Source organism: Telopea speciosissima, chromosome 7, assembly GCF_018873765.1.
Source record: "Telopea speciosissima isolate NSW1024214 ecotype Mountain lineage chromosome 7, Tspe_v1, whole genome shotgun sequence".
NCBI lineage: Eukaryota > Viridiplantae > Streptophyta > Magnoliopsida > Proteales > Proteaceae > Telopea > Telopea speciosissima.
Window position 1 is genome coordinate 20,144,981 of NC_057922.1, and position 72,089 is coordinate 20,217,069.

General features: G+C 37.6%; 5 protein-coding genes across 7 annotated transcripts in view; 2 read left to right on the plus strand and 3 right to left on the minus strand.

Annotated features, from left to right (window-relative positions):
* The window catches only part of LOC122670151 (R3H domain-containing protein 1), a 6,498-nt gene extending 5,366 nt beyond the window's left edge, over positions 1–1,132 (minus strand). The window contains exon 1 of the mRNA XM_043867137.1: positions 895–1,132. Coding sequence (XP_043723072.1) covers positions 895–1,018 — 124 coding nt within the window. The 5' untranslated portion in view covers positions 1,019–1,132. The remainder of the gene's footprint in view (positions 1–894) is intronic.
* Positions 1,133–11,528: 10,396 nt separating this feature from the next.
* Positions 11,529–39,088, minus strand: LOC122670152 (probable choline kinase 2). Of its 3 annotated transcripts, none has more exons than XM_043867141.1 (9): positions 38,956–39,088; positions 35,224–35,664; positions 32,101–32,222; positions 31,809–32,004; positions 25,357–25,474; positions 25,171–25,218; positions 24,489–24,589; positions 12,149–12,264; positions 11,529–11,775 (listed from the first exon to the last, which is right to left on the minus strand). In XM_043867141.1, exons 2-8 carry the CDS (start codon positions 35,575–35,577, stop codon positions 12,151–12,153), a joined length of 1,053 nt encoding a protein of 350 aa, XP_043723076.1. In that variant the 5' UTR covers positions 35,578–35,664; positions 38,956–39,088; the 3' UTR covers positions 11,529–11,775; positions 12,149–12,150. The 3 variants fall into 3 exon arrangements, with proteins under 3 accessions (XP_043723076.1, XP_043723073.1, XP_043723075.1); XM_043867138.1 differs by having other exon boundaries at positions 38,912–38,994; XM_043867140.1 differs by having other exon boundaries at positions 12,125–12,264; positions 38,912–38,994.
* Positions 39,089–45,040: 5,952 nt separating this feature from the next.
* LOC122670153 (psbP domain-containing protein 6, chloroplastic) lies at positions 45,041–50,523 on the minus strand. Its single transcript, XM_043867142.1, has 3 exons — positions 50,120–50,523; positions 46,415–46,731; positions 45,041–45,264 (listed from the first exon to the last, which is right to left on the minus strand). The coding sequence occupies exons 1-3, from the start codon at positions 50,427–50,429 to the stop codon at positions 45,094–45,096; spliced, it is 798 nt and encodes a 265-aa protein (XP_043723077.1). The 5' UTR covers positions 50,430–50,523; the 3' UTR covers positions 45,041–45,093.
* Positions 50,524–57,530: 7,007 nt separating this feature from the next.
* Positions 57,531–58,931, plus strand: LOC122666597 (F-box/kelch-repeat protein At5g26960). Its single transcript, XM_043862616.1, has one exon. It carries the CDS (start codon positions 57,597–57,599, stop codon positions 58,848–58,850), a length of 1,254 nt encoding a protein of 417 aa, XP_043718551.1. The 5' UTR covers positions 57,531–57,596; the 3' UTR covers positions 58,851–58,931.
* A 10,922-nt stretch (positions 58,932–69,853) lies between these two features.
* LOC122667463 (G-type lectin S-receptor-like serine/threonine-protein kinase At1g67520) overlaps positions 69,854–72,089 on the plus strand; it is a 4,361-nt gene continuing 2,125 nt past the window's right edge. The window contains exons 1-2 of the mRNA XM_043863736.1: positions 69,854–70,502; positions 70,597–70,641. Coding sequence (XP_043719671.1) covers positions 69,998–70,502; positions 70,597–70,641 — 550 coding nt within the window. The 5' untranslated portion in view covers positions 69,854–69,997. The remainder of the gene's footprint in view (positions 70,503–70,596; positions 70,642–72,089) is intronic.

Genomic DNA, 72,089 nt, shown 5'->3' on the forward strand with positions numbered 1-72,089 from the left:
GTCAAAACGTTCCCTGGAAGAGTTGAAATACTCTCAATCAAAATTCTTCACCCAATAAGCACATTTCCTTTCTTTTGTACATAGAGACAGGGGACAAAGCTAAGACAAAATTAATTGCAGAAGCGAAGTCTTATTTATCTACGCATTCAAAGTACACCACTAAGCTTCCAGGAGTGAATCCTGAGCCATAAAAATAGATGATTTTACCAGAGCAGGTAGAAAGAAGAAATAGAAATATTGCCTTATAATTCAATCTGCGACACCATAAAGGATAAGAAATGTAAATCTTCTTCCTTCGATTTCCTTATAGAGGAAGCTCAGAAGGTTGAAAATTAGGCCACGAATAGCCCAAAATTATGCATTGCAGGTATACATAAACACTTGACTTGACGATCACAATTCTCATTCCTTTTTGGACCCTTCAGATTTCCACTAAATTGAGTGGCCAAAAGAACAAAAATACCAGCCCAGAGCAAGAAAATGGAAAGCCAAGAATTATTAAAACAAAAAAAATAAAAAAGAGTAAACAACTTCAGATCCAATCTAAATAAAAACACCAAAAAGCCAACCCCCTCCCCCAAAACCCACCCTAAAAGGAACCAAAATCAATAAACGAATCAAATTAAACCCTAAAAAAGAAAAAGATCACGAAACCACTTGCACTGTCTGAATTACGCCGTAGTTTGAACCAAATAAACAAATCCAAGCTAAAGATATTTTTCAACGTCCCACAAAATCACGCCAAAACATACAATCAAATAGAAGAATAGAACCCATCACGCATAAACCAAAACCCGTCAACAGATACCCAACATTATACAAGAAAATGGCAAAAACTTGTCAGGAAAAGAGGGAAAAATCTGAAAATTCAACAAATACGCGAAGAAAGCTCACCGGTAAGACGGTGGCGAGGATTCTGAAGAGCCTCCATCAAGAAGGCATCCACCTGAGGAGCCCCGGATACATTCCCCTCGTTCTGGTTGTTGGAGTTGTCCTGCGTTAGGGAAGGAGATTCCATATTGGGTGAGAAGGAGAAGAAGGAGCTTTTAGCTTTCTGCTTTGTCTCTCTCCAACAAGAGCTTCTTTCGCGTGTGCCTCTTCCTCTTCTCTTCTCCTCCCGTCACGTTAGGATTAGGAAGAAGATTTTCCTTCTCTGCATCAGAGATTTTTCTGTGTGTGTCTCTCTCTTCTCTCTCTCAAATGGTTTAGAGATATTTATATGCTGATATTGATAATGGCAGGCAAAAAGGACACGATTTTCAATTGTGCTCCCTAAAAATAAGAAATCGTAGAATAACACCTGTCGCCATTATTGACCAATCATATTCGTACACGTATTTCCATCTTGTTCGTTCAATCGGATCTGATCTTCCCGTATCTTTTGACCGCCCTACAGGTTCTCTCCCCCCACCGGCCCACCCTCCTTCTTCTCACCTGAACCGGAACAGATGTTTCCAATGGGCATCTCTCTTTAATAAATAGAGGCCGTCCTAGACACTTTAGTTAATTATTCTAAGTGCTCTCTCTCTCTCTCTCTCTCTCTCTCTCTGTGTTTTGCCTCTTGCTTACTATTTTGAGAGCTTTTATTCCATTTCTTTGGTTGACTGAGCACAACCTAAGTATGTCCTAATGTGACCCAGAAAATGAATGCAACAATTACTAACAAAAAGTTCTTCAAGTGCTATTGCTATTCCGGCTATAAAAATTTGTGAATGGTTTCTGATTTTGACAAAATAGAGCCATTCAAAAAGTTCTAATGTTAACAAGTGAAAGCAAGATTTCACATTACACGCAATCCAAAATGTGTTGGATGTCGGTAATGGCTAGCTTCTGCGTCTTCTTTCTAAGAGAAACAACTTTTCGAGCCTTTTGGAAAGTTGTTTCCAGGGGCATCATTCCTTTATAAATTGAGGACGTCTTAGACAATTTAGATGATTATTTTAAATGTTTTATTCCCTCTCCCATAATCTTCTCTCTCTCTCTCTCTCTCTCTCTCTCTCTCTCTCTCTCTCTCTCTTTGTGTGGGTCTTGTCTAGGGATGTAAATGGATATTCGTAAATTCGTATTCGATCTGCGTTTGTATCTGTTTAGGAAAATCCAAATCCGTCCGAAACTAATCAGATACGAATATGATAATCCCCCTATCCGACCAATTATTATCCGATTCTTTTAGTAGTCCGATGGTAATAAAATATCTAAAATATAACTCTGTGTTTGTCTATCCTTTTAAGTTACCTTATTGGATTTTGTTATCTTATTTTTATAAATTTATAAATTCAGATAATGTGATTCTTTTTCTAGTTTTGCTATTGGTTTATATATATTGTTTTATGTAATGTGATACATGGAATTACATATCTATTAAAAAATCAAAAGTAAAAAACGTAAGAGAATAAAAGACTAAGAAGAGTAGAAGAAAGGATAGTTACTGAACTCTCAAGTCTCAACCCTAACCTTCATCATAAAAACGATAAATATGTCAACGGATAGTCAAAAAATCGTATTTGATCCGTATCCATATCCATTTAGGAGAACCTGTATTCAAAAAATCACTATCCGAAAATTATCCGAATCCGTCCGAAAACCGATAGGATATTATCCGAATCCGTCTAAATTTAATCGGATACGAATATGATAATGCCACTATCCGACCGAATTCGATCCGTTTACATCCCTAGTTTTGCTTTCCATTACTGTTTTGGCAGTCCTTTTTATTCCATTCCTTTGGTTGATTGAACACAACCGAAGTGTGTATCGACGTGGCCCAGTAAGTGAGTACAATAACTATTGGAAGACCTAAAGTTATTTCATCTTGGAGGTCGATTCATTAGAAACCGTATTGCACCATAAAAGGCAACTACCATCTTAAGGAGAATAATCAATGGCACGACTCAACCACATCAAGTGTTCGTGTATCTCTCCTATTGAATGTGGTTGTTTCATTCAATTGTTAAGTGATTGAGCTAAGTTCTATATTCTCAATTTATTTGACAATATTTCCAATAGAATTTTCTTAGTTTCATCACAAATATATGGTGGAAAGACTTCTGCTACTAGGCTGGCATTCCATATGCAGAGTCCAATCGGGTTATGAGTTGCAAAACTTCTTGGTATTGTGTATTTGGGAGGGTTTTGACCGAGGAAATTGTGTACTTAGGGAGGGTAGGTATACAAGGATCCGTTCAAATGTTGATCCTGGTACACCACAACCCCGACTCGAACACATAACCCCATATCTTTCAACCAAGGGAGAATATTATGAATTCCCCTTCCATTTGTATGTGGAGGGACGTTTGGATTCAAATAATGATCACTGGGCTCCTTACTCTAACACAGTGATGGAAGTTGCAAGCCAGTGGTTGATTTAATGGAGTTGAGAATGGATCATTTGCACGTACGTGTAGGTAAATATAATCACATGTTTATTTTGTTTCCATAAGTACCCATCCTCCCCTTTTAAATGGCAAAAATAAGACAGGTGGTTGCCTCTCACAAGTACGTGGAGGTGGTTTCCACTGTTCTCTACAGTTCTATGTAAGGATGTAAACGGATTGGATTCGGCTTGGATAGTGCTATATCCGCATCCGCATCCGATTAGCTTACGGACGGATTCGGATAGTGCTAAACAGATACGGACACGGATACGGATCGGATATTTTATCCGTTTACATGTAAATATAGCTTTTCGGATAGCTATAGCCTATCCATATCCGTATCCATTTAGCTTTCGGACGGATTCGATTAGTGTTAAACGGATACAGACACGAATTCGGAAACGGATTTTGACTATATTCATTTACATCCCTAGTTCTGTGTCCCTCTGCTTTGTAGTCCTCTAATGGTGTAGTCCTATAGTTTAATGTACTTCTTATCTCATGTCCAAAAAACCAATGATCGCTGGGGAAATTTCTATATTCGAAAATTTGAGCTAGTAATTTTTGGGAGATGGGCAAGTAATTTAAGGGTACAAAAATCTTCTTCCAACATATTGGAGAACACTTACATTCTGATGGTATTTCTGCTCTCCAGAATTTAGATTGGATGGAATCTAATTTGTTTAGGGTTATGAGAGGGAGAGCAAAAGCCAACAGTGTATATAGTGAGATGGAAGATACTCTGAGATTAGTGTATTTCTCCTCGCTAAAAACAAGCAGTCCATTTTCCAATTACCATGTTTTTGTGCTAATTTTTTAGGTAGACATACAAAGATAACTATTTCCAATTTGCGTATTGAGGACTTCTTGATGACTTCCTTAATTTAGGATTTTGTCTAGGCCAAGAAACCCATAAATCCATTTCTTCACCCTTTCTCCACCGTTGTTGCAAAGTAAAGAAAAATCATTGAGAATGATTTTAAGGTGTTCAAAGTCATTAGCTTCAGTTCCCATATAAAAAAAAAAAGTCATTAGCTTCAGCTCTATAAAAAAATGAAACAATTATCTGCAAGATGAGAGATGGCTGGTTCTTTTCAGGCCACTTATTCCACGGATTACCTAAAACTGAACCATTTATTTTCACTGAAAATAACATAGGAATGAGTCAAGAAGACACACCATTTACAGAGGGGAAAAAAAATAACCACAGCGTTCATGACCGAAATAATTTAAGGACCATTCAAGACAGTCATATGCCTTCAACATCTAATCATAGAACAAGCCAGCCATTCAAGATAGTCAATTCCTCAACCATTACAGGACCAACCCCTAGAGCTTGACTTAAAGTTGCCAAGTTCCAAAAAGAGAAAAAAAAAAAAAGGAGGCCTGCATGATGCCAGGGAAGGAGCAGACTCTTCAGTCCAACAGAATCCATGAAACGTTACTTCAAACCTGAAATAGATCAAGGAAAGGAGGCCTGCATGATGAAAGCACCCAAGGTTCCTAAAAGATAACAAATTGACAAACCGATAGAACGTCAAGAAAAAATCCTGTACAAGCTGCAACAGCTGAACGGGGAAGTTCCAAATATACAGAAGACCAATTATTTACAGAGTCCTCAGTACCAATATATATATATATATGCAACTATTGGCCAACAACTCTCTAGAGTTGAATGCCTTGTCCAACCAAAACCACCTGAAGTTACCTCTTCAAGCAAACCAGAGTCCAGTAAAACTAAACCACCACCAATCTTCAAACCATTTACTATAAAGCCTACACACTCAAGAGAATTAAACAAGTCAATGTTACAAGAAATTGAATCAAGACTCCAATCCTTAGTTATACCTGAGACACCACAGAAGTCTTCACAGGCTTTAGTCTCCAAACAAATTGGTACGATAAAAGACAGTTATGATTCTAAGTCCTTATTAGACTCCAGCGATGACCTTCATCAAAATACCCTTGAACAAGTACATGCCATCAATAACTACCAACAAGTATCCAACTACTACCCACGACCTACCTTCCCTGACCTCCAAATTGAGGCTCGAGGACAATTCACCCAAGCCTCTTACCAGAGTGGCATCATCTATGAATGGAACATAGATGGTATATCTGAATACAACATTGTTAACAAACTCCAGGAAATGACAATGGTAAGCAATGCCTACTGCATTAAGACTGTTTCTGACCGTGCAGTTGCAGAGTTGATTATCTCTGGCTTCACCGGCCAATTAAAAGGATGGTGGGACAATGTCCTCACCAATAACCAGAAAGATGATATTCTCTCTTCAATACAGACTACTGAAGATGGAATTCTTATCCTTGATCAAGACCAGCAACCTGTTGAAGATGCTGTTTCTACACTTATCTTCAGCATAGCCCATTACTTCCTAGGAGATCCATCACGACTTAAAGACAGAACCTCTTAACAGCTCACTAACTTAAAGTACAGAAAACTGCAGGACTTTAAGTGGTATAAAGACACATTTTTAACCAAAGTTCTAACCAGAGAAGATGCAAATCTTCCTTTTTGGAAAGAAAAGTTCTTAACTGGCCTTCCCATCCTCCTATCTGAAAAGATAAAACAAAGACTTAGAAAAGAACACAACAATCAAATCCCGTATGACCAACTAACTTATGGTCAGTTAATCAACACTGTGCATGAAGAAGGTCTAGCCATCTGCACTGATATCAGACTCAGTAAACAGATCAAGAAAGATAACAAAAAATTCAAAAATGAATTAGGAAGTTTCTGCGAACAATTTGGGTTTAGCACCCTTAAACCTCCTTCTTCAACACATAAACACAAGAGTCGAAAAATCCACAAATATAAGAAATACAAGAAGTTCAAAGAAAAACCTACAGGACATATGTTCTATAAGCAGCCCAACAAGACCAAATTCACTAAAAGACCTTTCAAGAAACCTTATCAATCAAACAAACAAAACCCTACAAAAGGATGTTTTAAATGTGGCAAACCAGGCCACATTGCCAAGTTTTGCCGCTTCGCTGACAAGGTCAATTCTCTCCACATTAGTGAAGAACAAAAAACCCAAATTTACAACTTGTTGGCCCAAACAGATTCTGAACAAACATCAGACGATGACCAAGTAAACCAAATCCAGAAGTCTTCCTCTTCAGAAGAATTTTCTGAAGCAAACTCTGATTTCACCCCTTGCCAGTGCTTAAACTGCATTATTGGCAAATCTTGTGATGAAACTAAAAGTATAAACATGATCAGTACAAATCATACCAACCCTTCTATTAATCCTATGTTGGATTATATTGATAAGTTAGACGATCCGATTTTACAAAAAGAATACCTTGAGCAAATGAGAGAAACTCTCAAAACCCACTCTAGTCATACCCAAACTTATGACTTAAACAAAATATTTCAAAAGTTTAGCAAACCAAAGACAATTCCACAAGTCGACACTTCGATGAAAGTCCGCAACCTTGAGGTCACAACTGCTGATCTTAAGCAAGAAATCAAAACCATTAAAACAGAATTAGCAATTTTAAAAAGAGAAATTCAAAAGCCTAGACAACCTGAACCTGTCCCTACACATACTAATGAACAAACAAATGACCAACAAAGCTATGTTGATTTAATCCAAAACATCAAGTGCCAAAATTGGTTCATCAACATCACTATAGTAGTCTCATCCTCTTTTAAGATCACTACTATGGCATTAGTTGACTCAGGAGCCCAGCTAAACTGTATAAATGAAGGACTGATTCCCACTCAGTATTATGAAAAGACTAAACAAAAACTGACCGCAGCCAATGGGTCAGGCCTCAAGGTCAATTACAAGCTTTCAGATGCCCACATCTGCCTTAAACAAGCCTTCATACTTGTACAAGACTTAGATCAAAATGTTATCCTAGGACAACCATTCCTAGAATTAATAAAACCTTTCAAAACCTCAGACCAAGGAATCTCCACAAAAGCCCTAGGAAAAAAGATCCTCTTTGACTTTATTGAACCTGCCCATACCAAGCAAATCAATAAACTCAAATCCTTAGCAATTTTTTAGGACAAGAAGGTCAATAAGATTGCACGCAAAGAGCAACAAATAAAATTCTTAAAAAATGAAGTTTCTCATACAAGAACTGCTGAAATGTTAAAAGACAATCACATACAACATCAAATTTGCCAACTTCGCAAACAATTCGAACAACACCTTTGTTCTGAATTCCCTAATGCATTTTGGCATCGACATAAGCATTCTGTCCGACTCCCTTACGAACAGGATTTTTCTGAACAGAATATTCCAACCAAAGCCAAACCCATTCAAATGAATGCTGCATTAGTTGAAACTTGCAAACAAGAAATAACAGACCTCTTAAAAAAGAATCTGATCAGACACAGTAAATCTCCTAAGAGTTGTGTTGCGTTCTATGTTAACAAGAATGTTGAAATTGAACGAGGCACCCCTCGCCTTGTTATCAATTATAAACCCTTGAATGAGGTTCTACAATGGATTAGATACCCCATTCCAAACAAAAAAGATCTCCTCCAGAAGATTTATAAGTCCACTATCTTCTCAAAATTCGACATGAAGTCTGGATTTTGGCAGATCCAAATTACCGAACAAGATAGGTATAAGACAGCTTTTACTACACCTTTTGGCCACTATGAATGGAATGTCATGCCATTCGGCCTAAAAAACGCACCAAGTGAATTCCAGAATATCATGAATGATATTTTGAACCCAGTAGGTCACTTTGCAATTGTTTATATAGATGACGTTCTCATCTATTCCAGTTCCATTGAACAACACTTCAAGTACCTCAAACAATTTTTTCAAATTATCAAAAATAATGGATTAGTCTTATCTCAGAAAAAGATGGACTTATTCCAGACCAAAGTCCGCTTCTTAGGACATAACATTTATCAGGGCAGTATCATCCCCCATTGATAGAGCCATTGCTTTTGCTGACAGATTTCCTGATCAAATTTTGGAGAAAAAACAACTCCAAAGGTTCTTAGGAAGCCTAAACTATGTTTGTGACTTTCTTCCTTACATCAGCAAGATTTGTGAGCCTTTGTATCTAAGGCTTAAGAAAACTCCTCCTGCCTGGTCTGATGCCCAGACCCAAGCGGTCAAACAAATTAAAAGAATTGTCAAGGATATCCCTTGCCTTACCCTTGCAAACCCTGAGGCACCCAAGATTGTTGAAACCGATGCCTCTGACTTAGGTTATGGTGGCATCCTTAAACAAGTTTCTGATCATAAGGAGCAATTAGTTCAATTTACCTCTGGCAATTGGAATCACGCAAAAAAGAACTACAACACTATCAAAAAAGAAGTTTTATCCATTGTTTTATGCATATCCAAATTTCAAGGTGATTTATTAAACAAAAAGTTTTTAGTACGAGTAGATTGTAGTGCTGCTAAACACGTTTTGAAAAATGATGTTCAAAACATTGCATCCAAATAGATTTTTGCACGATGGCAAGCTCTTTTATCAAGTTTTGATTTTGACATTACATATATCAAAGGAGAACTAAATTCCATTCCTGACTTCCTCACCCGTGAATTCTTACAGGGCCAAAGTCAGAAAACTATCAGTACCATTAGGATGACTCCACCTAAGGAGTCCATTTCTTCAAATTCCCTGACAAAATCAAGTGCTAGCTATGCTAAAACCAAGATCACTCCTTTCAATCAAATGGCTCTAACAAACGTTTCTAAGCAAGTCCAACCCAGTTCATCCTATGCTCATACAGTAGTATTAGGATCCTCTTCTACCAAGTCCATTACTCGAACCCAACCTACTAATCAAACTGCTCAGTCCAGTTATAAGAGCCAGTACATCCAAAAGAAATGCTACCAAGATATATTTGTGCTCGACCAACAGTCTCTCAATTATTACAATTCTCCTCATGAGGTTGCAAAGAAAATCTTTTATTCTGGATGGCAATTTTACCAATCCCATCCCCTCAAAAGTCAAGAATTTTTTGAGTTTATCTTGGTCGATACTGGTTGATCAGAATCAAACAAAATTTTGGTAAACAAGGTCCCAGCTTGGTAACCCATACATCCGTTACCATCAACAAGGTTCTGTCGTTAAAAGATTGGGGAACCCATCCTTTGGCCATTCGGCAGTTTACCCAAACCTATCAACCCCAAGATTATCATTATTTTGATTATATTGATGCCTGACGTCATGCTTTTCTATACCAAAATAGCAAGAACCGCCATTCTTGGTTTTTCTGTTTCAATTATAAGTTCACCAGCCACCTCCCCTTTTGGTTCACCCAATGGTGGGCTACCTATGGCCCAATTCAAGACATCTTACCTCCACAAATTCAAGAAGCCTTTGATATTTTTTGCAAGCGCTCCCCATCAGTCCTTGAACAACCAGATCTTTTAAGATTTTTCCTTCATTGCCGTCTTGCCTAGATTATGTACTGGGATTATGAGATTTCCCAGCAAACTGAAGTAGGCTGGAGTATTCCAGTCTTATCAAGAATTTTCTTTGTTAAATGGTGGGACAACTGCGACATTAGCAAATGTAGCAAAGAGTCCTTAATCAAGAACCTAACTGGCCTCCAACCAGTTCCCAAGATTACTGGCAGCAGCAAAAGTTCCACGTCTATTAAGTCCGAATGCCAGGCCCTTAAGGCCCAGCTTGCAGCCCTTGGCCTTGACAGTGATTCAGAGCCTGAACGGGACATACCAGACCACATTAGCATGAGTTCTTTGGCCCATCATCTTCACACTGGCCAATTTGCCCAAGACCCTGAAGTTCCTAATTCCGAAGAAGAAGTCTCTGAAGGCGAAACCTGCTTTGTTATAGTCTCACCTCGCACCAGAAATCAAGTCATCCGGGCCCAACAACGCTAAGCTACTCAGCAGCTTAGTCATAACAAAGCAAAAACCAAGAAGCATTCAAAATAAGGTTATTTTCCAGACCTTGATGTTGGAAAAACGTCAACCATGACATCATCAAATAAATGGCATTGCAAGTGACACATGGCAAAAAGACGTGTCCTTGTTACTATCTCAAGTTTGGATAGTCAAGCCACTACCATGCCCATTTAAATATGGTATAACCAGTGTTTGGTTCATATGGGAAAAACTGTATCCTTCTGGATGCTTGGAATGCCCTGATGTCCATTCCTCTCACTTTTCTCTGTCAAATATACTATTCATGAATAGTAAAATTGACTTTTTGAATAGTTCCAAGTCTCTTCGGGCCGTTGGATTTTGCCGACTTGTCGACCCGCTTCCAGAAGCATCTCAAGACCACGACAAAATTACTTTCGGTGCCTTTTGCCTCGAAAATCAAAAGATTCCGACACTCCACTGCAGCACATGTGATCCCTAGATTCCTTTCGGATAAGGCTCATTTTCAATGGCATGTCAGCAAGCCTTCTATAAAAGGACCACTTCGTCTTCCAGACAGGAGGAGGAAAATTTGGGAGAAAAAATAGTGCAGCACCTCTGCAACTCATCTCTTCCAAGTTCTTCTACATCAACAGGATCTAAGTAGATCCTCAACAAGTTTAATTTTCTTTTTGTACTTTTAAATTATCAATTTGTAACACTCTTCCAAGGGGAACATCCTACGGTAGATCTCCAAGTTCCATAAGCTTTTATCCCAAGCTTTCAAGTGTTCGTCCCTATACCTGTAAGTTAACCCTCCTGGTATCCTTACTTGTATCCAAGTCCTTAAAGTTCTTTGCATAACCTTGTATGCTTCAAGTCCTATGCCTGTAACAAGTTCTCTGAAGATTTAATTTAAGTTTTATCAAGTTTTTTGCATATTTCAAGTTTATTTGGCCGGCTCTGCCGCCTTTAACTTTGCATAGTTTTATCAAGTTTTCCTTACATATTTTTATACTTGGTCGGCACAGCCGCCTACTTGATCACAGCAGAAGACTACCTGCAAAACGGTTACCCCCTCTGAGTGTGATAAAGGATCCATACTGGATCATCAGCACCTGCTAGCACTCACACAAGTGTTTATTTGCAAGTTTACATAGTTTTCTATTTTACATCACACACAGACCGCACAATTGTAGTATTCGATCCTCTCTTATTTCAGTACTATTGGCCAACAACTCTCTAGAGTTGAAAGCCAGTTCCATATATATATATATGCATATATTTACACAGTCCTCAGCACCAACTATTTACTGATATATTCTCTCCAAGTGGCACCTGTTCTAAGATGAGAGTTTTGTAATGAAAGAATTCATCATCCCTTGATATGAAGAGACAACTCAACCTAGAGGGATATGCAAAATCTGCAAACACTCAAACAGCTGGTTACTAAGAATTTCACACCCAAGTCCTTAAGTCCAGCACCATCTTGTGCAAAGGCAACTGGGAGTAGTCATCGCAAGTCAAATTAGTGCAGCGAATGACCTTGCAATGCTTTCCTGCTCATGTTGACTGGGAGCAAATCAATCATGGTAGAAGTGTCATATGAATCTAGGGAAAAATTCCACATCCATTTTTTACTTGGACCAGCAACCAGTTGGGTTTGAGCCAACTCTTCGGAGCTTAACTAACTATCACCTGCTCTGCCTTAAGTAAGATGGATGGTGGTGGTGGGGAGAGAGAGAGAGAGCACACCTATACATCTGGGTTTTCAAAATTCTGTTAACCCAAAAACAATTTGGGTGCACCACAGTATGAGTCTAATTCCCCCACCCCCAACACGCACACACAAAAAAAAGAAAAAGAAAAAGAAAATGCACTACCAAATAAAACAACAGAAGTACTAAGTGGTGTTAAACATTTGATTGGCACCTTCATGGGGGCTGCACCGCAGATGAACCCAAAAGTGATGGCTTCATTAACCAGTACTGTCGAAACCTCTGCCTTGCATATTCCATGTAATCAAAGTCAATTTTGTTAACATGTCCCTGCAAACAAGGAAGGTAAAACAGGGGGGTCAAGACAAAACTGCAAATAATCAAACGAGGATTTAGTTTCTTCTTCCTAGCATATGCGCATGCCAATCAATACACGTGCTCCATCTCTTTAATCAAGACGCAAGTAACAAACAATAAGCATGGCAAAAGTCAGAAAGCAAACAAGTTCCAATAATGATGTGTAGACGTTAAAAGAGTTTGATTTTTTGTGCATCACCCCTACTGGGAGGCAACCCTTTTGAGTGATGAAAATAGAATCGGCTAAGCCATGCAGATTATGCAGTTTCTAAAATTAAGTTGTAAAAAAAAAAGAAATTTAATTGATAAATATCATTGTGCAACATGCTGTGGATTTGCTGAATTCAAATAATAATATATCCAGTCTGATGGGGAGAAACAAGTGGATTTCATTAGCTCCTCTTTACTTTTTACTGTGATTGTAGATGTCTGACGTAGGACATCAAAATAACGTGGATGTATATATATGTGAGAGAGAGAGAGAGAGAGAAAGAGATCTTATGAGAAAGCCACTGAAAATGAGCAAAAAAGATGTCACTTTTTCCTATGCCAGTACAGCTATCACCAAGAAAACTCCAATCATCCAAATACAGTTGGCTACATTACCTGCCTAACAACCTTCTCCATGTTGTGTGTTCATTTGACGGACAAAGCATTATTTTTGGCCATTGCAAATGCCAGTAATAAATGTACTCTCTACCATGAGAGATAACATGGCAAACGCAGAACATTAACCGGATAAAGGACCCAATGGAATTCCCGTAAAGGTTTGGAAGGGATTAACAGTTAGTAAATTAACTTGGTTAACAAAGTTAATTAATAAAATTATGAACACAAGAAAAATGCTAGATGAACAGAGAAGAAGCATTGCGGTACCTATTTATAAATATATAGGTAATTTGCATCCCAGGAACCTTAAATTTGACAATTTGTCATCCGAGGTACTTTGTTTCTCGATTTTGAACCCACATACCCAAAACCATTAACCTTAACCAAAATAGGTTAACCTGAGGGTAAGTTTACAAAAATGCCCATCAATTACATCAGTTAAGCTGAGCTCTTCAGCCATCATCATATGGAGTTAGGGAACTTGCCAAGAAACTCAGAGCTCCACCTGATTCTTGTTGAAACTTGAAAGTGGAACTCTAATATCTAATGATCTTCTTCATCAATGGAAGACGAGAATGGATGGGACTCTATAACTCTATACCTAACGGAAGAATTAAACAGCGCAAATTACTATCACTCCCATATACTTACCCTGTATTTACTCTATCTCCCCTACCTAAACTTATTTCTGAATCCCCAAGAAAAACAAACTTCCACTTCTCTTCCTCCCCTGATAATTTAAAATCCTTCAATTACCATTGGCCCCCTCCCGTAGCACCCTCCGGCACTCCACCTTCACCCCACCATGGGTCCACGACCCCCACGACCCACCTCCAATCCCTTGCCCTCCGCCCTTTACATCTCCCCCCCTGTCTGCCCCTGCCTCCCCATCCGCACCCACCCCCACCTCTGCCTCCGGACCCTGACCCAGCCCCTGCCTTCCTACCCCACACGGCCGCACCCATCCCCACCATACGGTGGCCTCTCACCACAGGGTCTGTAAACATCTCAACTTCAGACACCTCAATGGCAGTCACCTTTCCTATCTGTCTGCATTCTATTCACAAGACCTAGAATGAATCAGAAAATTCATTACACCAATCTATTTCATTAAACAAATTCATCAATTAAGTCACAAATGAAGGAGACAATCTCTCCAAAAAAAAATGAAAATCTCATTGCTAAAATCAGAAGTCAAAGACGATGAGACTCAGAAACGAAATCAACAATGCTCATGAAAAGTAAAATGCTGTCGGTGTCTTCATCGAATCACTGATCAGCAGAACATTACCAATTGAAGGGAAGAAAATGTAACATCATTCACAAATACCAAAATAAGCATCGACAAGTTCTTTTTATCAACAACAACAACTCAGCCTCATCCCAACTGAGTAGGCTAAATGGATCCTTACCCTCCAATCAGCTCTATTCAAGATCATACTTGATACAAGGCCTAAGCTATGCATGTCTTTCCTCACTACTTCTCCCAGAGTCATTTTAGGTCTACCCTTGGCTCTTTTAGCTCCTTCAATATTGAATCAAATCACTCCTCTGCACTGGAGCATCTAAAGGCCTCCATTGAACATGGCCATGCTACCTCAAACAACTTTCTTGTAGCTTATCATGTATTGAAGCTACTCCCAAATTAGCTCTATTTTGATCATTCCTTACTTTATCCTTCCTACTTTTTCCACACATCCATCTCAACATCCTCATCTCAGCTACACTGAGTTTATCACTATGATGCTTCTTAACTACCAAACATTCTGCAACATACATCATAGTTGGTCGTATGATTATCCTATAAAATCTTCCTTTTAAGTTTTAAAGGAATACATCGATCATACAATACTCCAAACGCACCTCTCCACTTCATCCATCCTATTTTAATTCTCTGTGAAACATCATCCTCTATATCACCTATCTTATTTATGATTGAGACCAGATACCTAAAATAATCACTTTATGGAATCTCCATCTCATCAATTTCCACCACCTCATTATCTATCCTTGTAACCAAAGTTAAAAACGATATACTCTGTTTCTGTTCTACTTATCTTATAAAAGATGATCCACATAACTCCAACTTGGCATTAATCCTTGCTTTTGTCTCATCCACCAAAACAATATCATCAATAAAAAGCATACACCAAGGAACCTGATCTTGAATGTCTCTGGTAATAGCATTCTGTAGAAAACCTAGGACCTGTAACCAGTAACTTTAGAGAGGAGAAAAGAGAGAAGAGAAGATGGAAGACGAATAGATTGTGATGCTTGAGTTATCTTATTAATCAGACAAGCCCTCTATTTATAATAACTGAGAAAGATAAAATAGGACAGAATTGCCCCTAATCTAATCTAGCCGACTCAATTAGAAGAGTAGGCAGTACAAAATGAAATAATAAGTAAACAACCTAAAAGGACCAGAATACCCCCACGGTATTCTGGTGTACATTATTCAACACATTCTATGATAAGCGCAAACAAATAATGTCTTAAAGTTGATCGTTGATGTAACCTCATTGTAAATAGGAATTCACTACCTTGACCAGTTGACCCCCCACAGTTCTTACACTAGTCACCCCAATGACCCCACCATTATGCATATCTTTAACTATGTCCACATATTTACTTGAATCACTTGTTTTCTCTAGTGCTTAGCATATTAACTCTCTAGGGACTCTGTCATAAGTTTATTCTAGGTCAATAAAGACCATATGGAGATCCTTCTTGCAATATCTAAATCTTTCCATGAATCTCCTGAGTAAATAGCTTCTAGCGTGGATCTTCCTGGCATAAACCAAATATGTTCTACGTAATAGTAGTTTTTTTTTTTTTTTTTGTCTCAAGCAAGTTTCAATAACTCTCTCCCATAATTTCATAGCATGATTCATTAGTTTTATGCCTCTATAGTTATTACAGATCTAAATATCATCCTTATTTTTATATATCAGAACCACAATGCTTCTCCTCCATTCATCTAGCATTTTCCTTGAACTTGGTTAGCCAAGATAAACCACAGTTTCCTAAGCTCTTCCACACTTCTATTGGGAACCCATCTGGACCTTGTGCCGTGTCTATTTTCATCCTCCTTAAAGCTTCTTTTACTTCAGGCATCCTAATTTTTCGCATATATCTACGACATGTGGTGTCTTGGTGGGTAATGCAGCCTTCCGGGACACTTACTCAAAATGTCTTCATTTAGTAGGTTGTAGAAATAATATTTCCATCTCTCCTTAATGTCCTCATCCCTTATTAGTACTTTACCATCTTAACTTTTAATACATCTAACATGGTCGGAACCTCTATTCTTCCTTTCACTCATTTTAGCTATCTTATAGATAACTTTTTCCACTTCTTTTGTGCTCAGATTGTTATGAAGATCATCATATTTCTTTGCTCTTGATTTTCCACAATCTTCTTAGCTTTATTTCTAGAAAATTTATATCTTTTAGATTCTCTACATCCTTAGTCCTTTTCTATATCTTAAAACTAGCTTTCTTAGCCTTAATGGTTGCTTAAACCTCCTCATTCCACCACCAACTCTCCTTAGAGGAATGGCATTTTCTTTTCTACTCTCCTAGGACATCTTTCACAACCTTTTTAATACAAGCAGTCGTCTCGTTTCACATTGTATTAGTGTCACCATCAAAGTCTCATTAATGGGGGACCAGAAAGGAGAAAATAGAATCCATAAAGGAAATCAGAATTGCATGGGAAAGAGAAGAAACCGTGAGAAGAAGAAGAGGGGGGAAAAGAGAAGGAGGAGGAGGGGGGGGGGAAGAAGGAGAGTGCACACACACACAGCCAGAAACTCAATTCATTCTTTCATTATTCAATCTGTTCCACATTCCTTCTCAAAATATAGTCTTTTAAAAACTCAAAATTAAAAAATATAATGAAGAAAATAACACCCTAACAACTACTTCTACACCAATAACTGCCAAATAACTCTAAAAGTAAAAGTTAAAATATAAATAAACTAAATGCAGGGCTGGTAGGGCTTGGGCTTGGGCTTGAGCTGGTATCCCTTGGAGTATTTAATTGAGCCTGGGCTAGGGCTAGTAGGAGCAGCCCCCAAAAATCCTGCATCAATCATCCTCCTTGTTTGAGTAATTTATCAGCAAATGATTTCATGATATCTCCTTTTATTCATCAAAAAAAAAAAAAAAGATATCTCCTTTTAAGCTCCACCACCTTATCTTAGGGCAAGCAAGCTCACCTTTCTTATGATTCGGCATAATGAGATACACATCCAACCTATCAGACCTTCTAGTTAGAAAGAAATCTATTTGGCTGCTATGAAGCCCACTTTTGAAGGTAACTAAATGCTCCTCTCTTTTCAAAGTATGTGTTCACAATGGAATCATAAGCCATAACAAAATCTAAAACTGAAGTCCTCTCCTCATTCCTCTCTCCAAAACCATATCCTCTAGCTCTATGTACCCCTTCATAACTTCTACGATCTCTCCCAACATGTCCATCAGATCACCCTCCATAATAATCTTCTGTCCTTGACTAATACCTTGCACAAAACTACCCATGTGTTCCCAAAATTGTAATTTACCACTTTCATCCAATCTTACTTGGGGTTAATTATATTGACAACCTCTTTCTCCAACATAATCCTAATGGATATAATCCTATCACCAAATTTTTTAACATCCACCACATTATTCTTTAAATCTTTATCCACTACTATGACCGCTCCACTTCTATTACTTTTATCCTCTGTATACTAAATTTTAAAATCATTGAACTCCTTAGTTTTTTTACCCCTCCATCTAATCTTTTTAATACAAGTTATGTTAATCCTTCTTCTCCTATAAGTTCATAACTTCTATCGATTCTAGACTCTTACTCATTAAAGACCTATGTTCCAAGATGCTAATCTAATCCTACGCTTTTAGACTAGCTTCTTTACCAGCACTCATCCATGGTTAGAGAACCCTTGCCTACTTATCATCACATCCGGGCGACCCCTGCACACTATTCAGTACACCAGGGTCTAAGTGTAGCGCGTCGCTTACGGGGGACACCCTAGCATAAGGTCGAGAATATAAGGTTCTAGAATCCACGTAAAAAGGGTTTGGCTAAAGTTTTTTTTGGTGCCGGCTGCCAACCTGACGCACTCAACTCAACTCTGCGTTATCCCAACTAAATAAGGTCGGCTACATAGGTCCTTTTTCTCCAATCGGCTCTATTCAAAGCTGTTAAGAATGGCTCAAGTTCACCATGATAGGGGGAGTCCCTATCGTGGCTAGACTATTAAATTTGTTCCTATTAGCTTTCCTAGTTAGAGTTAGCTTTCTATTTTTGTGTTTATTCCTAGGACTATGATTCCTAGTTGGAGTCTTAGCTTAAATAGTTTAGTTAGGTTTCTATTTTTGTGTTTATTCCTAGGACTCTAGGACTCCTAGTTGGGGTCTGAGATTGGAGTCCTACTTTTGTAATCTTCTTCTATTTCTGGTTATATAAATACAACTAGTGGGGGGGGGGGGGGCAGATATCTTTCGATCTGCTCTCTTTCTCAGCAGTCTCGATTTCTTCTCTCTCTTTCCTCTCTGTGGTTACTGGTATTCAAACACTGATAATGTTATATGGTATTAGAGCTTGAATACCATTAATCAATATCACTTCTATTGGTATTTTGAGTTTCATTTAGGGTTTTTCATCAACTACTGGGTGCAGCACCTATGCTGCCTATCTGCTGCATTATACCCTAGTTTGTGATGATATAACAATTCAACAAGGGTCTTCTACTACTGCCTATGAAGTGTTGAAGATTCTCCTGCTTCAGTCTGGTTTACTACAAGCATTCTGGTCTGTGGTTACTACTTCTGGATTTTTTTTTTTTCTCTGCAATTTGGGGATCTTCAATTACTTGTTACTACACCTGCTGATTTGCATCAATCTTGAAGAATCAGTTCCTCTTCACTATACCAGACCCGATCCAAGTCTGAGAACAATCTGGTGGTTTGATCTACTGCAATCAAAGGTTACCTACTGCCTTCTGCTATACTCTGTTTTCTGGAATTAATCCAGACGTTGATATTTTATTTACTGATCTGTTTATCCCAATATTTTGGGACTGGATTCTCCGTTCCTAGAGGAGACTATGATCTGCCCTTCAGGAGTATTCACATCCTGGTACTGTACATTCTCAAATCTTGAAGATACAGGTCTCGGTTTGAGTATCACTACTGCTGCCGAGCTAGTCTGCTTGGTTCTTATCTATTGTTCTACTGTGTTACATGCTGCCTTCGATACCTATTCTACCAGTTTGCATGATGGCAGATCCCAAGGCTCTAGCTGACAATATTCACATTCAGATTACAAGTATCAAACTTAATGGTGTGTCTAATTATTTATTATGGGCCCAAGCTGTTCAGGTCTACATCCATGCAAAAGATAAGATGAAATATCTCACCTCTGATCCGCCACCTGCTGATTCCAAGGAACCCAATGTAATTGCTGCCTATGAAGAATGCATGCGTGAAAATTCTACTCTAAAGATCTGGTTGTGGAATAGCATGGAACCTACCATCGTAGCAAACTTTATGTTTCATACTACTGCAAAGGGAGTTTGGGATGATCTGAAAGAGACCTTTTCTCAAGACAAGAATATATCCCAAACCTATGATCTCTATGAGAAGATGTTCAACTTCAAGCAAGGTGATAAGTACTTACTGAGTATTTCAGCACCTATAAGGGAATTATTGAGGAGCTCCAGGATCATCAACCACTTACTACTGATTTGAAGAAGTTAAAAGTCCAATGTGCTAAGTACTATATTGCGAAGTTTCTAGCAGGACTTCATCCTGACTATCAGGCTGTCAAAGGCCAACTTCTTACTGGTGAAAAGGTACCTTCCCTGAATGAAACCTTCTCTCGTCTTCAACAATTGGTAACTACTCCCAAAGTTTATCCTTCCCCTACTTCTCGGAAAGTTCAGTTTTTACAGCTAACAGAGGATCAGGTAATTCTTATTAAAGGTAGAGGCCATGGTCATGGTTGTAATTCCAATGGGCAGCAAACTGACAAGTCTTCTCGTTACTGTTCTTATTGCAACAAACAAAATCATATCGTTGACACATGTTGGGCCAAACATGGTCGACCTGACTAGGCTAATGAATTAGCTAATTCAGCCATCACTGATACTTCTACTGACCACGTACACATCAGTGACACCACAACTCCTCCTGGGGCATCTACCACTACACCTGTTTCTCGTGATGATTACAATCAATTACTGAAACGGCTTCAACTTCTTGAGTCATCAGCTTCTACCTCTACTGCTACCTTAGCACATACAGGTAATTCCTCCTCCTTTACCACCACTCCTTGGATTATTGACTCTGGAGCATCCTCTCATATGACAAGTAAATCTCACTTATTTACTTCGATATCCTCCACTTCTCATCCTGCTCCTGTTATTTTTGTTGATGGTTCTTCTACTCATATTGCTGGTCATGGTACAGTATCTCTTACGGCATCTATGACCCTTTCTTCTGTTCTTCATGTTCCTAAATTACCCCTTAGTCTTTTATCTGTTAGCCAACTTACTAAATCTCTTAATTGTTCTTTACCTTCTATCCTTCTTATTGTGTTTTTCAGGACCTTCAGACCAGGAGGACGATTGGTGGCGATCTTGAGCAGGCTGGACTGTACTACATGGATGGCAACGGCCCATCTACTACAGTTACTACCTCTACTGGTGGCACTTCTCCACTTCAGTGGCATTTCGTCTGGGTCATTTAACTCTGTCCAAATTTCAGTTGCTTATTCCATATTGCAAAGCCATTTCCAGGCTCGAGTGTGAAGCATGTAAACTAAGCAAACATCATCATTCGTTGTTTCCTCCTCACAGTGGTCCTAAGAGTCTGTCTTTGTTTTCTTTAGTTTATTCAGATATTTGGGGACCATGTCATGTCAGTAATCGATTAGGATTTTCTTATTTTGTTACATTTGTAGATGATTATTCCCGCTTGACATAGGTTTATTTGTTTAAAGATCGTTCTGAATTTCTTACTATTTTTCAGCTTTTTTATCAAGAAATAAAGACTCAATTTGGTACTTCTATTAAGGTTTTCAGATCTGATCATACACGCAATGGGAAATCTCTCAGTTTTGTTTAACTAATGAGATGATTTACCAAACAAGCTGTTCATACACTCCTCAACAAAATGTCATAGATGGCATTGCGCTCTATGGATCTCATCCATCCCAAACCAATTTTGCTTCTATGTGTTGTTTAACTTCTAGTAGATCAAATTAAGAATTCTAATTAAGACAATTTAATTTTCAGCATTCACTATATATGCAGATAAAAAAAACAAAGACTTACAGAATATCAAAGAGGTTCGAAGGAGTGCCTAAGCTGACCATACTTCCAAATTGCTCCTCCTCTCCCTAATCACTCTGAAGAGGGCACACTTATTTGGCTTTATGCCTGGTAGATCCACAACAGATGCTATCTACTTACTGAGGAGGCTCATGGAAAGATATAGAGATAACAAGAAGGATCTCCATATGGTCTTTATTGACTTGGAAAAAGCTTATGACCGAGTCCCCAGAGATCTAATCCAACATGTTCTAGTGAAGAGAGGGGTGACGAGTAAATTTGTGGAGGTAATTAAAGATATGTATGAGGGCATGGTGACTAGTGTGAGATCTGTGGGAGGTCAGGGCAAGGAATACCCAATCACGATTGGGTTACATCAGGGGTCAGCCTTAAGCCCTTATCTATTTACACTTATCATGGACGATCTAACCAAGAGCATCCAAGACGAGGTCCCGTGGTATATGCTCTTCGCCGATGATATCGTTTTGGTGGATGAGACTAAAGCAGGGATTAACGCCAAGTTAGAGCTGTGGAGATCAACCTTGGAAACAAGAGGCTTTAAGATTAGTAGAACGAAGATTGAGTATATGAGGTGTAATTTTAGTCTTACTATATTGGATTCTGACATGGTGCGAATTGAAGAAAAAGAGATACTGCAAAGTGACTATTTTAGACACCTGGGGTCAATCATAAGTACAGAGAGTGTCATAGATGGTGATGTTTCGCAGAGAATTAAAGTGGGATGGATGAAGTGGAGAAGTGTGTCCGGAGTGTTGTATGACGGACGTATTCCTTTAAAGCTTAGACGAAGTTCTATAGGACTGTTGTTCGACCTACTATGATGTATGGGGCCGAATGTTGGGCAGTTAAAAAATGTCATATTGAGAAGCTTTGTGTAGCAGAGATGAGGATGTTAAGATGGATGTATGAAAAAACTAGGAAGGATAAAGTAAGGAACGAACGTTTTAGAGTGAACTTGGGAGTTGCCCCGATCAATGACAAGCTCAGAGAGAGTCGTTTGAGGTGGTATGGTCATGTGCAACAGAGGCCTAGGGACGCCCCAGTAAGGAGGAGTGATATGATCCCAATTGAAGGAGCTAAAAGAGCTAGGGGCAGGCCAAAAATGACCATAGGAGAAGTTGTGAGGAAGGACATGAATAGTCTAGGTCTTGTACCAAGTATGACCTCAGATAGAGCCTATTGGAGGGCAAGGATCCATGTTGTAAACCCCATCTAGCTAAGATTCTCCTGACTGACTGGGTTGTGCCTCTTTCCTCTTACTTTAATGTTTCACCTCTCATTTTTCTTTCATTTTCCATCTTCCTTTGTTGTTTTCTTTTTTCTTTTTTGATCTCATTTTCCATTTTAATTTTTTTAATCTCATTTTCCTTTTGTTTAGACCGCAGTTTCCCTACTTTGTCTATTTGGATCCATGTAGCCGACCCCATTAAGTTGGGATAAGGCTGAGTTTGTTGTTGTTGTATTTATTCCATCCCATTAGGCATTATATAGTCAGTTTCAATTTCGAATAGATTTTCTTGCATTATAAATTTAAGAAAAGAGGTAAAAGGAAACAAAGACAAATGTTTCGTGAATCATTCACACATGGCTGCCCAAACCACACAGGAAGGACGCATGTCAACACCACCAACTCCACTTATTTGCAGACGAAAGAGCTGAGGCGGTCTTAGGGGAAGCACCCTTCTTCTTTTTTTTTTTCTAATGTAAATGAGGCCTTAGGTCTGGCTGTGGCTCTCCACGGTTGACACATAGAAATGTGTCAATGGGGTGATGGTGGTGCAGGCGGGTTTGCAAGGAGGGTGAGGTGGGGTTGCTGGGGAGGGAGGAGAGAGTAGTTGCTCCAGAGGAAGAAGAAGAGGAAAGAAGAAGAGAGAGATAAGGATGTTGGAGGTATTCTAGGTTTTTTTCATTTACGTTTTTTATTTTCTCATATGGGGATTTGGTAAATCTTCTCATGATTGTAACTTGTGATTGTAAAATATAATTTATACTTACCAATTTTGTAAATCTTTTTGCTATCTAGTAGATCTAGGCAATTCCCCCTTTGTTTAATTCTATATAAACACTATGTAAGCCAACGATTCTTGGTTGGAATGGGTTGAATGAAACTGTTGGCACACTGCTAAGAGCTCTGTCGTGTTTTCCTTATTCTCACTCATCTTCTCTCTTTGACTCGATTCCAGTCCTCCATCTCAGGTCAAACTTCAACTAATATTTTCTTCCTCTTTCTCTGTTGCTGTCTTATCGAATCCCTTGATCTCTCTGTTGAGAATTCCAAGTTTAGATTGTCAACTTCTGCTGGGCAAATTGCTGGGAAAGAGTTCTTTGATTCCTTCATCTCTATTCTATTGGGCTTGAAATTCTAGGTATAAGCTTCACATCTGTAGATTATTCTACTCTTAGGGTGTCGTTTCCAAAGAACACCAGTACTGTGAAGAACATAACCTGCAATCAAAGGGTTTGAACTTCTGTCTGGGTTCATTACAGAAAATTTAATTATTTTTCCGGGAGATTACTTGGTCTGGTGTTGGGCGCAGTTGAGGAGGTTGGAAGTTGAGACTTTAACATCAAATCCATCAACAAATTGGATCCTTGGGAGAGAGGTTATTGCTACCACGAGTTGGTTCCCCTTTCCACTGGATTCTGAAGTCGGGAGGTAGGGAATGATAAGCCTTAGTTTTTTTATAAATAAGGACTGTTGTTTATCAAACTCCCATAAAAGCCCTCATTTCTTTAAGTTATTTCTGTTGTTTCTCCCTTCTATTTTAAGTGGCAGAAAACCCATCTCTTTCAACTTAATTACCAATTAGTCTCAATATCTATTTATCTTGCCCAAACGAGTCTTGAACTTCCATTTATTTTATGAGATTGCCACTGCTCCTTTGAAATAGATTTATCAGTTAACCGTGGGCCCATAGCGATCCAAATTTGAAGGTTTTTGGACCCATAATCGCATCACAAAGCTTCAAAAGTATAACTTTTAGTAACAAATGTAATTCTGGGCTACAAGTAATAAACTAACACCATCTCTAATGAAGAATAATCTAAAACCAAGGCAAAAGTGAACTCAATATACAAAATAGAAATAAATCTGAGTCAATCCAACCTAAATCTTAACTCAACTGCCATAATATCCCTAAAACTTGAAGTATGTAGGAGAAAGGACAGAGAATGTAGTCATGGAACCAACTTAAAAAATGCAGTAAATAATGAAAGCACGTACCGAAATAATTCCCCATAAGCCCCAGACTAGATGGCTTGCAAGACCATACTTTTCTATATCTTGGACTAGCCGTTCCACCTCAAGCTCACTGGGATGACCCCCTACAAACAGATATCACCGTAATCTCATAACAGGGCTGGGCTTTAAGGCCATGATAGTAGATTTTTGAAATAAAGACAGTTGCATCCATCACATTGTTCTGAGGGTTTTCATCCATTGAACAAAAGAAAGGGGATACAACTGCTTTATCTTTACGAGAACAAAACACCATGACAAATATACCTTATCAACTAAATACTTCCTAATAAAGATGTAAAAAACTGCAAGCCTTTTATATTCAACAATCAGTGGTCATTCTCCACTCCAGTTTCTAGAATCCAAAAAAACATCAAGAGGCAGTAAACTGTAGAGTTCAAATGATTAACTGATAATGGGGAATGACCCACTTGCTCATAACTTAACTAGTTTCAGAATCCAATGTGCAAAATTGACTGACTGGTTGTCAGCCAACATTAAAAAAATAAAACAAAACAGAAAGAAAAAGAAAAGAAATTCATCAGCAATGAATCAACCAACACCTTAATTTATACTGAACTTTAGACACCTAACATAAACATAGTCTAACATGTTAATCATCTCATACAATTCGATGCAACATCGAATAAACCAACAAACGACTTACCAGAAGAACTCAGGTATATATGCACAAATCTTTTGCGTTCCTCCAAACCTGTTGCCATGAAGGCCAAATAAAAATTTTAGTTAATTTAGATCTGGCATGGAATCCAAGCTCAACTAGTGTAGCATTTCCTTGAACAAAATGGAAGCACTGAACCACATAAAGAATTGAATCTGGAAAGATGTGCACCTGGGTATTTATCGAAGTCCATAATATGAGGCGTTTCTGTATGATAGTCAGCAGCCATCTCACAAAAGTGATTTGCTATATCATAGGCCACAGGGTTGTAACTTGTGTACTCATAGTCCTACAAAAGAGGGAGAATTTAGATATGTACTACACTTTCAGTATCATAAAGTCTCCCATATGTTTCTTCAGAATCACAAATTCCCTATACGTTTATTCCTGAGCATTCAGGGGTAGATGACAGAAAACAAATAGGATATAGTTAATTAACTGGTTTCAGCTGTGTACATTATGAGTTAGGACCCTCCCCAGACCCCGCAATGGCGGGAGCCTCGTGCACTGGGTATGCCCTTTTATTTCAGTTGTTGCCATTCGCAATGACTCCCAGATTCAACAGGGTTCCTATATGTGCCAACTTGATTGAGGATGTTTTGGAAAACTGGGCAGATGTAGGGATATTAGGTATGTCGAGGAGGATATTCCAGTTGAGCTAATAGATACAACTCAACTCAGCTCATAGATCTCTCGATGAAATCATCAGTGAGAGAGAGAGAGAGAGAGAGCATAAAAACTCTTACAATAATCACTTGATAAAAAGAGTGAAGAAAGATAGAGAAGAAAAGAAAAAGAATAAGAGAAAGACAGCTAGTATGTTTTCCCTAGTTACATCCTTTATTTATACGAGGGGTTGGCCAAAATATCCCTTGCAAATACAATAGTATGACCAAAACAAAATATCACATACAATATAAATACCATAACATCCATGAAACTATGCTTATTATAATATTAACTCATGCACTACTGAGCCCCTTTGTAAATGTTTGTTAATTATTCCTTGGTCTTCACACATAGACTACAAGCATATCAATAGTTAATCTTCTCTTCAATAACGTCTGTCAATCTACTGGTGCTTAGTTCTGTCATCCAGCATGGAGCTGTAAGCAATACTAATGGCAGGCTTCTCGTAACAATGTAAGCTCATCGAAGCAGGAATCACAATCTCAACTACTTGCAGAAGTATTGCTAATAAGTAATATGCCATTGCCTTGAATCCTGAAACTGTATTGAACCTCATACAACTTATTGCTTCACTTATCAAGGTGTAAGATTAATCCAACAAGAGTTCTAATACCACTAGGCAGATAGTACATTGATACAACTAACTAAAAGAAGACTAGTTGTAAAATTTGGCACATGTGAAATAGAGACAAGTGGTGAAAGAGTGAAATGCACTACCCTTTCCTGAAATAGAAGAGACTCCCATCAAAAAGTCCAACTTTATACCAAACTATGAAGTTTGGGAAGAATGACATGCAATTGATGAAGCAACAGAAAGAGTAATTAAGTGTGAACTTGAGCCTCCAAAGCCCTTGGATGACCTCTCTTCCGACTTCCCACCAGTGGTGGACCATAGCCATGACAACCAGAGAGATCCCAGCATTTCTCCTTCCTATGCCTCGACAACTAACAATTTTCATACACTTTGGTTCCAAATTTTAAAAAACCGTCATCCTTAGTTAACCTTCTAGATAACTTGAAACCAGAAACCATGTCTAGATTTTTATTACCTTACCAGACTTTCAAATTGAAATTCGGAATATATTTCGCCACAATCTGGCTCATTTTGGTTGAAAATACTTTGAATGATCTTTCTACTAAATTTCAGCAAATTTCAATGAAATTCGATGAAACAAGGATACTTTGACCAAAAGCCCTAACCTTATGCATTATAAGTTGATCTTAACATTGAAGATTGGTTTTCATTAGGCACTGCATTTTTTTTTTGGGAGTGCTATACATTTAGAATTTTTTATATTTTGATTATTAATTTGATGACCAAACATTGTTCATGATACTGTCCACGTGAACAGTGTCACAGCCTATATTTACCTTATGTGGGGATGCTTTTTCAGAAGATCTTGTGGGCCCATCAAGTGGAGAAAGCTTCTATCCTAATGCTGCCAAAGTTTAGATTCTATTTTCATATTTAGAAAGTAGGATTAAGTTTCTATTTCCTTAAGTTTCTAATTTCAGTTTGTTACTATTTTTATTTTGTTCTCTAAAATAGAAGTTTCTATTTTGATGTATGGCAGCTAGATTTTATAGGAAGTTTCTATTTTATGGGTTTTATGAATTAGTAGTTTCCTTTTAAGGATTCTTTGGTTTCTTAATTAGATTGGGACTGGGTTCCTTGTAACTGGGTTATTATAAATAAGATTATGAGGCCAAGCAGAAGAGGATAGAGATTGAAGAGAAAAGAGTTATGGTTAAAGCTGTGAGACGCGGAAACAGTGAGAGGCCGTGTGTGAGAGACCCTGGGTGAGAGGATGATGGGTTGAGAGAGCTGATCCTATTCCCCCTTCTATATCCCTTTCTTCTTCTTTTCCTTATCCTTTATGTTCTCCTTCATATGTAAACAGTAAAATAGCAATAGAAAAAGAGTTTCAGTTATTTAATTTTGTTCCTTTTATTGTATTAATCCTGCTGTAATCGATCTCTCGCTGGTTTCCCTGGTTCAAGGTCGACTTTTGCATTATAATTATACAATTTTAAAATTATTGCAACCATATGTTAGATTAGGACAATAAGGTTAAAAATGTATCTTTCCTCATAATATTGACACTACATTTTATTGTACTTATAGCAACGATTAATATAATCGACAAACCTATTGATGCAGATAAAACACAATTGGGCTTATTTTAAATAGAAATAAGCTTTGGGTTGGGTTATATACGTGTTGGGATTTTGAACCAATCTTTTTTCATTGTAATCGGCCACTTTAATGGACCTATAATATGGGTAGAAGCTACGCCTACGAAAATTAACTAGCAGCAAGTTTTTTTATTTAAGTTTTTTAAGTTGTTTAATTCAGTCTAAAGACCTCTGTCTCGCGTAGAGGGTTTGCTTTTAAGTTTCCTATTTGCTATGTAAGTGTGTAGACAAGTCACTTATATGGGTAGGGACCTTTCTCTTTCAAAAAGACTGCTTGTAGGCTGTTGCCAACGAATTGATGAATGAAGTTTATGGCTTTGCCTCTTTTTCTGCTAAGAAATTTTCCCACCAGTCTTTGATACTCCTGCACCAATTAATGGATGACCGCTGTCATCCCCTAGTTTGTGATTTGGATCAATAGAAGACTTAGCACATTTGCAACCCAACATCCCTATCTCTTTCAAGAGATCTAACACATACTTCATTTGACAATATGAACACCCTTTCTTCACCTAGACAATTCAATTCCGAAGAAATACTTTAAAGTACTAAGGTCTTTGATCTCAAATTGTTGGGCTAGGTAAGTTTTGAGCCTCCCCACTTCTTCTTGATCATTTCCAATTTCTACAATGTCATCCACATAGACAATTAAGGCTGCGATTTTACCACTGCCTTGTTTGGTGGACAAAGTGTGGCCAGCTTGGCTTTGAGTGTATCCATTTCTTACTACTTGTTTGAATCTCTCAAACCAAGCTTTTGGAGACTATTTGAGACAATGGAGAGCCTTCTTCAACCTGCCCACCTTCACTTTTGTTATGGGAAATTTGAAACCAAGAGGTACTTGTATATACACTCCCTCTTGCAAGTCACCATGAAGAAAAGCATTTTTTACATCTAAATGGTACAAGTGCCAATCCTGATTCACTGCTAAGGATAAGAGAACTATTATGGAGTTAATTTTAGCATATGTTTCTTGATAATCAACTCCATACCATAGTTGTCAAGGCAGCAAGGCAACCCAAAGCGCTGGAGGGGCGTCTAAGCGCTTAGGCGACAAGGCACCCGCCTAGGTGACCAAGGCGCTCCCAGGTGTTATTTTTTATTTCCCCCTTTTCTAACATTATTTAGTATGCTACAATATATACCTTATATCAACAAAAATCAACATTAAGCCTCCTCAAGTAATCAAAAATCCACATTAAGCCACATCAAGTCATAAAAAATCAACATTAAGTCACATGAAGTCATCAAAAATCAATATTAAGCCACATTAAGTCATAAAAAATCAACATAGAACTAGAAGACAACAGAACTGAAGAAGCAAGCTATTGGATGTATGAAACAATCAAACATACATTTGGTTTATACTGTTCTTAGAAGATATGATCTTCTCTATTAGTAATTAAATTGCTCTCGATTTAGAGAAATGTTTTGTTCTCTACGAAGTTTGACTAGTCAAATGATTTTATTTTTACATGAGACTTTTAGTATTAGGTAGAGCACAAAACCAGCTTTCCAACAAATCAAGAATTGCTTAAATCTGATTTATATTAAAGAAGTTACGTTCAGGTCAAACCTTATTTGGTATGCGCGAATGTTGTCAAAATCGCTCAGAATGGAAAAAAAAAATTTAGATATCAAAACAAATGAATATTTTACTGCACTTTTGGTTTTTAATAATGTTTTACTATATTAAGATTTATAGAATTTTTAGATTTGAGAAAAACCCCAGAATTAGAAAGTTGAAAATTTTACCTACCATCGAAAATCTAGTTTTTGTTCTTGAACTGGGGAGTTGACTTTTTATCCTTTTCAAATTTGATTTTTTAACTATTTTTTTTGAATTCAAATAGGAGGTATTTGCTTATTTATGAATAATATCTTAAGTAAATGAAATACCAAATATAAAAACATTTACTTAACTGGTATTTGGCATAAATAAGTATCAGAACCTGGTTCGATACCAATTAAACCAGTGCAAGGCATCCTACAATAAGGCGGCAGCTGCCTAGGCACCTAGAAATCTGCCTGGATGCCTAGGCGACGCCTTGACAACTATGCTCCATACACCTGATTGTATCCATCAGCCACCAGTCTAGCCATTTATCTCTCTTAAAAAAATGTCATCCAAATGATGTTTAACAGAGAAGACCGACCTGCATCTCAGGAACACGTCCTTCTAAAAGATCAATCATCTCCCAAGCACCATTCTTCTCAAATGCCTTCATCTCCCCACATATGGCTTGATGCAGGGCCATCGGCAGCCCTACCAGCCCCAGCCCAGATGAGGTACCAGCTTAGGCCCAGGCCCAGGCCTTATCAACCCCCTGGCTAAGCCTGCGGCCCAGCCCAACCAGCCAAGCCCAGACCTAGCATGGTCTGGCCAGGCCTAGCCTGCGTGCAGTTTCTGTAAGGGCCAATGTGTGGCCCAGTTTTTTTATTTAGTCTCTTGTTTTTTTTTTCTTTTGTCTTTCAAATATCGAGGTAGTTAGTTGTCTTTTCATATTCCAAGGAAGCATTAAGTGCCTTCCATTATCAGTTTTCAAAGTCTTGTTTGTAGTTCCTATATCTTGGGAATAGCTTTCTAGGTCTTGGGAATAGTTTCTATGTTTAGGAATTTTTCTCTATGTATGGGGAATTCCAAAAGATTTTTGGAATTCTAAGGGTCTCTTTAATGACTATTTTGCTGTATTCAAGATTTCTATCTCTATATAATGCAAGTCTTGGAGCAATTTCACTGGCCTAAGGTGAGCATTGTTGAAAAACTCATCAATTGGCCTGTTGATCATGTGGAGAAGAAGCTTTTAGGGCGCGTCACCTAGGCAACTCCCAAGCGACTAAGGCTGACCACCTAACGTCCTATGATCGGACCATAAATAAGTTATAGTGATTTATACTTCAAAACTGCATTTTACAGATATCCTAAACATTTCTATGCGTATCTTGCATCTCTCCTATACAATACGATACATCTCCTAAAATCACCCCTCCGATACGATACCTGATACCGATACTTAAAACCTTGCCTAAACAGCCAGATTGTGTTAGAACTTAGAATAAACTAAGAGACTTTGGTTCTCCTAATTTGAAGGTTGAGGAGCTTAGAGCATTCAGTGAATCACCTGACTGGCAGCTGTGTGGGCAGCTTTCCAAATATAAGGTGGATGCATAGCTCTTAATTTTACATAAATCTATAATCAGGTATCACGTTAATCAGATGTCATATGCAATTTTTTTGTGAATTTCTTTCAGGAATCTTTAAAAAATAAAGTAGAAGGCGTCAAATTGCTTAGTTGTTGAATGAAGCTTCTTTGGTTGTTTTATCCACTAAAATGGTGATCCATTTGGTTGTGGTGATATATTGGGTATCTTTTTGTGCTCAGTTGGAGTAGCACCTTCACAGCTATCAAGTACCAATATTTAGTGGGTGATAAATGGAAGCCACATACAACTAAGTACATGGAAGGTAAGAGGTTGGAATAATAGTAACCAGCCTGTTCTCCTTATTAATCATTGTGTTTCCGTGATGATATCACTATCTTGGATTCTCGTGTATATATTATTTTTTCCTTGCAACCATTTCTCCATTATAGCTAAATTCCTCCTATATATCATAGAGGTAAAGCTATATTCCGTCTTTCAGATAAAGTCAACAGGATAGCAATTTTCATTAACAAATAATAGCCATGTGTGGGAAACTTTATACATAATTAAGCAACATAGTATGTGAAACTTACAATTATAGTTACTGACATGGTCTTTTCCTCGATCATTATGTTTCCATACTGCAAATCATTGTGGCAAAACCCTATATGTTGATCGTTTCCTGACAACTTCTTTTCTAAATCCGAGATTTCCTCATCCATGGTATCCAAACAGAAAGAGTTAGCTTCTTCAGGGGTACTCAAATGTTTGGCTGCGCTAAGCCAGTTTCTGGGAGGGAAAAGAAAAAAAGAAAAAAAGAAGCACTAAGCTTAGATCTAGCAATAAATGGAAAAACACAGAAAATTGGTTCAGAATTATACATACTTCATTCTATCCCAGAGGATTACATTCTTTGAACCGGGCATGTCAAGATCATGGAACTCCTTTAATTTAGCTGCTATTAGAGCTGATATTTCTGGGTTGCGGAAGTCAGGTGCCGATAGTGTCTGAGACCACATAACAGGAACGAGAAGGTAATATCAGTCAGAAGCACATATAAATCTCAAATCTCTGGTGAAAAAAGATGAAAAGGTCATGGATGAAATCAAGAAACTCCAAGTCAAACAATAGAAAAACACATGAACATTGAGAAAATCCATGGCTTTCAGCTTCAGTAACCATATTTATTAAAGAGAAAAGGGAAAAAAAGAAGTCCATGAATGAAAGACTTTAAGGCAGCAAGATAAAGCTTAATGGCTCCAGTGACTAAGAATAGAGGAAGAAATGGACAGGAAAAAGGGAAATCCTCCACTAAACAACAAAAGGTTACATGACAAATATAGAAAATCCTTAATTTTCAGCTACAAATAGAACCATGGAGAAAGACCCAGCATCTATTCTGATGATGTAATGGCATAAATTGTCTCTTACACAACTTAATCCGACTTAAACTTTCTTAGTAAATTTAATGTAACTTAAAAACCAAAAATGAACACATTTTCTATTTTAAACACGCTCACCAGAAACCCTATTAAATTGCTACTAAGAATTATAAATCTAGAACATTAAAGTCCTCTGAATCAATGATAAACTTACATACCACTGGCACTGGGAAAAGATCGAAGAATTTAGAAGAACAGAGTGAAGCTTAGTGGACACTACTATTTGTTCCCTTTTCCTTTCTGTGTATTATTCTAACCTCACAGCCCTACCAAAAAGTATGTGAATCATTCAAGCTCCATTGTACATTCTCATGATATCTATAGAGAGGATTTATCAGTCTCTTTAGTGCAAGGTTCATTCAGCTGAATACTTAAGTTCTATTAGAAGTTGGAGTGTGAAGCAAAATAGAAACTGGAATAAAAAATAAAAGCTTAGTGTGTAGAGACCAAACCAGCCGGCAGAACTTCACCAAATTTGGATCGAGTGAAGAAGGTATTGAGGGGGTTGTATGCTCCAAATATCAGCCAATTCTAATGGCTGGTTGCAGAGTTATGATCTTCACAAGTTGCAGCAGGAATAGACTGGTTGTTAAGACAATCGACTACTGGTTTGGGAGATTTATTGTATCCCTCAGATCTGCAGTCAGGTAACCTTCAAAGGCTGGTCGAGGTGGGGCTCTTGAGTGCCTGAAACAGTCCTTCAAATCTCACCCTGGTTGGGAGGAAGGGTGCTGAGATTAGGGTCTTCGAAACAGCAGAAGAGACTAAGAAACTGATGCAGCCGCAGGTGAGAAGTGGTCTTCTTTGCCTACAGCAACAGCAGATTCAGTTAATGTTTAGGATAATTTCTAGGTCGTCACAGATGTAGAAGCAGCACTTGGTTGCAGTCACACAAAAGCAGGAACAGTAAGGAATCGAGTAAGAGAAGAAGAGTGGGGTAGCAGGATGGGCTTTCTCAGCTCTGGGTCTCTCACCCACAGCTATCCCAGCTGTTGAAACAAGGAATTACTCCCATAATCGATGGCAAGCTTACAAAATAGAAAGTAAGAAAATAGAAACTCCCTAAAATAAAATAGGAAGTAGGAAAATTGAAACTACTAAGGTTTTATAGGATCCAGCGTTCTAAACAAATAAGGAAACAAAAATAGAAACTAACTAAAATTAGAAGCTACCTAATATACTTTCTAAAACTGAAAATAGAAACTAAACTATGGCAGCATTAGGAGGGTATCTTTCTCCACTTGATGGGCCCACAAGATCTTCTAAAAAATCAATTTCAAACACTGTTCACGTGAACAGTGTTTTAATCTTCAACTTGGGTCTTCTAGAAGGATTCCATCAAGGCAATATGGGCTGTGACATTGTTCACGTGAACAGTAATTCCTGACTCTTCTCTTTTTCATGCTTCGATCTACATCACCTTTTACCAACTAAAGCCGTGTTCGTAGTCAACCCAAAACAATTCATATCCTTTCTCACCACGTCGTCGCAAAAGTCTTTTTGTACCTCTAATCTGCATCACATCACTCCCCCTAACTGATGCGCTCAGGTTCTTATTTTTAGAATCCATTGTTTGGCAAATGTATTTTTACGAAGCAGGCTATCTACATGATGCACTAACCCTCCTCCTTTATTCTGGGTTTGAGATTTTAGTACACACTGGTGGAGTCTCCTAAATATAAACAAGTACAGAACTAAAACACTATCCGAAGACATTTAAGTAATGAGGATACAAATGCAATATGTACAGAAACATGGGCTTTCGGGACGTGAGTAAGAGCTACCATCAGCCTAAGAAACCCACATGCAGCCCTATGAAAGGCCTTCCTTTGACCATAAGTTTAGGACCACAATTAGAGCCATAGGAAGGCCCATGAGGGCTTGGAAGGAGACAGCAAACAGAACCTTTCCATGCTATAGTTTCAAGCTTTACTTCTGTATCACCTAAAACCTAAACCTGAAATAATCTTTTCTTGTTGGCGTGACTCCCAAACTCGTAGTTTATTACATAAAACTACTAACTTTTAAGTCTTTTGACTCAAGTATTTTAGATCTCACAAATTAGCTCCCCAAGGGACAGAAACAATTGCTACCATCTTATATCATTGTTCTCATACAGTAGTTTTGTATATTTAGATTCTAAAATTGGTAAGTTCGACCATCTAGGATCCAGCACTCTATAATCTAATGTGTGGAAATACATGACAAAAGAAAGGAAAAAAATTGTTATATTCTCAAAATAAAAATAAAGGGAGAGGGTTCCCTGAAGGTAATGTGCCCCCCCCTGCGCGGAAGCATAAACAAGGGCGGGATTTCCACCTTCCATGGGGGTGGAGCGGTCATTTTCCGGGATTTCCACCTGTCAGGGTTCTTTTTTCCAAAAATAAAATAGGCTTTTAGCAAAAAAAGGGGGGTAATGAAGAACAAAAAATAAAAATATTGAAAGGCGTGCAAATGCAAGCAAGCACAACACGCACGTATGCACAAACGCACACACACACAACATGAGAGAGAGAGAGAGAGAGAGAGAGAGAGTTCAACAACCACAATAGCAAACATCACATACCCGTGCATGAATGAACTCCTCAATCCGCCCACTAGGGAAACGACCTAGCAGACGAGGTCCCTGCCCCTGCTTTGAGATGAACTCAAAAGTTTGGATCTCATCATTCCGGTCAAAGAATATGTCCACACCTTCCCCATAAATCCGAACCAAAACCTTTCGGCTGGGTTCTCCAATTCTTGTTGGCCACTTGATCTGGTAGACCTTATTGGTGAATGCACCCTTTAGCGGGATCACCTGTAATGCATTTGAATCAATGATATCATCCCAACTAGAAGCCAATGACTGTAAAATACTCTTTGCTTCACCAGGGAGAGGATCTTCTCTATTCTTATCCATATCATCTACCACACCCATCTTTAAAGGTCCACCAGGTCTCCGAACATATGTAGGTGAAGACTTCCTCAGAGAATCAAAAGAACTCTTAACACAGCGACAATTGATCTGCAGGGAATATTGAAAAGGAAAACAATTGTTCCATGCTTACAAAGCTCAGAAAACAAATTCAATCATATACATCCTATCCGAAAAATATGCACTACATATGTTTTCAGAAATATTGGGAGGAGTTAGAGAGCAGGAAATACATTGATTTAAAAGATTTAAATTCTATTTTCAAATGGATGGTACTTTCAAATGAACATGTAACCACAAGCTATTAAATATCTCAATTTTTGGAATGAATGTAATTGAAATATCTGCAGATCAAAACCTCCCTGCCTAAATCTTTCTGAAGAGGGGAATAAGGCAAGGTGAATAAGTATATTTTCCACTTGGTTTAAATATTATACTCTTTTTCCATTAGTGATTTACACACTTGCAATCTAGGAATTTGATAGATTTAGAAGCACATATAAACAAAGCAAATGGAAATATCAGTTACATGGCTGCAAGTGAATGGTGATGCATAGGATTACAAAGTTGGTTAACTATCTCCTGGTATTTTATCATAATCTTCTTCACTTGTATCATTATATTCTACAGATGTCCTGTCAAGATTAAAATGAAATTAATACCAATGTAAATGCAGCTCTGGAAAATTTCCACTTTTTTAGTCTTACTCTTTTCTCCCTTTTCCCCTGATCAGTAAGAAGAAGAATATCGAAAAATCTTGACGCATACAAGGATTATAAAGATCCAGGGGCCTCAAAGACTGTTGAAGAACAGAAAAAGGAAAAGTAAGAGCAGAGAGAGAAATTGGTAAAGGTGCACCCTCACCTACATATCACCCAACACCAAAAAGATAACTCTTCAAAAGATTTCAAGAACTCAGTCCACCCCCTAAAACAGTCCCATCCAAGGTAAAGAACAAGAAAAGACAAGAAAAAAATGTAAGATAGCAGTCTTAGAACAAGCAGGGTCCTTTCTCTTTCAGCCCTGACCCCAGCCACGGCCCTCACCGGCTTGGCATCCAAAACCATACTGAGCCTAAGCAGCAAAGTCAAACTCATGGTGGCTATTTTCATTGTCAATTTTCCATAGCTAGACAGACAGCCAAATGCAAGCATATTTTGATTCTCCAACCCCTTTTCCACCACATGCTGCAAGTTGCTTCTTTCTTTTTAAGTCTTTTAGGAAACTAAATGCCATAAACTGCAGCTCTAGAGAATACCAAGCCTAGTCTCCTACCAACAGCATAGGCACACACAATTGGATAGAACCAACCCTAACTTCTTACCATCAAGAGGCATATTCAACTACTCTTATAATAGATCAACCTGGGTTACTTATTTGTAGATTCAGCATCCACTTTCTCCTCTTCGATTAGCTGCTAACTATTCTTGACAATGATGGCAAAAGCTCAAAGTAAGCTTTTCTTCTATTACTGGTTTTGAAGCTCAATGCCCAAAGTTTGATCCTTTCCTCAGCCAAGATGTATTGAGTAGGTGACTAATGACTCAGAATTACCAGTGAAGTTTGAAGAAGTACACATTTAGCATACAAAATTTGTTAAACTGCAATAGCTTTAGGATGAAAATCGGAGCTATCTTCTACAGTTTGATGTCTACATATTTATGCAGAGAAGGGACATTAGGAAGAATCCCCATTAGAGTTTGATTGTCAATCCAGTACTGTTATGATTAACTTGTTTCATTTTTATTGTCTCCTAGAAATTGAAATTATCTTTGGATCCATTTCTATCACTTTCCTTTAGGCCACTTCTTGGGAGAAAAAACTTATCCCTCTAGCATATATTTTGTTGCATTAAAAGGCTATTCAGTTTCATTCTGAAGAAATCCCACTGTTTTGGAGAGTTATTCTCAAAATATTGGCAAGGTAATCTGTAATGGGATTTCTAAGATGGTCTTATTAAGAAGTAGGACTAAATGGCTACTCATGACCCTACAAACTATTTAAAATTCTTTACAGGTAAGAACCTTATTATAAAAGACAAGAAGAGGTAAACAACTGAAAAGGAGTAGGCTAAAACAACCCAAGCAATAGGGAGGGGGGGAAAACTACATCTCGAAGCTACAACCTCTCACAGTGGATGGGAATGTCATAAAAAGCAATTGGGTCACACAACCCCTCATTTGGCCAATAAGACAGCCAAGTCATTCGCCAACAAGTGCAGAAGCATAATGGAATTATCAAGTGGTACAGATATGCTCGACAAAGATTGGGATCAGCTTTTTGGTGATTAGGAACCTAGCATTGCAGGAAATTAGGTAATTACCATCACTTTTCTTAGTGCTTAATTTGGATGCTCAAGGCTGGTAAATTTTAAAAATTTATTTGGTGGATTAAGTAATAAAATTGTGCCACAAGGTATTGGTTTTGGTGCAGAGTAAGCATTGTTGACAATTTATCCTGCCTTGTCAGTGGGATTTTCTTCTTCGAATTCCCTTCAGCTCAATTCCCATAAGCGTAACAGCATTTTTCAATCCCTTGCCTACATCGGAGCAGCTCTAAGTCATTGATAAATTGAGAGAAAATCATTTGAGGCATTGTCAATGTGGAATGAAGATCTTTGAATACACCATTAAACAAGGAAGAATTACAAACAGAGGCAAGCAAACAAGTCATGTGGATGGAGTTCATGCCCATACAATATAGTCAGGATCAGAACACCATCTCCCTCTGGACAGAATAAAGTAGCATCCCCTGGATATAATCCCCGAAAAAAGGCAGAAAATCCAGTTTAAGTTATGGTGGTCTACATAGACAATTTGTCGAACAAATCGACATCACAACCAATTCACTATTTCTTTTTAATTATTTTCAACAAGCTATGAGCTGGAGGGCCCTCGGATTGCCCTTGGAAATTCATTAATAGATATTTGACCGAAAAAAAAAAAACAATTCACTTATTATGCACCAGTATTTGCATTATCTATTACTGTTAGTTTGTTGCCATTGTTTTGGTTACCTTTACTCAACAATACTTACGTAATTAATTACCAATTCCTAGTATATTAACCTTATTTTTTTTTAATATTGAATACTTGAAGATCATACAACAGAGAAAAACATACAACACCAGGACAAACCAAATCATTCAGCAACAGGAAATGGAGAAAAACTTGCAGAGAGGCATTAGTTTATGTTTAAATCTGATATCCAAATAAACAAGCTAAGACAGCCCAACAAATTAAAGAAACGCATAAAAAAAAGAATGAGAAGGAAAACCATAGAAAGAAGCCCTAATCGAGGGAAGAACCAATAAAATGAAGATTCCGAATCCAGATACCTTCACCTATTCTTGAATCGAATACAGATCAAATGGCTTCTCACCTCTATGAACCGAAAGCTAATATTGATACGGAACCATTCATGTATTGCCGGTGTCGAATCTAGGTAAGGGAAGCGTCGACACGCCGTGGGTGAATCGGTGGGTTGGAACCTCCTGAAGAGTGAGATGTGGCAGTGGAGGTGTGAGAGAGAGAGAGGGAACAGACAAATAGCTATTGTTGCAGAATCTTTTTTAAGGAATCCTATATATTCACCCTGTCCTCATGGAAAGGAACCAACCTCGTTGTCAGTGACATTCAATGCATTGCAGCTTTAAATTGTGTGTGCCTACTGTGGCGACGTTGCGTTCATGGAGCGTCGGTTATTCGAATCATCAGATTCGGTTCGTGATGGAATGGATTAGACAAGGTGTGCTGGGCTCTGAAAAGATCGTCATGGAATAGAACCCAATTCGCATCAAACTAGATTATATGTTTGAAAGTCTCAAGTATAAAAGAACGAAAAATATAAGAAAGGGATGGGCAGCCGGCAGGCCGTCGCTTACTTTGCATGCCAGCGGCTGGACCACTGGGAGCTCATGCATGAGAGGGGCGATGATGAGAGCCACGGGGCACAGGCTAGCCGCCTTTTCTCTATAATAATAGAAAAGATGGGAAAAACTACTTTAAGGGAGTGTATGCGCCCTACATCCAGCATAGAGGGGTGAAATGACCACCTTGCCCTGTGAAAGAAGGAAATGTCATCCGGACAGATGCTTCCATGCGCATTGGCCCCTACATGGGGCCATGCTCTTGAATAGAGAACGTCTTCCCATAATAAAAATAAGAGAAAATTTTCTTCCACCAGGTGAGAATGTTTCAACCACTATCCTTGGGTCTTAAAACATCCTCCTATTTACAATTGATTGAACTTGCATGATATTATTGATATCCTCTCTCTTATTCGAAAGTTGCAGTCAAGGGATTCCCTTCAATGGCTTAAGGAGAACTTGATCTGTAATAATATAATAAAATAAAAATCATGATGGAGGTAATGATTAGATTATGTGTCTTTATCTCTTCTTAATTTCAAATTTTTTTTCTTGTTTTTCAAGCATAGCTAAAAAATTAGCTCGATAACGTAACTGATACAAAAAACCATTTTAATCATCCAAAAACAAAAAATTTTGTTTGATTGCAAGGTGTTCATAGCTCACCATGTGTCATCCTCTCTCCTTCCCTTTTGGAAAATACCTGTTTCCCTCATGTGTTCAGTTCTATAATTGGTGCATGTCGCTAGTTTACCAAAAGTTGGGAGCATGCCAACCCTCTCCCTTAAATTGTTAGAAAAACTATGTCGAAGAAATCTGGTAACAAATACATGTATCTCAAAAATAATAATAATATATCAGGGTTTAAAAACAGGTTTTTGTTATGTGCTTATTCTTCAAGTAAGCTAGTTTTAAATATGGTCAAATGTAGGGTATTTTATGGTTTGTGGCTGCTCAATGCAAGGCGGGCATCGCCATATTGGCTGCTGTTGCTAAAGCGGAGAGTGTTCGTGATGGGGTGCTTATGGCTTCTTTTTTGGGATCCGACTCCTCTATTTCTGTTTGTCCGGTACTACCGTGTGTGCCCTACACACAAACGAAGAAGAATGTACCGAGGATAAAGCGGTACATTCTGCTTCGCTTGCGTGTGAGACGCACCGCAGTAGGGGCAGGCGGAAATAGAAGAGTTCGCTTGTCTTTTTTGGGCCTTCGTTCCTTTGTAGGTTTTTTCGGATTGTCTTTCTGTTGTTTGTGGTTTAAGGGGTGACGTCTCCTCTTTAGATTGGGGAGCTAAGTTCGTCATCTGAGTCCCGAACCCTTATTGCCGTCAAAGCCATTTCATCCGGTGATTCCGACGAGTGGATGAAAAGTTTTCATCGATAAATGTATTAAAAGCAACAAAAAATGATAAGACCCTCCAAATTTGAAGTCGATCAAATGTGGGGTAAGGAGAGCGGAGCTCAGGAAGTAGGAATGTGAAAACCCCCCCAACAATTTGCAAGTTTTCAAAGGGTATGAGGGTATCTGTTGGATTCAATATTTTAAAATAGTTTTTTTACTCCATTATTTTTACAATATTTCTACATATCAAAAGATTCCAAAATTTTCTACAAGAACCAAGAATTGGGCCATTTTGGGATAAAAAAGATGAATTGATTTCATAGTTAGGATGACGACGTCACTAACATAGTGCACATATGTATAGTGTTAAATAAAAATATATATTTATACCACGATAGAGGGATTGTCTTTATCATGGTTAACGTTATCTCTTAGTTCTGGGTTTTGTTTTTCCTATAGGTTTTTTTTTTTTTTTATGAAAACTTTTTCCTATAGTTAGACTAGATCTATGCTTCTATTATACTTTCTTATAAAATAAAAAAATAGTTGTACAATGTACTATTTACCTTTTTACCAAAACAATATCTATTTACCTTATTTGGTTGTAACTCTTTCGATTAATATATATAGTCATGGTTTTAGTGCACGGTATCGGAACGTGTATCAGTCAACCTAGAAATTGATACGGTATTGGTATCGGCACAGATCAGTAGTATTGGACAAATTTGACTCCGAATCTCCTTGAAAATTGATATTTTGACCATTTTACCACTTGTCCGTACCATATCACTGATATAGTATCGACACAGTATCGGGATCAACAAGGATCAAAACTACGATCTGATACCAATACTTAGAATTTAGAACCATGTATATAACGATAGACTGGGGGGAACTGTAAGAATAATGATTATGCTCTCTTGCAGTTTAATCTCCTTCCTCATTCTTCCTTTCGTCCATTCCCTCTTCTCTATCTCTTCTATTGGTTACAGATCTTGGGTTTGTCACATGGTATTAGAGCTAAATTAGTACCTGAATCTTCTTGATTTTAACCGGTTTGAGAGTCATTTCAAGGTTCACTAATTTGTGATGAAACCCTAGTCCATAGACAAAGAAGAAGAATTAGGGTTCCATATGGATCATTTATTGGTTTTCGATTGGCTATTGTTGTGTTATCGTGTTATGTGTCTATTGGGGGCCACTTCAGAGCTTTTGGTGTATCAGTCAAGTACCTAACATTTGGTATCAGAGTTGGACACCACGTCATGGGTTCGAGTCACAAAAAGGGTTATCTAGAGTAGAGTGAAAGCCATCAAGAAAAGGCTACATGCCTCCAGACAAAAACCCTAGAGCGGAGTGGAGCCGCTTAGAAAGAACTACCTACCACCTGAGTGAAAGCTTCCTAGAGTGAGAGCCACCGAGGACGACGGGTGCAGAAGCCTGGTGGTCTGTTGTGTGCCTAGTGGAACCCATTCTAGTGTACGTATGGGCGCTAGATTGGGTTAGCCTAGTATGGGCTAGGTTAAAGGGTTTGATTTAACGCGTTCCATCAACTTCAGAGCTTTTGGTGTATCGATCAAGTACCTAACATATCGTTGCTCCTTTCCTCCCATCGTTGGTTGTCAGTCGAAGGTTAAAGAAGAATCGAAGACTCCCCCTGTGGTTTACCGCCTCTGTTTTTGCCCAAGGTTGAAAACAAGTAACCTGTTCTTCCCATCTTCTCGATTGCTCATCCATTAACCTTTTTCTAGATATACCCAATTACCCATCCCCATGATTTGTTGTTTCTTTATTATTCATGGAGTCTTCCCAAGCGACCCGTCCACGCCCCTTTTCAATCAATATCTATATTTAGAGTTATTGCAAAGTCTATCCGAAAAAAGATCTTGTGCAGCCGTGGTGAGAGTTGCACAGGTGAAGCATCGCTAAACGGCAGTAAAAACAGGGGTAAGATAGTCATTTCATAGGTGGGTCCTACCTGGGCCCCACATGTGAAATGACCACCTCCCCCTTGTATTTGGGGTGGTTTTCGTACTGCACTTGTGCAGCTCCCGCCACGGCTACACAAGAGCCATGTCCAGTCTATCCCCAAACAATAATTGCAAATACCCTACATGTCCCATTGCTTCTTTTTATGCCAATAACCCCTTGAAAATTTCTGATTATTTACCAAATTGCCATTGTCTTTTTAATACTTGAAGTCATGTTGATTGAGTGGACACATAAATGATCTGAGTCGGGTGTTTCGAACCCCAGATTGCATTATCTTTAAATGTGCTTGTGAGGTCCCATAAATGTGACCAATAATTGAGTTCAACTGGGGACTACATGGATTATTTATAGAATTGTCATTAGGCTTGAATATTTACAAATTTTCTTGCTTTGGTGGGCTCTAGATCGCATCAGTTTGGGATTTGCAATTTTTGAAAGATTGGTATTTGCATGGAAAGTACCTTCTACTATGAGGGGCAGGTTAAAAATTATTATTAGGATTTTATTTGCTACCTTGAGAGGGTGCTTGAGATTATTTTATTGGAGATTATTTACGACTGCCTTATTGGTGATTATTATATGATGGTTGCATATTATTTATTGCAACCTATGCCTTATTTGTCCATGTGTCATACTATACGTGAGGGGAAGATTGGAGATTCTTATTTGCTCATAATCATCAGTTGGAGATTATTATTATTATTATTTGTTTGTTTGTTTGTTTGTATCTTCAACGATAATTTTATCTATGAAGATGGTATTCAACAACAGTTCATATTTATTTGGTCTACAAGACAACATGATGCTATTTGGTTCCCAGCAACATGATGTTGAGTAATTTGATTTACAACAACCTTATGTTTTATGGTTCACAACAATTTGATATTGTCTGGTCTCCAACAACCTGATGTTGATACTTAGTTCGTAGTAACCTAATACTACATGTTTATTAGTGGAATTTTATTTTAGACCTTTGTTTGGAGCTCAAGAGTGAGTCAGTTCTTTACTAATCAGATCTCTAATCATATGTTATTTACTAATCACATCATTGTTACAATGTTGTTGGAGTGCGCCTTTGTTGAGAAGGGTTTATGTTTAACTGTTGGATGCTACACTTTTATCTATCTTTGTTTGAACAAGCTACTACTTACTACCTGCCTTAATTGAAAAAGATTTATGGTGTAACCATTGGATGTTGTACGTTTATATTTCTTTGAGAAGATGACAACCTACTACTAACCTCCTTAGAGAAGTGTTTTTAACATTGTTGTTACAATTATGATGTTGAAGACTGCGGTTAGTATTCATTATCGCTTATTTTTCTCGTTGTTAATTGAATTTATTTGTCACAAAAAAATTTATCTACTATTGTCGCTGATGGTTGATGTGCTTGAACTAATATTGCTACTGGATTTATGATGATTGATTGAAGTTCTCCTTGTGCTCACTAGTGTCTATGACTGCTACAAGACTGATGCTGTCTTTAAGATATATTCTTGTTGTTCCAAGCTAGAGCCCTTTATATATATACTCCAACTTGTTGGAGAGTGTTAAGATATGCACCATGATAGAGAGATTGTCTCTATTGCGGGTTGACTTTATCTCTTGGTTTTCTGTTTTTTCTATTACTTCTAGAGTTAGGCTACTGTTTCCTATTTAGAGTATACTGTGTAAGATATGTACCACGATAGAGGGATTGTCTCTATCGTGGGTTAACTATATCTCTTAGCTTTGTGTTTTGTCTGTTGTTTTTAGAGTTAGGCTAGAACTCTGTTTCCTATTTAGAGTATACTTCTACTTTTCTATTCTCTTGCCGTTCTAAATCTTTTGGTTAATATAAATAGCGGTAGAGGGGGACTGTGAGAATAAGGATTCTGCTCTCTTTCAATCTTATCTCCTTCCTCATCCTTCGCTTCTTCCATTCTCTCTCTCTCTCTCTCTCTCTCTCTCTCTCTCTCTCTCTCTTCTATTGCAGGCACTGATTATAGGGTTCTGGGTTTGTCACATATAGTACATGAACCACTGAACTTTTGTATTTTGAAATTTGGTCAATCATCTAAACATCAGAACAATACAATGCACAGACCATTTTTATGTTGTCATCAGTCTTGAAGCCTACCTGTGCCCCACTTAGCTCATCCATAATATCTCATCCACAAAACACAATTCTTAATCACTTTCCAATGATTCCAAGCTTGGCCGTGGATGGGATGATAACTCCAAGACTGGCTCGGAAGACCATATCTAAGTGAGTGAAATGACAAATTAAAAGAATAAAATAAATGAATATAACTACTTTTTTTTTTCCGACAGAAAAACTACACTTGGAAGGAATCAAGCATAGCTTTAAGAGTTTTCTGAGATGTCTGCCACTGTTTATCATTGGCACTTGCAACAAATAAGATGACTGTGTTTCCCTTGGCAGTAGCCTTTGCAAGATTGTGTGAACCTGTCAAGGCAAATGGAGTCTCCAGCACATATGTGTAGTACTGCATGCAACAAAGGAAAAATATTATCAGTCACTACAAAGCCATTAAGGTATGATTTTTACTTTCTTCTTCAATTCAGGGGGGGAGCACTTATTGATCATAAGTAGTTCCAAACAAAAAAAATCTATGATCAAACTAAAGTTTGGGGGCCTGCAAATTCGTTTATAAAGAAACATGAACATCCTAAAAGAGATTCGTGAGGATGAGCAAAAAGTGAACTGTTTGGGTATGGTTACTTCAATGATCCAAAGGGATAAATTGAGCAGGGATTTATGTGATTTATATGGCATAATTGAGGTTGGAATAGAACCAAGCAGTGTTAGTCAATAGTCACCGTGGCAGTTCATTTGTGTTGAAGAGTTTACCTTGGCTTGCTGATAACTCACGGAGTCCTTTTTGTTTATCTAAAGCTGTCATTAGTTTTCCAAGCAGCCATTTAAGGAATTGCTTTAGGTTCAATTTGGATTGTGGGAGTGTAAGCAACCAGGAATTGGTAAGTGGTTAGCAGTCCAGCCAGAAAATCACATCGCCATTAAAGCAACTTATTTCAACATCTAAATAGAAATCATACTACACAACTTTGGTGGAGTCTCAATTCCTACTTGATGAGGGAATTGAAGCACTAAAATGAAGGAATGAATTACCATGATACTCAGGTAACTCTACATTACCTGAAAACTGAGCCTTACCAAAATAGCAATCATCTCATTACATGAAAATGAAGCAGAAAGTTTGCAGCAAATAGTTTCTGGATTCAGACCCAGACAGGAATTCTATATACGTTATATTGTTCTTGTTTCCAAAAAACAAGATTGCAAAAACCAACATGTAGATTTATTTCTCAACTCTCAAAAACCAAAATCCTAATTGTCAACAGCTGTGATTTACATCAAATATCAATGAGGTGGATCAAAATTTGGCTTAGAATGTCTCCTACTGAGGAACATATATTCACACCCTCTCAATTTGAGTAGATTACTTGGCTAAGTCAGTGAGCCGTGCGAGTGGTGAATTTTTGCATTTTCTCTCAAAGAAAACAAGAAATTTGTGTACTAAAACCTCCAGGAAGAGTAATGGTATGATAAAGTTATGACACCAGTCCAAAAACTAAATAGAATACCAAAACCTACAATGAGTAATAGGAAGATACCGTCTGTTTGCCGCGCTTTTGAACAGAAGTTTCAATAAGTTCATCAGGATCATATGTGCTTCCAGTGACAAAGGGACCAAGTGATGCAATCAACTTTTCGGGGCTCCCAATTTCTTCAATGGTAGCACTGGGTTTGTTAGTCAAGCGTATCAATGGAGAAGCCACAACCTGGATTTTCCCCTGCCTCTCATCTTCAAATTTCACCTCCACCCAAGGTTCTGCACACTTGGGTTGGCAGTAATTTCCAGATAGTATGTTGGCCACACGCATCTGTTTCCAAGTGGGTGGGAGGAGGAATTCATAAGGCTGCACATTTCCTGAAAGAGGAAGAATTAAAAGCCATGAGAAAGTTAAGAGGATTACTTCAAAAACAGAATAGGAATGAAAGGGTTTTCTGAGAAAGAAAAAAGCTGGAGCAGTGTTTTTAAAGCGGGACAGAATGGGTCAGGGCACGCACCCAACATCCTGAACGTGTTGAACACGATCCCACCAAATAAAATAAGAAAACAAAAATAGAACTTTCAAAATCTTACACTGGGATAATAGGTAGGTGGGATGGTTTGGGCCGACAACTCGCATTTGGGATGCCCCTTTAAACATTGGGTTGGACAACCAGATATGATTCTTTGAGCATATGATTATTCCCTTGATTAATGACAGTATGATAGTTTCATGCAATAGCCAATACTAATGCTTGTGAGCGATCCAGGTTAAAGTTATCTCATCTTCATGATCTTCGAGGGTCAGTTGGACTGATCCAAGATATATTACAGTATATCAGCTGATCCATAATGGATGAGATTCACAATAATTTAAATGGATCTGAGCTCTGATCACATCCCAGAGCGCTTTTCATCTCTTTTCTTTTTTTTTTTTTAAATTTGCTCCTCTTCTTAAAATTTCCTACCCTCCTTCACTGTGTTTTCTTGTAGACATAACCAATCATTCATTGACATATGAAGGGGAGACAAGAAGAAAGATTAGAGAGGCCAGGTTCTCTTTTTTTTTCTTACTTTTGTTTTTGTTTTTGTGCATCACTAGAAAGGTAAAAAAGACTCAAATCCTTGCATCAAGCTGATATATATTTACATACTGCATAATAAAGAGTTTTATGCTTTAAAACTGTATTTTATATGTATTATAAGCACATCCATACATTTATTGACCATTTCCATGCGTATCTTGCGTGTCTCCAATACGATACGATACGTCTCTTAAAATCACCCCTCCAATATACCCGATACCGATAATTAAATCCTTGCCCTACTTCATACTTCCAAACTTCACAATGCCAATGACAAATTGATCATCATTAGCAGCATCGAATTTGTCTACATTATCACATCATCATTGAGGAACCCTGTGTATACACCTCTTCAATTCATCAAAATCAACATATAATTCTTTTTCATTAGTCAGTCCTCCTAAGCTTCTGCGTCTTTGCTTTTGAGTACACTATCTGGTGCTGTGATGAACAAATTTGATTAGCATTAATGGCCCCAATGGTTCACGTGAAGCCACCATCAACATGGATTAGTTCATCTTTAGGCTATGTTCTAGTGGATAAATCAAGTTGGGTTTGGTCATGTTTGGGTTGAATCAATTAAAGAGGAAATTTAAGTGATACTATGAGACTGACTACCACTCTAATTGTTTGGTGAGAAAACAGAGGGTAGAGTGAAAACAAGATACTTTTATTGGGAGATAGTTTGGCTTGATCAAAAGTGCAATGACTACAGTGTAATATATTTAATGTCTATCGTGAGACTACTGGAGATGGTGGTGAAGAGATTTGGAAAAATGGAAAAAGATTTTTGTCCGGATAGAAATAGTGGTAGAAAAAAGATACACTCAGTGGCATGGAATTCTTTTATTTGTAAGTCTAAAAAGGTTGAGATTGGGGGGGGGGGGGGTTTAAGGAATTAAGTAATGAATGAGTCTTTTGTATGTAAATGGCTTTGGAGGTCTGAAGACAAGAATGAAGCCTTACGGAGGGTTATCGTGGGGGTAAATACGGGTTGGGGCTTGGGGCTTGGAGGCTGCGATTCTGGAAGAGAGTGAGAATGTCACATGGAGTGGTATTTGGAAGGGAATTATGAGAGAACATGATAAGTATTTAGAGAAGTCAGGCTGGTAGTTGGGAATGGGGAGAGAGTGGGATTATGGGAAAACAATTGGAGTGGGGAGGGAACTCTATGCAAAATCTGTCCCCACTCTTTATTCAATCTCTTTGAGTAAGGGTAGGTCAGTTAGAGAAGTGTATGGATGAAGGAGGGGAGCAGAGCAGGAGGTAAGAGGAATTTGTTTTTTACCAAAACTTTAGGGAATCTGACTGAAATGGAAGAATATCAATCGCCTTGAACCAGTTTCTTGAGGAATTGTCAGTGGTGGCAGATAGGGTGCACAAGAGAAGATGGACTTTGACAAAAATGGGGCTTCTAACATTATAAGGTGCTTTATATTATGAAGGTCTTCAGCATAGAGGGTATCATTTAGCTAGCAGATAATGTGATTTGTGAAGCAGATAGAGAACCACAAAACTATTTATTTTTGTACTGCAGATTCTCTTTCAGGTCCAGCGAAATGCCTGTGGAGATTAAAGGGTTATTTCTTAAATGGCCTGCTTCTAAACTTGGGCCAAAAAGGAAACTAGTATGGAGAATGGTGTCATTTGCAGCTACATGGGCTATCTGGAAAGAGAGGAACAGGGAGGCCTCTGAGGACAAGAAGAAATCTTATAGATACTACATAAACATGCAGGTTCCTAGTTGATAGAATAGTATATATCTAAACCCCAAGTTAAGAATATGCCCAAGGAGAGGTTTGGGGAGGATTTTCGGTGCTATGGGAATTCTCTTCAAGAGTGCAAAGGCTGGAGGATGATATTGCACAAGGAATAGTGTATGAGATGCATATGTTTTGTGGATAGTTCTAATAAAATTTTTCTTTTTCTGTTCTTTATATTAAAAAAAAAAATGAAAACAGAGAATGTATGAATCACCACTTTGTCTCAAGAGTCCTAGGGCTGTTTGGCCTTCCAATCTATTTCTATTCTGAAGGGATTCGTCGCTTCCCAAACCATTCTCCATAAGGCCTTAAAATTCTCTTCATTGCTCGCATTTTTTCATTCTCCCTGCGCCCCCCCACACACACAAAATGTCACAAAATTAGTTCCAGGTCATGACTCTCGTAATCTTCTTAGTTCTTAGTTTGTACTAGTCATATTTGGCTATTTATGGCTTTCTACATAAATATTCCCACTCAATTTGATATAAATATTTTAGGTCAGATACATAAAATCAGGTCATATTAGCTGCCTCGGTCTTGTCCGTTGGTCTTCCATGTCTAACAAATTTGAGTTTTCTAGTTCATTATTGCGCAAATAGTAACCTCTTCTTGCTCCATAAATTGGGACTGAACCCAAAACCTCATAGTATCAGAACAGCTTTTCAGGTCAGTTTCCACATGTGAAACTTCTGAAATTTAATTCCCATTGGCATTTCAATGCAATTATACTCAATAAAGATGAATCCCACCATCTTCATCAAACAAAAACTATAATTCTTGAACTCTGAAACGATTTTGAGAAGAAAAAAAAAACCCATAAACCCATTAAAAGAGGACCAAAATAACATCAAAGATATTAGTGAATCAAGTGAGGAAAAAAACCTATAAAAGTCTGTAAAGCATCCAGAAGTTCCATACCTGCACGAAGAGCAGGAGTATCTTTGGAAGTGGCCTTGAAGAGGACGAAGGAAGGATCAGAAGGCGAAGGTGGGAGATAGGAACCGACTTCGACCTCTCGGGCTTCTGAAATTGGAGGTTCTTTCCACAGAATCGGAACTAAAATGATTCCTTTGAGGAATTCCCTTCTATGTAAAGCAAGCTTCTGGTAATGAAGAAATTCACCGGAGCTTTTGGTTGGATTGATAGAAATGGAGTGAAATGACGAAATTTTTGAAGTGTTTAAGGTGGAGAAGATATGGGATAGCGGAGTTACGTAGGCCGTCGCCATTAGGGAGGACTGAGGAGAGAGAGAGAGAGAACGAGGTTTAAAGGCTGGTTTACACTCCCGCCATTATGGCCTTATCCGGGTTGGATGAGAACAATCGGAGGACCGAATTGACATTCTCCGCCGAGTCAAATTGGGTCATATTGAGGCTGTTTACTATATCTCACTCTCTACATCAGCCGGGTGATCCAAGTTGCAGTTTGCCAGATTCGGTTTGAGTTCTCTAAATTTTGAAAGAAATTTTTTGTGGCTTTAAAGGTTAGTTGATAGCATTTTTGTTAAAGTGTGAGGTAATCTTGTATCTTTCCAAGTGCTTGCTATTTCTCCATTAAAAAAAAAAAAGTATTTGTTATTTATCTCTCAATTTTGTGGTGTATCTCAAGTTTGAACATAAGGTCACAAGGTCATTACATGTGAAGAAAGAGAAAGAGAGAGAGAGATCCCTCCCTTAACAATTCAGAGAACATGTATCCTCCCTTAACGATTTAGAGAATCCTTTCCCTAACAACAAATTTGCTATACAAATGCAATTGAGATAAAAGATTTGGGAAAAGATTATGTACAACACCAGCTCAATTAAAATGAAATTGCACACCCCCTCACATATCGCTTATGTGAGGGGGTGCTATACCATTAATGCCCCTACTCCTTTTGTCAGACAATGTAGGGAACGGGGAACCCTCTCCCAAAAGATTTTTAGCATATATATTGATGGGAGACAATTCTCTATGGGGAAGTGTGCGTCCTATGCCCAAACACATAGGGGGGCAAAATGACCGCCCCACCCCATGAAAGGCAGTAATGACCATCCTGTTGATGCCATCATGCATGCTCCCCCATAGGGAACTCTTGCCCTATACATAGTATTTGGCATTTCATCATGGCATCACTGATGTTCTATGTACAATAACAAAACAAATTGTATGAGTTGGATGCTTGTCTACTTTTGACAATCTTTCTACTTCCCTGCCTTATTATTCGTATATCTTTCCTCAATAATTTGTTGGAATATAAAAGACGGGCAAAAAATATAAGACTGGAAACACAAAATAACAAGTAGTAGGAATGAGACTTATCTGATTAGTATGACATCGTAATATCCTTGTAGAAAAAAGTACACTACCAATACACGTTCTCTTGTGATACCCGTAACAGTAACCGATAGAGTTGAGTCGCATCAAACGATACTCTCCTTTAGCTTTTTAGATGCCCCAATTCTACAATCCGAGTTGACCACGCATTTATACCTCCAAGATAAAACAACTCTCAAATCACATATGTTGCAGTACCAAATGTGATTACATAGGAAAAATCGAAGGTTATATCCACTAACTCACTGACACTAATAGACTATGATAGAGATGAAAACAATATCTAAAAATATGTTTTTAAAAAGGCAAGACCTCGTCTCTTTATATAGGGGAGGAAGAGACACAAAAATAGGTTGTTGGAGGTGTAATGTATTCAAAATGTCCTACCCAGATCCCAGCTCGAAACGTGGTGTTTGTGGTGTATGGTATGCAAAGGTTATGGTAATAAAGTTGCACATTCCCTCACAAGGCGTCTTTTGGGGGATTGGCAAACGCTTCAATCCTAACAATTGGTATCAAAGCAGGTTGCGTGTTCGAGTCTCCCCGGTGTCATGGGTGCTCTGTTATTGGGTGTGCATTTGGGGAGGATTGTTGGGGGTGTAATGTACCCAAAATATCCTGCCTAGATCCCAGCTCGAAACGTTGTATTTGTGGCGTATGGTGCGCAAGGATTATGGTATTAAAATTGCACCTTCCCTCACAAGGCGTCTTTTTGGGGATTGACAAGCGCTTCAATCCTAACACAAGCGCCTCCAATAGACACACACCCAACAAAAAACAAATGTATTTTGAATCTTTAATTTTAAAACATTAAATATTCCAACATAATTAACTCTCTCTTTTATATTTTTGGTAATAATTATTAGGAGAGAATGTTAATTGGTATTGTGCCTCTGCGTCATTTCCACCTTTGAAACGCGTGCACCGGTCATTTCCGCTTTGGGCTGTATCTAGGCACAAGTACACGCCGCACCCAACGACCAATTAGCATTCCTTTTTCCTAATTATTAACTCTCTCGAAGTGCATCCTATATGAATAATCTAATCAATATCAATAAGTCCCATTTGTATGAATCATCAATAGCAATAAGCCCCATTTGAATATGTTCATTTTAGAAACTCTTGAAATAATACTTGTTAGGATATTCAATTAACAAGGACATCTAAGATTTTCTTAGGGACTAAATGACACCTCTGTAAGTGTATTTAGAACTGGCCATGTTATTTCGTTGTCCTTTATCTTATTCTCCAAGAAGTGGCAAAATTTGGTTTTCAAAAGTAATTTAAAAGTGACTTATCATTATTTCATTATTAAAAACTATCATTGTCTTGAACAATGACTTATTTAATTCACCATATCTCTCTCTCTCGAACTCCGATCGATATGATTCTTTCATCGACTTAAAGATGACTCGAAGGGCTACATTTCTCATGATACCACTTTCAACTCAATGTCAATGCACGGGCACCAAAATTAGAAGCATGTATTTCATACTGCCCGTTTTTCATTTTTTACTGTTCTCTGTTTGTTTGACCGTTTTATTTGTCCATTTGCAATTTTTTACCATTTAAAACCCATACCGTAAGACTCCGTTTTTTGCCGTTCCCATTTTTGCTAACTATGGTTAAACCATAGGTACGGGCCAGCTTTTGACAACCCTAGTCCTCATGTCTCAGCTTAGGCATCTCAATGCAGGCCAAACCTACCGCCTCGAACAGTGCCAAAGTTTATCCTCCCCTACCCCCATTTTTTTTTTCTCCTTTCATTCCATATTCATTTCTACACAGAAAAAAAAAAAAAAAGAAAATAGAGAAGAAAAAAAAAAGATATTGACCTAAATATGTATACATTTAAATTAATGGTGTATAATAAAATGAAAATTATGATACTTAAATCAACTGGCCCTTTTCTTGTATATGTGTGTGTATTTTCAAGACTTGTAATTGTTTTGCATATTTTTTGAATCTTTTATTAATCAATTGACAAGCGATTCAAAAAGTAGACTAATTTAGGCAGATCGTTAACAAAATCGGATCAAAATGGTCTCGATTTTTTTTTTTAAAGCCTAAATCAAACACCATAGATGTGCTAGGTTCCATGCTTATCATTCATCTTTTTTGTTCATTTTGAATCTCTACTTGAATGTGATTTTTCACTGTAGGGCGTAATGATTGAGCAAACTTGACAAAGTAATAAAGCATTGGTGGTTAGGCGTATTGGAAGCAAAGGCCTTACATGATAACATTTCAGTTTCTCTATTTCTCTGTTTTTCTGTTACCGGGAATGAACTAGCCAATATTTTGTCTATATATTTGGGATCTTAATTCTTTTGGGAATCTACAATCATGTAATAGCCATCTGAAGTTTTGCTTGTATACATTCTTTAAGCCCAGCTGGGCTAAGAGAATCAAACATTTTCTGTTTCATCTCAATCTAATTATAAATAAAAAGAAATGGAATTAATTAAAAAAAGAGAATGTGAAGTTGTGAACTTCCGTAATCATATTTTTTTTTTATAGCTAATTACAATTCTATAATTTGGACATTGAATTTCTTCAAAAAAAATTCCTTAGCCATATCATTCTACTATACTCAAAAGCAAACTGATTCATTTATGTTTTGTTCGTACATTATGAAATTGCCATTTTATAAGCTTTATTTTTCTTTATTTTGTATTTATATTTTTATTAATATTTTATAATTGTAAATATTTTTTAGTTAATTCACCCATCTCATAAATAGATTTAATTGCATTTATTCATCCTCTATTTAAAATTATGCAATTAACCCATGTTTTTCTATGTAATCTTATAGTTATCATATATTTGGGAAATATTTTTTTATAATTTTACCTATGATAGTTTTTTTGGGCACTCTCTCTGAACATGAAGCGTAGGTTACACCCTTAATTAGTATGTTCGCGTATAATACGTGTATTCGAATGTTTAATTCAAAAAATATATATTTTATCGTATATTTCCATATATATGGTAAAATACTCATTTTTAAGTGCGTTCATATTATACACGAATTAAATACAAATTAAACGCTTTTAATACTTTTTAATTTAAGTTTTGTTTTGTTTAAAACAAAATGCAAAACAAAACCTTCGCATAATACGATTTTGGTCTTCTTCTCTTCGAAGTTCGAACCCTAGCCGTCGACTGTCTCCATTCCATTCATCTTCTTCATCTCTGTTCTCATTTAGTTCAGGTAACCGGTTAATTACAGCTGGGTAAATTGGTGATTGTTGAGGCAAATGAACTTCCATTGGTGATGTTAGTTCATCTTAGAGATGGGTTATAGAACACATTATGTCTTATTTTTTTTTCTTATGTCGGATGAGATACTTTTATTGATATTTTGATTTGTTAAATGATAATCTTATGAGATGTAATAGGAGATATTATATTGTGTTTATTTTAGTTGTGAGGTTTCTTTTTGATAAAATCATTGTCTATATGCTATTATTTTGTTTATTAGGTGGTGCATGTCTATTACATAGTAAATATATGTCCGTATTTTTGCTTATAGAGCGGTCATATTTAATACGTATCGTATTATTTCCATATGCATTTTATTACACAGGATTTTTGAAAAATATTATTGTCGTCTAGTCCGTTTAATTGCCGAACGTCTCCTTTCCAGATTAATTGCCGTTCTCGAACTTACTAAGGTACTTACACCTACTAATTAGGAAATGGAAACTATGAACATGAGATGTAGGAAACACCTACACACATTGATTTTATTATTCATTTTTCTAGGAGAAAGAAAACATAACAAAAAAAAAAAAAACTGAAGTATGTAGATTATCCTTAAAAATTACAATGGCATATTATGTAATTTTTCTGACTAATTAATAGGTTATAAATCTACATGCCTCTCTTCAGCAGGACCTCTGATTTTGCTTAATGAAATTTTTGGGTGGCTATGCTGCCTCCATTGATGAAAAAAAATCCACATGCCTCTCTTGTGCCGAATCTAGCATTTCTTATTTAAAGTTAAACAATTTATTTGCAAAGAGTTTAAAATTTAAGGGTTGAGGTTGGGCATGTCGCTCGCTCCAAGCATGCGAGTGACCTTCACCCAATGAATGGAGTGGGATGGGAGGGATGGGGTGGTCCTTTTCCACGGAGTGGGAGAGATATAGACATAGGGTGGGCACCCCGGCAACATGCCCACCCTTTTCCCAAAATTTAAATTTTAGGAAAATTTGAAAAAATGCTATTTCACAACCTTAGTGTAGATAAGTTTATCTTAGTGGTCTACTAAATTCTACCATACAATAACATGTGACTATTCTGATCATTAGATAAGAAGTATACATTTTGGATAGGTTAATTATTTGTCAAATTTCAGTCTTAAATTCAACAATATACCCCATAGATACGCATGCATCTCATGTTAAGTCCATGTACACGTATGATACTCAGATCATTACTTTGCCACTTGACAAATTATTTTTGAACTAATACTTTAACATATAACTAAGAGACTTAGAGATATATTTGTCCACAAAATTTGAGTCCATCAAACATCCCATGTAATAATTTTGGATATTCAAAATTCTACTTTGTCACTTGAGTAACATAATCATTTTTGGTAATTCATGGTGAACATAATGAGAGGGTGGGCGGTACGCCTTGGTGCAACGGAGTTGCTTTATTGTGATCAAGTGGTCATATGTTTGAGTTGGAAACAATTTCTCTATAAAAGTAGGGATAAAGTTATATACATTATGATTCTTTTCAGACCCCATAGTAGCGAGAGCCTCGTACACTGAGATGAGAAAGATGATATGTAATACATATAAAGAACTAAGGATGAGAAGCAGCTTATCCTTTCTCTTAAAAAGATAATACAACATGACAAGGGAAATCTCTCATTGGATTCTTGGTAGAACTTGTCATCATTTTCCAACCATGAAAATGGAAGAAAACCGGATGGAAAGGATAAAAACAAGAAATAAAAGGCCATAGTATATGTGCGCCGAATCATATCGGGTAAGAAAAAGATTGAAAAAGGAACAAAACAGTTGGCCTTTTGTAGTTTCTCAAGGGGGAAAAGGTCACATGGGAACGGCGTGAGGGTATTATTATCTGTTTTTTATTTTTGGCGTTTTCTTTTGTCCCCTTACCAGCTCACATGCATGGTCTAGTTTGCATTATACGGTCACGTGTTTTCTCATTGGAGGATTCTCCGGATGATGTGGGCCCACCCTGTCCAGTCAACCAATCAATCCCATCCATATGGTCCGTCCGTTCAATTTCAACAGCCAAATCCTAATCTAATCCTTTTATATGTTTGGTCTGTTGGGTCTAAATTTGGTCTGACCGGATTGGACCGCCTGGTCTTACTACTACATTTTATAATGCCGTGTGAATCCAAATTGTCTAATTTGTGGGACCTATCAACAAGCCAACTTGTATCTTTACCGGAAAAAAAAAAAAAAAAAACAAGCCAACTTGTATAAATGACTATGATTTATAAGAATCATGATGAAACTGAATTTTAGGAAATGATCCTTTCATGGGGCCCATCAAACAGAATGGACGGTCTAGAACCCCAGGTTGACAGTTAGAATCTCAAATTTTGTGTTGAGTGGAGTAATACAGAATATTTCGACCGTCTGATTCGTATATTTTCTGTAACAACAAAACTAGTTGTTGGCGATACACAGTAGAATTTCCTGCCACTTTTTTCATAGGTTGGGAGCTCAGATTTTTGGGACCCCGAATAATAATCTCCGTAAATAATGGAATGGGCAGTCTTCGTTTGCATGCTGTAGGACATCAGGACGCATTGGTAATCCAAACGCTCCAACCAGTTGACTAGAAATAGAATCTTATTGACCACCCAATACCCACGTGAATAATCCAAACGCTCCAACTCTCAACTGTTCGATGCTCATCAATGATTTATGATTCTGATCCAATTGTGAAAACCCTAAGGAGCACCAACACCTGGTGCGGACAAAAACATCCGGGGTGAAAACTATAAATCCCGGTAAATCCGTAAATCACATTCCCACTCTTGCTTTTTTTCAGTTTTTCTCTCTCGCTTTCTCAGTAGGCCATGGCCGAGAGTTGCAACTCTCGAGGGTTCTCATGGCTTGTGAAATCCTGCTTTCCCAATCCACAAGAAACTCGCCGCGGAACAACTCTCATCACTAAAGTCTCCGATAAGTCTCCACCCGAAAACGGCCACCACCAAACCACGTTCGCTTCTCTCCCTGATGATCTCCTTCTCGAGTGCCTCTCCAGAGTCTCTCCATGTTCTCTCCCCTCCGCTTCTCTCGTCTGCCGCCGATGGTCTCAAATACTCGACTCCTCCGATTTCTACGATCTCCGCCGCAGTCACGGCCATCTCCACAGAACTCTCTTCGCTGTCGCTTTTACAGATTTTGGAGTCTATGGAGCGAGCCACCGTATCGATATCGACACGGCATGGAGGACGACATTGTTTCCTGCGGTTGAGGTTGTAGCGCCCGAAACGTTCGATGGATCTTTCTCACACGCTCGTCTAACGTCGATCGGACGGCGGATATACATTCTCGGCCGAAACGCGACGATCCGATATGACGCATGGACCGGAACTGTTACGCCAAGATCGCCGATGATATTTCCAAGGAAGAAGTTTGCTGCTGCTGCCGTTGCCGGAAAGATTTACGTATCTGGCGGAGCCGCTCGGACCTCAGCGGTGGAGGAATACGATCCGGAGAGCGACACGTGGCGTATCGCTGCGGAAGCGCCGAGGAGGCGGTATGGTTGCATCGGTGCCACCGTAGATGGGGTGTTCTACGCCATCGGAGGGTTGAAGATCGGTGGGCCACATATAGAGGCGACACGTGGTGCGGGGACGGAGGCCCACGTGTACGCAAGCACGATGGACTTGTACGATGTGGAGGCGAAGGCGTGGTTGAGGAGCCGTGCGGTGCCGGGAGGGGGTTGCGTGGTGGCAGCATGTGCGGCGGGAGGACACATTTTCGTCCTCGCGAGCCATGCCGTGGAGCTCTCGTTTTGGAGGTATGATGGGAGGAGGAAGAGTGGTGGGTTTGGGGAGTGGTGTCGGGTGAGGACCCCGCCCCTCCCGACGCTGGTTAGACTGGACAGTACCGTTAGGTTCAGCTGCGTTGGAGTTGGGGATAAGGTGGTGCTCGTGCAGGTGTTGGGGTCAATTGATGACTTGTTGAGGAGGAGCCGGAGGAGCTGTAGAGGGTTCAAAGAAGGGTTGGTGTTGGTGTATGATAATGATATGGGAGAGTGGAGCAGAGGCGTTGATCTGCCGGAGGTTATCCGACGCGCCGCTTGCGTCTGTGTGGAGTGCTAGTAGCTAATGTACGCAGGTGTTGTAACTTTGTGAAGGAATACTCTGAAAACCTTCACTTTGGCAGTTTGGCCAAGCAAGGACGACTAAACGTGAACTCGATAAGGCAACTTCAAGGAAACAGACAGGGCAGGATCTGGTCAGCCCAGCTGGTAAGCTTCGCAGAAACTGCCAGCGTGTACATGCGACACATGGTAGATGAAATATTATTATTTTTGCTTAATTGTTCCTTTTTATGGCGTAACTTTGAAGTGAACGCATGGATTGGCTAGTGTGGGGCGATAGCGTAATTAGAAGGCAAAGTAGTTTCTTATATACTACGCAGGCTTGGTAACTGAATGCGACTAATTCCACAATTCGAAGCAGGGAAAGATGTGGTGAACTGGTGGGGATGGTGGCAAAAACTTCATATTTCTGGAAGCCTTTTCTTTTTGCCACGTGTTAAATTGCCTGAGCTGTGGTGAAGAAGCCGATGTGCGCTTGTGGATTACGGTAGATTGTGATCAATATGAACCATTTGATAAGCATAATTGGAGATTGGAGGATTCCGAATGAACCGGTGGTTGGTAAATATTTAACGAATTGAAACCAAGCCGTCGATCCAGACATTATTAAAATGTTAAATGCTCGTTAATGCGAACTATCGTAACCATCCCAATTAGGGGGTATAATCGGGTGGGCTGCGTTGGATTTTTCAGGGGTCGATAAGGCCCAGGCTCCCGGCCCCGGCTTGGTGCTACTCAACGTTGGACTGGGATATCTCAGCCCAGGCCCTGTTGGGCTCAGGGTGGGATGACCCAACCCAACCCAGCGCCTATAATGATAAATCCCAATCCTAGCCGAGCAATGTACTGAAAAACACAAACCAGGGAGAGAGTGATGTATTCTGTAGGTTCTATATGCATAATCAGGTAATACCTGTAGAGAGACAAGACAACAAAGAATTGGAGAGAGGGGGTGGGAAAATATAAGTTTCCTATGAAAGGGTATTTTTTTGAACCCAGAGATATAAGTTTCCTATGAAAAGATTTTTCTGAATCCAAATCACCAACCCAGAAAGTGTATGTTTCATCGACGTTTATGTGATGACATGTATCCTTTTGTTTTCGGGGTAAATTACACATCACCCTTTGGTTTTCAAACGAAACTCAGATCACCTCTTGATTTTTTAAAAAACTCAAAACACCCCCTCTATAGTAACTGTGTTAGTCTGCTGTTAGTTATTGGTGTGAAAGGACTATTTTACCTTTGTTCTCTCATTTGGAATAGTAACATTTGTCAAGTCCTCCCAATCCTCAGACAGCTTATGTGCCGTAGGTTTAGTTGCCAATCACATGTTTCTATTTGCAATGAACCATGGGTTCCTAGGCTAAGAGACTTTCCAATCCCTTCTCAATGTTAGTTATCTAACAGATTTTGTTTTGTGAATGAGTTAATGAATGGTGCTTGGTGGGATATTAGATTGATATTTCAGTTTTTCCATTAAATGTTGCAAACTCCATTGGTAATATACCCATTAACTCATTGTTGCATTGTTGTTGTCTGATGATATATGGTATGTTAAGTTATGGTAGCTACCTGCTTGGTTGCTAAATCTCTTGTTAAGATTGGTTTGGGTAGATTTTATCATCTTTGAAGAAAGAAAATTTTGAAGTATGTTTAAAAATTAAAATTAAGACAGTTTTCCTCCACCCAAGGAGAATATTTCATCCACCATTTTAGGGTACACAAATCCCTCCTAGGGTTTTTATATGTTTCAAAATACCCACCCGATACTCTTTTCTGCCCTCTCCCGCCTCTCCCATTCACCATGGGTGGAAGAAAACTCGATCCTTAAAATTATATCCTCAATTAGTATTCTTTTTCGTTACAGAGTTTCTCCAAGCTAACTCCCAGCTTGGTTTGTTTGATCCCTTAGTTTGTTCATCTTAGATCATCCAATTCTTATTTGTGACGGTTGTTTAGTTTTCTATTGTTTCTTATAACGCAAAGTTCCATTCTATTTCTTTAAGTTATGGCATTTTAGGGTTGTTATTAGCGTAACAATGGTGGGTTATTTTTCCAAATGTAATAAAAATGTGAAAAGACTATTATATAATAAAAAATAAAACAAATAAGTATCATTAAGTAGGACAATTTGGACATTTCATTATTTTATTAAAATCTCATATTTATAATGTAAAATGATATTTTAAAAGAATATTTTTATCATTTAACAACATATACTGCCTCCTTAATACACGATTGCAATTTCTCTCTCCCTAGCTGATCTAACGGATGAGAGTTTTCAAGCTTAACCCAACTCAATCCTAACCTAACTTAACATTCTCTCTCCTCTCTCACTCCTCCCCATCCCTCGTTTCTCTTTCTTTTTTCCTTCTTTTTTATCTTCTCCGGTAAACACCACTGTCACACTTGCAACTCCTCCTTCACTCTCACTCCAACCGCCCCACTCCCTTGGTTTAAATCCTCCGTTTTTGTCCTTTCCAAAATAACCTCCTACTCCCACCAACTCTCTGGGAATGAAGACTCCAATTCCGGTCAAAGGGGAAAATGAGTCTTCAGTTTAGAATGTGGGATTTCTTCCTTCACTACGTACATGATCAAAGAAGAAGAACAGGAAGAAGAACAAATTCGTGCTGCTCTTTCGAGTGCGTTTTTAGGCGAGAAACTATCGAATTCCAGAGGGATTTGGGGTGAAAGACGAACGCGGACACTCAAATTGCTGGCACCACTATAGAATATAAGGACAATTTCTCACTTCCCACCTCTCTCTCTCTCTCTCACGGTGTCACTCCCTTTTCTGGGCTGATTGCCATTACTGTAGAGGTCAAGCTCCTTGTGAAGAAGAAAAGAAAAAAAGACGAAAGTGGGAGAGATTAATTATATAGGAAAACAGAGAGTAGAAAGATAGCACTGTAAGGAGGAAAGAAAAAAAAATGATGGGTTTTCGTTTGGGATTTTTTTATGATTTTGTCTGTGATGGTTCTGGCTTCTGCAACTCCTCAGAATCAGAATCTACCCATCTTGTCATTCGATGAAGGGTATTCTCATTTGTTTGGGGATAATAATCTCATGATATTAAAAGATGGAAAAACGGTTTATATCTCACTAAATGAAAGATCAGGTCTCTTCCATTTCTTTGTTTTTACACAGTTCTGCTCTATTCCCCTGTTTCTTCACTTCTTCTTCTTCCACCCCCTCTCATATTTTAGTGCTTTTCTTTTTCTGGTTTTCTATGGGAAAAACAGGTGCTGGGTTTGTCTCTCGGGACCTTTACTTGCATGGGTTTGTCCTTTCTTCATCTTCCGAAATAAAAAATTTCGGGAAGCTTGAAACTCATTTCAATGGCAGGAGAGACTGACGAAGAGGGCGATGATTTTGGAGATTGCAACTTTTTCAGGGATTTTTAGCTCACCGGAAAAAGAAAGAAAGAGGTTGGTTCATCGTAGGGGACGAGACATTTGGGTATTGATTTTGGGTTGGGGAAGATGGGTAGTGCAGAATTACATTTTAACCCTTTATTAAAAAATTAATCTAATATTCTTGGGTTTTCTGGATTTTTCAGCAATAAATGTGATTTTACGCCAGGATCCTTATAAAATTATTTTCAACTGCATCCTAAACTGAAGTTTGAAGAGGGTAGTAGCTGTCTTAGTATGTTTGGATAAATAATAGACCCTTGTTACGTTAATAGTTACCCTTGGTAATCGTTGTAAGTTTTACTTATAACCTTAAGGGAGAATGTTCTCTGTGCTGGGGGCATAGGCTGTGCCAGACACATGGGGGTGGGTGCAATGACCACCCTGCCCCCTAAGTGGCAGGCTCATGTGTCTGGGTGCAGCCTGTACAGCGGCCAGAAAACATGAGCCCAAATTAACCATATAATATCAATGGCACGAAGGGTAGCGCATGTAGATAGGGAAGGTAAGTTATCTGGTTTTGTTGAGGATGACTTAGTTGATTTCCTATTTTAATGATTTTTAGTTTTTCATAAAAAAAATTAATATTTGATACCTCGGCCACCATCACATAGGATATTAAATTATTTTTCTTGGGCAAGGGTCCTTTATTTTCTAGGCCTCAAACTAAAAATATTATTATCATAAGGATCTATTACTAATGCAGGCGGATTCAATCAGATTTATGAGTATTTGGACTATCCAAAACATCTAAGGAAATCAGTGCGGATTCAAGCCCAAAAGGCTCAAGGCAAGGCCCAACCCCAAAACATGGTTCAAGGACAAATCAAGTTATGCACTACGACCCAAGGATCAGGTCTAACCTCAAAATATAGTCTCATTGGTGATTGTTTCAACTGTTCAAGTGTTTGATGATGTGGTAGCCTTTATCCCAAAGATTCTATTGGTTCAAGCTCCTTCAATTACTCCTCCCAAGATTTTTTCTTGAAGACTATAAAAGCTAAAAGCATCTATGATAAGTGCAACCCCTTATGTTATCTTTTGAGTTTTTTTTTTTTTCTCTTTCTCTCTCTCTTTTTTTATTCTCAACCATTGGTATATCATTAAAATCAAAGGTTGAGATGTTATAATACTTTTTAGGGTTTTCTTTATTTTTCTATAAAAGGCCTAGCTATGCTGCTACTTGTAAGGCATTGAGTTTTGATAATACAAAGTGTTTGATGTCGCATTCCCTTAAACCTTAAGGAGTTCTCATTGAAACCTAGAAGAATTATTCATCATCCTTGAAGAGTTGGTGCTTTCTTTGTGTTACTTGCTTTTTAGAAGAGTTGCAACAATACTCTTGGTGCTGAAATACATTCTAAAAGAGAGATGTTTCGATCCCATACTTGTCCCTATTACAAAAACTACAAAATTGTTTTGTTGTTTTTCATTTGCAAAATCTTCCTTATACAAGCTCTATCTTCATAGTCAATTTTCACCAATCTACAGTCAGAATCAGAGAAAACTTATATTCACCAAAGTTGTAGCGCAACGAGTCTTATTTTATTTGGCATTAGAATCAACTAATTCTGAGTTATATCCAGAGAGATATGTCAATTTTCTTAAGTTTGCACGTTTTAAAAAAAATCATGAATCCAAATTCAAATATATTAGAACTTATTTCTAACACTTTCCCAATCCGAATTCAAAAACCTATCTTGAATCTTGTATTAATTACTTTTCCAAACATCACAAGACACTTATTCAACCATGAAGATAGAATATGATGTGTCAATTCCATCCATCGAATAAAGAGATCATAGTCTTAATTAACCATGTATCAGATTTCAAAGTCTAAATCAATCAAATACCTATAATGCATTACATGTATTTCAATAATTAAGCCATTTCTATTATACACTCTTCGAACATTGTGTTGGAACAGATGAATTAGATACTAGGAAAACCCATGAAATGGGACAATTCAAATCTGTTTTGTGACTTTCCAAAACGCCACAAATCCTTTTACCACTAACGACTATATTTTTAAGTTTGTATTTTTAGGGATAAGAAAATATGTATAAAAAAAACCACTGAAGGGGTTCAATAGGAAGAGTCCAACGATAATCATTGCTTGATGAAAGACGAAAGGTGTCACATCCAAATGGATGAATTAATTGGTCGGCCATAACACACGGCGTTTGATTTTCTCTGTTTGGGATAAAAAAAGGGTAGATGAAAGGCAAAGAATTGGGAGGGAGAGAGAGAGAAAGAGATGTCAATTATGAAACAAAAAGGCCGAAGGTTAAAGTAAGGGGAGCTTCTAGTAATTGAAATATTACAAGTTATTCTCTATTCATGGCCTTCATTTCACTAGGGCAGTATTTTTGTGAATATATAGATCCCAAAGTTTCCTATTCACAAGTAAATTTTAGTTAGCTAGGTAGCAAAACAGGATACAAGATTAGTGTCAAAATAGAATTGGAATCAAAGTTTCCTTACAATCATGTGTGTATGTTGAGTTGTGTGAAATTATCTACTCCGGGTTTTTTTTATTTAATTGTGTAAAATGGGTTGAAAGGTATCTTATTTGATATTATGGGGACATTATTTTCATGAGATTGTAATTTTCTTTCCAAACTCTAGTTGTTTTAGTAGATTATTTATATTAAAAAAAGACATAATCAATGCATGAGGCTCCCACCATTGTGGTGTATGGGGAGGGTCATAATGTATGCATCCTTACCCTTGCTTTCGCAAAGAGGTTATTTTTAGACTCGAACTCGTGATCACTTGGTCACAATAGAACAACCGTACCGTTGCACCAATCTATTTAAATCAAATAACCGAGACCAGTGCATGCACTAAAAGAAAATGAATACAGAAAGCGAATAGGAACCGATTTGGTTCGGCTTCAATTTTGAAGTTATAAATATTATTAAATCTTGGTTCAATTTTTTTATTTTTATGAAAGTGTAATCACACAAACCACACAGTAATCCCAAAAGGTTAACTGACTTTTAAGATCGTAGAATGATAATTATACATAACACACACTCGATGTGGGACTAAACCCACATACACTGTAGTTTTTTTTATTTTTATGAAAGTGTAATCACACAAACCACACACCAATCCCAAAAGGTTAACTAACTTTTAGGATCATGGTTGAATTTCAGTTTGTACATATTGTATCTCAAAGAACGTTGTACTGATAGATACATGACCATGCGTTCATCCCAAAATAAATTACTATATCTAAGAGTGAAAATGAAATTTGTCATGTGATTAAATTAAATAACCATTTCTTAATTATCCAACGATCAAATCATCACATTATTCTTCTAAGACGGCAGAATGAGATCACCATGATTACAAATCTAATTGTTAATTACAATTAAAAATTTTCAACAAAAGCAGAGATGGCACTAGAAAAAGTAAGGCCATGCTGACATCCCACCCTCATACTCGATAGTCAATATTTCACACCAACCGTTCACACATCACACCTAACATTTCATGTTTAAAAGTTGTAGTATAGGCCCAGTTGACGTAAGTGGTGACGTTGGTATGACATGAAAATTATCTTTCACGTACCATGGTGTAGTGTTCTTACAACCCTAAATCTAAATTGGACAGGAATTGAGATTCCAATTTGATCTCTATTCAATTCATTCAATCATAATCATAGAGCTCCATTAAGTCAAAAAGAAGAAAAGGATGCCAGGTTTAAAAAATTTAAAAGGTCTTATAAATTCTATCAAATTTGACCCTTTTCGTCACAAACCTTTATTGCATCAACACAACAACAGATGTTTCCCAATATGAAATAGTCTTTGTTTGAGAATGGGAATCACAAGAGTATTTTCATTTGGAATGATCCATGGATTCCATTCTTAGATAATTATATGATTCTTCGTTACGTTTATGTTTTTTTGCTATCTATTGTTAATGAATTGATAATAGATGATTATTGTAATAAATTGATAATTTTTTGATTTTTCTATAAGAAGGAAATTGAAACTGATTGATATTTAATTTTCTACTTTCTTCTAAGTAAATCTTTTATTTTTAGTGATGTCGTAAGGGTGCTATCGGTATTTGCTCTCATGTCTTACTTTATCTGGTTATCTCGAAATAATTATCTTTTCTATGGGTCCAAACCTAATCCTCCTTATAGTTTCTGTCATTATCAAGTGGATTTATAAATCTAATATTCAAGATAAAAGTTGGAAATATATCCAGTTAACATAATCAGAATATTCTATTCCTATAAATACAGACTCTTGCTCCAATGCTTCAAACTACTTCATTCATTTTTTCTAATGATTTTTTTGAATATTAAGAATCAATTCCATTGATCAGTTCAATTTGATTCTGGTTCTAGTTCCTATATATACTTCATATACTATAATATAGTAATATTATAAAATATCAATATACTATGTATGGTATGATATATTATATTATACTATAATAATAGCAATAGGGCAAGATATCACTGGTAAAAGTTGGAAATATATCCAGTTAACATAATCAGAGTATTCTATTCCTATAAATATGGACTCTTGCTCCAATGCTTCAAACTACTTCATTCATTTTTTCTGAAGATTTTTTTGAATATTAAGAATCAATTCCATTGATCAGTTCAATTTGATTCTGGTTCTAGTTCCTATATATACTTCATATACTATAATATAGTAGTATTATAAAATATCAATATACTATGTATGGTATGATATATTATATTATATTATAATATAATAATAGCAATAGGGCAAGATATCACTGTTTGATCGTCTAACCCCTGCACTAGCGTGGGGGTTAGTGAAAGCATGCACATGGGTATTAACACGGATGAAATTTTTAATTTTAGGAGGGGCTAGGCGGTAATTTCACATGCTCAAGTGACTAGACGTAGGAACCACACACTAAGCAACATTCTTTTTCTCATAGTAATATTAAAAAATCTAATATTAATATCCGTAATATACTTCTACCAAAAAAAAAAAATTTACACTATAATATATTAGTATCCCAATTCGGTTTGGTTCGAACATACGGATCCTATGTTGGAATCGGTACCTAACCAAATTGATATACTACATTTCATAGCCAAATTGGATATGAATTAATTCGGTTTAGTTCGATTTGACTTATTTGGTCTGGTTTCGATTTTGGATTTCGAGTTCAATTCCAATTTAACACCATTTCATGCCTCTAGAAGCATGGTTTGATGTACCAATATTGGATAGCCCGTATCAGTATTGCTAGCCACCAATTCCGATACCATATCGATGAAATAGTATAGACTAAGGATAAAAGCAGTCATAAATCCTGATTTTTTAAAAACCCAGAGGCAAATTTGTTTGAGACAGACCAATCCATATCAATATCATATTAGTTTTGAAAGTAACCATTACCAATACCATGCACTAAAACTATGTCTAAAATGTAACCCATCAATAGAGCCTCATATAGTATAAAACTATAAATAGAGTTTTCACTTCTTTTTTGGGTGAAAAAACTATAAATAGAGTTGGGGATAACTTTGCTGTCAAATCTTAGCTTAAATAGAAAAACCCTTCCTTTTGTCAATCCTTAGCATCAAACCACCTTCATTTCTGAACCTTTCATTACGTAACACATTGACATGCCTCACATGAGTCACGAGGTCATGCCACCGTTCAACACTCCAACAGAGTAAGAGGGACAGTGGCGCTCCAGTAAGGATAAGGCAAATATTGTGCGCGGCACTTTGTCTGAACCACATAAACCATTACGAGCAACGCACCATAGAAGATCACAATCCGAGGGGCATAGGGTAGTCTGTGGTCTCTCATGGTCTATACTCGTGTACCATGTTCTTGGCTGGACTTAGAAGTGAGAAACCATTATTTGAACGCCTTCTACCAACTGCGGGTCCCACAATTTTTGTAAGGCCAATGTTTTGTTGAAAGTTTGTTGGAAGCCACTAGACTCTAAACGTTTCATAAATATTGCAGATTTATTAAAGAAATAAAGAATAGTATAGAATATAATTCCATTTTTCATGGAAGAATATAAACAATTCCTTATTGGAATATTTGGGATATGGTTGAGCATCAGCCAAGCGTATCCAAACAATACAATAAACAGTCATTCCTTGTCAAGATTTTTAAACCTCTAATAAGACACTGGGATTGGTCTCTGTCAAATTGGTTCGAAATCGTTTGGAATCAGACTGAGATCTTTCAGAATCTCCCACAACCCTAGAAATTGGAATCAGGAAAAAAATAAGGAAACAATTTGTAATATTTTGCAGTTTTTTTTTTTATTTATTCAAAAGACTTGTAGATTCGATTTTATATTGTTCTTATTTGGTTTTTTTTTTTAATTCGATTTCATTTGATTCGTATACTGTCTTGATAATTCAGTTTAATTTTTTAATTTTGTTTAATTCACTTCAATTTGTATTAGACTTGGGAATGCGACGTACTAATTGTGAAGTAACAAGACATGAAAGAGAAATTAGTAGAATTTTAGTATTATAGAAGACAAATGAGGAGAGTCGATACTCAAAGACAGAGGCAGAAAAGACAAAGTGAAAATTGAAATCTTAGAACTCGTGCACTCGATGGTCAAAGATGGAGATGAAAAAGATAAAATGAAAACTGAAATTTTAGAATTCGAGTTTTACCATACACAGTGTTTTGATCTAAGATTTCAATTTTTTCATGTTTAAGTAATAACATATTATTCCATGGAACTATAGTCCAAAATATGAAATTGACATTTTGGAGTTTAGTATGATTTTGGTTTGATTGAATTCAGTTATACAAAGTTACATTTCATTCACTTCAATTCGGTTTGGTCCAAATCGACAGATTTTAGCCTAAAACATAAACGAAAACCATGTTTACCAGGAAAAAAAAAAAACCAAAATTGAAATTGAACCCAATGAAATTTCAAATTTCAATTTTTTTCCCAGTTTGATTTTAAACATTTGATTTGATTCTAAATTAACACCCATAATTCATAATCAATTTAAAAAATATGTGATAGAATCGAGTTGGCCGATTTCGATTCAACAAATTTTGATTTAATATATTTAAAATAAAAAAAAAGAAAAAGAATTACAAAACAAGTAGATTTACAAGACAAAACAAGTGAATAAAATCAAATCTATGTATTTTATAATTAATTTTCTTATCTCCTAAATATATATTAAAATGTGTGTCATCCTGGCCTCTGTTATGCCGTTAGATGTGCTCCGCTGCCCGACGGTCGTGTAGAGGATCCTGGTCCCCTAAATATTGGCAATTTTTCAATTTTCCCATTGTCTCCCTCCTCATCATAACCCATTAGGACTTAACATATTACATTTCTCAGGATAGCCTTGCTGTCAAGTGTTAAGTCTTAACTTTAAAGCTGCAGAACCCTTTTGTCAAACCTTATCATCAAACCACCTCGATTTCTTAACCTCTCATTCACATAACAAAACATGCCTCACACGAGGTAATGCCACCGGCCACCACAGCAAGAAAGAGAGGAGAGAGAGCTTACCCACTTGCACTTTCCAGTTTCAAGGAACCTTCTTTATTGTACAGAGCATGTTCATGGCAGTTTCATTATAATATGGGGGACCCATTTCCTTTTCCATTAGAACAGGTTAACTAGCTACTACATTAATTATTAGGTGGTGGTGTTGTTCACTCCTCCTTTCTGCTCTCACTCAAAAATTCCAAGCTTTTGGAGCTGTCTGCAATGGCTAGATTCAGAAGCATCTGTAATACATTAGAAGTTTTGTTTTTCTTGATATTCTCTGCTTGGAGCTTAGGAAACAGAGGATCTGAAGCGAAGGACACACTGCTAGCAGGAGAGAAACTCAGAGATGGGGAGAACTTGGTTTCTGCACACAAGCTGTTTGAAGTAAAGTTCATAAACCTTGAGAATTCACAGAACCGTTACTTGGCAATTCTGTACTTGTTTGGCTATGATGGAAGGGCAGTATGGATAGCCAACAGAGATAACCCCCTTATGGATTCCTCTGGAGTACTAAGCATTAATCGTAAAGGAAATTTGGTGCTAACCAGTGGCAAAGGCAATTCAACCATTATCAACTCTGAAGAACCCGCCATGGGTGGCAACACAAGTGCAACAATCCTTGATTCTGGTAATTTAATCCTTAGAGATGGAGAGCGGATCTTGTGGCAGAGTTCTGATTATCTTTCTGATTACACACTTTACCTTCAGAATGATACCACGTTAGGTGATCATCTCAAACTCTTTTTTGAAAACTCATTCAAATGATTATCAGTTATTAGTTCTGTACTTCTCATTCGCCTCCTTTGATATTCTTTTAGGGACTGAAACGACCAGGGAGAAAGGCCGACAGTTATTAGATTTTGGTGAGTTTCCATTTTTTGAACTTTCAAATTCATATTTCAGAAAAACAAGTTTTGGGTTTCAGAGATTTTTGGTTGCATTATTAGCTAGCTAGAAGAAACTGAATAAATTCGACCCAAAACAAAAAAAAAAAAATCAGATTGTTGAGTCAAACACGTCTATTGAAGGATTTGAAAATCCATCATTTTCAGATAGAATGGTAGTGTACATAGAAGAACCTTCTATCACAGGCCTGTGGTCCAAACCGTATATCTATCCCTAAAGTCGCATTAGGCGAGCTGATTGTGCTCTCAAGTCTCAAACTCTCAACTACTGTCATGCCATTTACCTTTTTCTTTCAGTTAGTCTCTGTTGTTCAAACTTATACTACCAGTCCTTGTAACTACATAGACCAGTTTCTAATCTAAAAGTTCAAACTGGTAGCCCTAGTAGTGCCCTACAAAAGGTGTGTTCTCAGTTATGTGGTAAAGTAACTTTAGAAAGAAACGAGTGGAGTAGTGTTCCCCACTTCACGTCTCTTCAAAAGCTCATTGAACCATGTTTGGGAATCATCTGACGCCTTCCCAATTATTTATGTATTTAAACGAAACAAACAGGTGTGCACGTCTCCCTAAGATTGCCTATAAGCTGTTACCAATACAAATTCACCCCAACAAGGTGTGAACAAAGGTTGCAAGTAGATTGGAATTGTCGTACCCGCTTTAATACCACTTGTTGGAACTTAGGTAAAATTCATTTATAAAAATTAATCATTAAGAAGAGGGAGCCCAAATCCTTATAACTCTTTGCATCTGGTTGCTCTCATCCGATGTGAAATAATTGCTTTCACGTGGAATCCTGAAAGGTTGGTGACAGCAAGACACCACTTTGATGTAAACCTGTATGTAAGATTCAAAATATCCACCAAACACAATTCATGAGAACTAAAATCTTACAATCGCTGAGCATTTCATATCAAGCTTTCGCAATGTGTAATTCCCCTCAACTCTACAACCAATTCTTAGGTGAAGGAAGATATTTCCCCTGGTAAAGTACAACTCGATCATGAAATAATTTGTATAACAATTTAGGGAACACCTTGTGATGAAACGAACACGAATCAATAAGATTTTTGTTTTTTTTTTTTGTTTTTTTTTTTGTTTTTCAAATTCGGTTTTTAAGACTACCCATTAATGAAATAAAAGTAGATACCTAAGATATAGAGCTTGTGATTTAGTATGGCGTAATGACCCAAGAATTCTAAGATGAGAATCACAATGTCAAAATCACTACTGTGAGTATTGATTAGGTGACTGAGGTAAATCTCTTCATGTCTTTGTAGATCAATTGCTTTCCTGGGGCTTCAATTCACTTTGAAAAATTGGTCTCACAAGCCCGATTGAAAATTTGGTGTCCCTGGAAGATATTTTGGGCTTAGTTACAGCTACAAATAATATTAGGTTAATACCTG

Excerpts from the sequence above, each read along its gene's own strand:
- LOC122666597 (XM_043862616.1), top strand. The coding sequence starts at position 57,597 with ATGGCCGAGAGTTGCAACTCTCGAGGGTTCTCATGGCTTGTGAAATCC.
- LOC122670152 (XM_043867141.1), bottom strand. The coding sequence starts at position 35,577 with ATGGGTGTGGTAGATGATATGGATAAGAATAGAGAAGATCCTCTCCCT. Across the intron at positions 32,005-32,100 it reads ATCCTCTGGGATAGAATGAA|AAACTGGCTTAGCGCAGCCA; the intron begins GTATGTATAATT and ends TTTCCCTCCCAG. Across the intron at positions 25,475-31,808 it reads CCATGTCAGTAACTATAATT|GACTATGAGTACACAAGTTA; the intron begins GTAAGTTTCACA and ends CCTCTTTTGTAG.
- LOC122670153 (XM_043867142.1), bottom strand. The coding sequence starts at position 50,429 with ATGGCGACGGCCTACGTAACTCCGCTATCCCATATCTTCTCCACCTTA. Across the intron at positions 46,732-50,119 it reads TACTCCTGCTCTTCGTGCAG|GAAATGTGCAGCCTTATGAA; the intron begins GTATGGAACTTC and ends TTCCTCTTTCAG. Across the intron at positions 45,265-46,414 it reads AAAAGCGCGGCAAACAGACG|TACTACACATATGTGCTGGA; the intron begins GTATCTTCCTAT and ends TGTTGCATGCAG.